This window comes from Cavia porcellus, unplaced genomic scaffold, assembly GCF_034190915.1.
Source record: "Cavia porcellus strain 051 isolate PalLab524CR breed Dunkin Hartley unplaced genomic scaffold, mCavPor4.1 scaffold_10, whole genome shotgun sequence".
NCBI lineage: Eukaryota > Metazoa > Chordata > Mammalia > Rodentia > Caviidae > Cavia > Cavia porcellus.
In genome coordinates this window covers 79901836-79973924 of record NW_026947493.1, presented here as the reverse complement: position 1 = coordinate 79973924, position 72089 = coordinate 79901836, and the positions used below count along the sequence as shown (strand labels likewise).

At 43.0% G+C, this 72089-nt stretch overlaps 1 pseudogene; it reads right to left on the bottom strand.

Annotated features, from left to right (window-relative positions):
* Positions 1–35469: 35469 nt before the first annotated feature.
* Positions 35470–38183, bottom strand: LOC100723888 (BMP-2-inducible protein kinase-like; annotated as a pseudogene).
* Between the last annotated feature and the right edge of the window lie 33906 nt (positions 38184–72089).

Here is a 72089-nt window from a genome sequence, read left to right as displayed (position 1 = left end):
CTTTCCATCCTCGGCTGCTGCATGTCATCTGCGTCTTCAGCAGGTCGCCTGTCAGGGTGGCTGTGCATACCTGCATGCAGGCACTGTCCTGCGTCTCGGGGTCTTTCACTGAAGCAGGGCATGTAAATATTACCCATTAGTATTACTAATAATTGCCAGCAGCTGTCATGTTGACAAAGCCTCCGTGCCACAGGTCCCAGATGGGAGCTGCCGCCACCGAACATTTGGGTTCGCAGGGGCCTGAACTGCAGTGAACTTGACTTGTCGCACTGCATCTGCATGCAAGGAACAAAGTCCCCGTCGATCTGAGAAGCCGGCCTGGTGTTGTGCTTTTCTGAAACTCAATCCTCATTTGCACTTCCGAGAGGTTTCCTCCCCACCTCCTTTTCTTTTTTTAAAAAATGTGCAAAGGAATAATCAGCTGTAGTTCTTGGTGGGAGGTCCCCTGTGTTCTGCCCTAGATTTTCAAGCTGGGTGTCAGGCCAAGCCAGATTGTAGACAGAGTTGTATGTGTGCATGTGCGTGTGTGTGTGTGTGTGTGCACGCGTGTGTGTGTGTAAGCAATTTCCTTCCTTTTTTTTCTTTTCCTTTTTTTCTTTGTTTTTGTCCCTTTTAAATCACGGGGCTCACAGCTGCACAGCTCCACACAGGACTCTATAGCCTCCCTGCTTGCTGCAAGCATTGAAAGATGTCCCCGGGGACCGTGGTCATCCAGGGTGCAGGAGCTGAGCTGCTGTGTGTCTGCGGGCCCCTTGCTGAGTGTTCCTGCATGCTTATGTTCCCGTTCCGTGTCCTGTGCCTGAGTATGGGAAGCACTGTGGAGTGACAGTTATCCTTATGATCCTTTCTTAAAAGCACCTAATTGTTTATGTAAAGCAGTTTTTAGCTGGTGATTCATTGGTTGGTGAATTCACCCTGTCAATGATTTGCCTCGCACAGTGACTGCCAGGGCCACTCATGCAAACGCTGTGCCTGGTACCATGCCTGGCACAAGGATGAACAAATGAATGAAAAGCTAAAAGGAACCTTAGTTAACCTACGGTCCACTTGATTCCAATTCTCCCGAGAAGACTGAACCCAGGGCCTTTGCAGTCGGCTCTATCCGCAGCGCCAGTGTTAAAGTTTGTGACCTGGTCACACTAAGTTGCCAGGTTACTCAGGTCAGGGTCCTCTTCCCTCAGCCTCCCACAGTGCTGGGTCACCAGTGTGCATCACCATGGCTAGCGGGAAACAGCTTCATAGAAGTTTCAGAGCCAGAATCCAGGAGGAAGCCAGGCCGCAAGTGCTGGAAAGAACTGTGAGCCACCATGGTGACAGTGCGGGGTGGGGTGGTGGTGGTGACTGTGCTGACTTAAGAAAGGACCGTGGAAACCCAGGCATGGCCCCCACCTGAACTGCTGTCTCAGGCCTTTGGACAGTTCTGAGTCCACTGGGCCGCCTGTGTCAGCTTCCGGGGACGCTCACGGGCTCGTTTCCCCAGCAGGAGGGGGGCATCTTCCCTCTGTGTCTCAGCCCCGTTTCCACCTCTGTCTTCTCGTCCCAGATGCACCGTGCCATCAGCAATCTTTCAAATCACGATACCTTCGGCCCGCTGCTGCTGTCCCAAGAGATTATATTCACACTGACTGCTTGCCATCTGGAGAGGGTTCCACACAAAGACTGGTCACAGTGAAGTACCGCTGCAGGGAGCGGGCACCAGGCTGAGGAGCAGGAGCTGCAGGCGTAGGATATTAAAAAAGTCTGGCGGGCGTGAAATGGACAAGTGGCTTCAGGAAAGGCCACTTTATTGGTGTGAGCTGGGGTCTCGTGATTCAGATTAAGGACCAGGTGCCAAGGCTTAGAATGCCAATTAGAGCAAGAGAAACACACGAGCTCTAACTTCAGTCTGGCAGGCTCTAGACAGACACGTAATACAACGGCGTTGTGCCCCGAAGCCAGGTACATGCCGAGGACAACCTTCAGTTTGGGAACCCATCCTGTTTTCCCAGGTGGATTTATTTCCTCTTCTGCAGTGTTCCCAATTTATGACATTTTAAAACGTGCTTTAAAAAAGTGTTATCTGTGCACAGATAAGTTTTGGAAAGGTAGGGTTCAACAAAGTTGAAGAGTTTGAGATAGAACTCTTCAAAGCCTTGGCTGTGGTAATATTCTTTGGGAATTTCCCAAGAGCAGTGATTCTCTGCTGAGTATTCCAAACTGCTGTGACCACGGAGTACTTTTTGGCAAGAGCATTTAATAGGATTCTAGTTCTGAGAAGCTTATCATCAGAAACAATCTTTTGATGTTCTGTCCCAGCCTTTAGCCATTTGTGATTTGAGTGTCTCCTTGGCTCCCAGGGGTAAGTTTTTCCTGCTTTGGGAACTGGAATTCTTATGGAAACTTTTCTACCTTGTCTTTTTTTTTTTTTTTTTTTTTTTTTGCCATTATCCAAATCATCAGCTATCAGTCAGCATAATAGTTTTAGATAGATCTGAATACTATTTGGAAGTTGAAGTATTGAGCATCCAAGGGGGCTAGACAACTTACTAAAGATCAAGCTATTATTTTATTTTTTGCTCGCTGTGCATATCAGCTGCTCCAGTGAAGTTCCTCAGGCTGCAGCCTTTCGGCTCATCCTGGTGGGACACGCCTCTTCTCACGTGTACAGAACAGGACCCAGAGCCCCGAGTGACTTTACTTACACTTAACCAAAGGGATGTTCCTTTCTGAGAACACTTGAGGAGCTCAAGCGGAGGATGATTTCATTTTGCTTGTTTTTTTAAAAATTTATTTTTATGATTTCTTTTGCTTTGCATGCTTTTGCATCTTGAGCAATGCAGAAATGGAAGAGAGAGATCACAGAAAAGTCAGGCTCCTCAGAATAATGAACCTTCTTGTTCCACAGCCCGGTCGCTGGGACACGCAGCTAGGGAAAGAGTTCAAGTGCAAGATGGAAAATACAAGGCTGAGAGATGAGTTCTGTTCCACCCCTGCTTGGTGGGAGGCCCTCCTGGTATCCACTTCTTTCCTGGCAGAGAGAGGCAATGCCAGGAAAAAGAAATGGCTTTTAATTTTGCTATCAGCCGTGGGGAGGCTATGGTAAGTTTGGGTTGGTTTTAAAAGGCGTGATTAACATCTCTTTGAGAAGGTCAGAGAGAAAGCTGCTTGGGGCTGATTGGGAGAAAAGAACGGACAGATTTGACATAGCTGTCACTGCCTCCCAAGGAGGCCCCCAAAGGGCTTGGAAGTCCATCAAAGCAGGAATTCCCAAACTGCGTGCTCAGGAAATTCTTGAGAACAAAGTTTTGTTTGGAGAATTGGATTAGAAGATGCTATTGAATGAACAATAAGGCCCAGGTTGCCAGGAGTCTATTATAGACAGAATTCTGCTGAACTGGAATGGCTTGTCCATCGTTTCCCTTACAGTCCTGAAAAGCGACACAGGATGTAGAATATATGACAGAGGAGTGGCCACCTGTGGACCGTGTGTGTCCCTGACAAGGTTGCCTAGCTCGCGCTGTAAACTCTAGGACTTAGCACAGTGAACCAGGGACTTAAACATTTGCTGAATGAAAAAAATTAAGTTGCAGTGTTGCAACTTCCCGCTGTCACCCTCAGACCTTGCAGCCTGTCTTTGCCTTTTTGTGTCTCAGGTCTCCAGCTAAAAATCTGATAATTCACCGGATCATCCTTTTGTTGTTCAGCTCAGGAATCTGGTAATCTCAGCATCTTTGTTAAGATACATTTGGTGTTCCCGAGCCACTGAGAACAACGAGGAGACCCCTGTGGCTGCTTCTGTGTGACAGAGAAGCAATTGCAAGCAGGGACTATGTTGGCTGAACTTGTCATATTGTTGGGCAAGCCAGTTACTGCAGTCACTGTAACCAGGTGCCCGGGGGGAGAAACTTATCTGCCATGTGGTTTTGAGAACATTCTGGTTTTTCATGGTGTTTCCGCCTCTGAATTCCAACAGCACCTCCTTTGTACTTTGCTTATATCACCTTACTTGGGAAAGAGCGAAGGATTTAAGAGTTGAGGTCGCTGGGTTCAAGATAGGTTTGTGCTTCCTGGCTGACAGCTGCCTTTACCAAGTACCTGGGCGGCATCAGCTTCAGGGCTGATAAGAATAAGCATTTTTTTCTAAGAACTAAGCAAGATCATAAATGGGGAGATTCTTGTCCAACCACAAGGCAACGTGCAGATATTGATTACTGTGATGGTATCTCATTTTCTATTGATGTTAGACATTCCTGATAGATTCTGCATACCTTAAAAGCAGAGCCCAATGGATAATCTCTTGGTTTTTGTTTTGTATCATTCACAGCATGTTGGCAGATTTACATAAAATAGTTACTTATTTAATAATAAAGTTAAAAGATTAACAAGTTTTGATTTGGGAACAGTGTTCCTTTGTCAATTCAGAGAAATATAGAGGAATAAGGAGGGGACCTGAGGACCCTGTGAAGGTTGGTGACACACAGGTGTGGATGGAAGCGCAGGTGATTGAGGTGAGCTCAATCAGAGTTAGAATATCGGCTGTTCTTCCCTACAGAGACAGCTTAGGAGCAGGTGCCCTGGCCTCCTGCTGGCTCTTGAGAATGTAGTATCTTCTGTGTGGTGACCAGGCTTGCTTCTAGCCTGACCCTGAGACCTAGGGCGGAAGGCGAGGGATAACCTACTGATTTGCAAGAACCACCAAGTGTTTTTGCCCTGAGGGTTTGGCCAGCATCCTCTGCCTCTGAGGCAACAGTGGCAGAGTGGAGGAAGCCTCGTCTATGCAGCTGAGTGCTGTCTACATTTTAGGATCGGGAATGCATTTGGGAAATGTGGTGATTTCCAAAGGGCATTTGCAAGGCCAGGTCACTGTCTTTCCAGGTTTACCGAGGGTCATGTGATCTGTCTACACTGGGAGTCAGTAGCTGATGCCTCTCTCCAGTCCTGCCAGGCCACTCTGGGGTGGTTTCCTCTTTGAGAGCAGGCCCTCCAACCTGGGCATTACCAGGTCTCATTACAGACTAAGCTGGCTCCCTGTGTCTGACCTGCCTTTCCTGCTCTGTCTGGAGCCTCCGGGTGCACCTGCATTCCCTCCTTTGTGTGTGAGGTTGGCATCTCCACCTGGGAGTTCTCTTGTGGGTTCGGGTGTGGCCGCAGAGACAAAGATGAGCATTCTTCCTGGCCGCCTATCCTCTTCCAGTGGTGGTGAAGAACACCTGCGGGAAAGTCACCGGGACCAAGCAGGACCTGGATGGAGTCTGTCTCGACGCCTCCACTGGGCTTACGCTTCCCTCTACCTCTCTGACTCGGTTCTCTCACAAGACAGTGGTACTTATGTGTTGGGCTCCGGGGCTCAACTCTCCCTTTCCCTTGGGGCATTCCTGTGCTGTGCATCTCGAGCTAACCTCTCCCACCCTCAGGGGGACGCCCAGAGCCATGGGGTCGCCATGGGTGTCCTTATGGTTTCCATCACAGTGAGTGGCTGGGAAGCGGACAGCAGGCTTATCTGTGACTGCATCCACACGACGTCGCTGTTCCAGGACTGCACATTGTCGCTGCTTTGAGATCTGGGGGATTGGAAATTGGATGATGCCAGGCTTCTGTGTGTGCCAGGAAAGTAAAACAAAGAGGTCATGAATCATGAACGTGTTTATTAAAGACCCAGATGGAAATTCAGAGTGGTCACATGAGTGCAGGCCTAGTGACTTGAGGTTAAATGAGTTTCTGCTTTGCCTTTGACTCTCCAGGGTCTGGCAGGACCCGCATTTCAATGGGTAGCAAGTAGAGGCTTGGGATCTATATGTTCTCTTACGAAAGAAAGAACCAGAGCAGGCTTTCAACAGTTTATGTCTTTGGGAGACCAAGAAAGCTGTCCGAGAGTCACTAGGAAGCTTTGGAATTGTGTTGGGTAATCTTTTCCATAGTTTCTTTGCTGGCTCAATAATTCCCTCTTCAGCTGTGTATTTCCCCCTAATAAATCTGCCTTTCTCCCTAATAAACCTACTCATTAAGTTGTGTACACATAGTTCTTTTAATTTCTGCCTAGCTCAATTACTCCTTAGCACTGTATAATTCCTATTGTGAACTGTTATTGCTTGGAGAGACTGACTGGAACTCATTTGCCTCTGAGTCCTCTCCAAGCTAACGCCACCCTGTCAACGCACCACTAATTCATGACCTCATGGTTTTTGTCAATGAATGAAGGTCATCATGCGGGGCTTTGCTTGATCCTACTTTATGGATTCTGCTCTTTTTACAGAAGACCTGAACCAACACGTTAGGGGCCCCTTGGGAAAGCAGAACCTTACTCCCTCTGTCTCCTTTTTTTTGGAGCTAAGAATGAGGTGAGCCAAGAGGTTCTGTGCATACTGATGATCAAATATAGAGACTTAAAATGTAGTGTTGTAAAGAAATACTTCTTAAGGTTATTCTGGCCACGGTCTCATCTATAGCAATTAAGGCTGGAGAAGAAACAGCTTACTTATGTCCACATTTCGATCAGCTTGGAGTGTGATTTATAACATTTCACTTTAACAAGTGCTATCTGAACATCCACTGCAGTGCCAGGCACTTTACTCAGCAAAGTGTCTGCAGGGCTGAATGGCACAGGTTTGGTCTCCAAGGAACTCACCAGAAACATCATCAGTACCCATGGGGGCACCCACGTTTACCGTTCAACATGGATCTGAAACTAGGCTTCAGAACAAATGTCCAAAACAGACACTATATATATATATATATATATATATATATATGATTATTTATTATTAATGTGTAGTTTTTGCACTTTTGTGTTCTTCCCGTTAGTATCTGCAAAACTGGTCATCTTAATCCATCTTGGTTCGCTTTAACTGTTGATTCTCCAAAGGCAACTTCCCTTTGTAGTGGCATAAATAAATAAAAGTATTGAAATTGTTTTCAGTCAGATCCAGGAAAAAGAAAATATGCATAAGCTTAACTATAGCATTGTCAGATTCAGCGAGAATCGCTTCTTACGTTTTCTGCTCCTGGGAAGGTTTGTTTTATTTTTGTCACTGCTCTGAATGTCTTCTCTTTCAGGTTTGGCTCAAATCTCCTACATGTTCTTCAGCCTTTCTAGGCTCTTCTCTAACTCCTAACACACTGATTTTCTGGGTCACATTTTGATATTTAACTTTATTTCATTGCTTCTGTCTCTCAGCTCTCTTGTCTGTTAGTTGAATGAGAAAGAAGAGAAGAAGCCATATTTCTCAGGCTTTTGTGACCTGGGGACATCTAACCTGTACCTTGCACACAGTGAGTACTCCATAAAGAGCTCCTATTTGTTAATAGGTTTTACCTAATTTGACTCAAAGTATTAGATCCCCAGGCTGATTAACACCCAAAGCAAAGCGTGTGAGGCTGACTTCCGCTGGTCCAAGAGATACAAAGCAAAGTGAATACTTGCAATCTGAGAGTTTAAAACCTCATCTTGATAAATGGAGGAACAATTTTATGATCTCTGCCTTCATTCAGGATTTTGGCTTTCCCTTCATGGACTGGCACTGTACCTCACCAATGAGAAATGTGCTTGCTTCCCAGGACCCTGGGCTGGGGGAACAGTGCCATCTCCAGTGCCTGCTATCATCATGTTTCATGTTCTGCAGCTGAAATTGTTCCAAATAAAATGTTCTTTGCAACAAGAATTAAAAAGAAAAATAACCACTGAAAAGACATTCTGCTTCAAATAAGGAACATTTCTTTCTTTTCTTTCTTTCTTTCTTTCCTGTTTGTTTTTGAAATCCAGGTTGGCAAAATGGATGGTTTATCAGTGTCTGGCTGTTCACTATGCAGCATCTCATTGAAACAGTTGGGATGATACGGAGAAGTAAGAGCCGAGCAGCCGAAGCTGGGAGTTTCCTGGGAACCGCTGAAGATTCTTGGCAGTTCCTACCAAACAGACTTAGGCCACATGTAGGCAAATAACCATGCATTACATTTCAAATCTCTACGTAATCTCTCTTGGACATCTTTTTTCTTTTGTTTTCAAAGATGCAGAAAAGAAAGAGTCAGTGCCACTGAGCATAAATCATCTTCCGTTGCTTGGGGATGAGATCATATAGGTCAAGGTCCAGCAGCTTGGAAAGATGGAGGCTAGTGTAGCAAATTCCCCAGCTTCGTCTGTGTCTTCCAGCCCATGAAGACACTTCCTTCCGGTTCTGAAATGTGCTACGAATTTGAAGCCTCTAGATCTCAACCTTTCATATATGTGATACCCACAGCAAATCTGTTTTAGGATGGTATGGAGAAAAAGCAGCAGAGAAATCTGGCCATCCTTTGTTAACACAAGACTTTCTATCTCTTTGCTTTGAGAATACTTCTAGAGTCAGAAGTTGGTAGAAAATTCTAGCAGTTTCCTTTCCAAGGAAAAGAGAGCAATCATGGAATGAAAGGCCTTCGAGTTATTTTTTTGTAGCCGTATGGCTTATCCTTTTCATAGAAAGAATGAACTAGCAAATAATTCCTGGCTTTAAGCATACTATCTCCTATGCAACCTTGCTTTCTCCAGTTATTTATTACAAAATATTCTTTATTGAGAAATAACTTTTTTTTTGAGGGACTCTCTCCTTGTACCATTGTTTTCTGAACTTTGGGTTCTTGAATTGAATTAAGTTTGGACTAATGCTTCAAAGTCCTTATCTGAAGGAGACTTGGGTTATTACCTAGCTCATCCAAGCTCTGGAGGGAAGATCTCAGTTCAGGTTACACTGCACATGTTTGCCCACAAACCCACATTTGCATTTGCATCTTAGCCAGTCTTCGTTTCTTGGAAAGCATTTTTCACACATGCTGAGCCTTGGTGGGAAAATATAAACTCCTGGCTTTGAAGGGTGCCATGTATGCAAATGTAAAAATGTGGCAGGATAAAATATATTTCCCTACTGGGCCAAGTTTGGCTTTATAATTTCTCATTCCAGTTGGCATCTACACTTTTTTCCTATTCTGAAAAATTTCAGTAAAGTGCAGGGTGGGGCTTATCTGGATAACCTTTCTTGTGTAGCTGTGTAATCCGGACCATCCAGACCAACAACTTCCACAAAAACGCAACAAACACTTGAACTTCAGTGTTCCTTTCATTTGTCTGTCAGGAAGCAGAATGACAGTTCCAGTGAGGTTGTCTTCTACAAGAATAGGGGATTATAGTTCTTTCGAGACCAGAATACAACCTCCATAATGGCCACTCAGAAACTGAGCTCAAGCCAGGTCCCCTGGAATCCTAACAAATATCTGCAGCTCTTGGGGGTAGCCACAGAGAATCACAGTAAGATAATGAAATGCCACACAAGTTCATAAAACACACCAAAAAAAGTGGCGAACCAGTTCAGAGATGAGGTGAGAAGGTTTTCATTCTACCAGAATCATGTATCTGGCCATTGACTATGAGACTAACAAAATAGGCACTGAATGTTGAACTGGGTGCTGGAGCCCAGAGAATTACATTACTTATTCATCTTGTCAGACATCATGTGAGAAGCATATTCATGGAGTTTGCATTTTCAAGATAACTTAGAAAAAGTACCTAACTGTGTTAGGTACTCAGGGTAGTAGTTACTGGTGCATTTGAGAAATAATCCCTGTTCTTTAGGAGCAAGTTAAAAATGTAGACATGAAACTATTATTAGTGATAAAGGCACTGTGTCCTTGCATTTACAGGACAGTTTATCAGACTGAGCGTTAGTGGTCCAGAGAAGGGAGACACAGATATATTCGTTGGTGGGAGTAAAGGGTCTTGAGGAGCAGAGTGGACCTGACCTGGAACTGAGGTTGGTGAGGATTTGGTTAGGCAGAGGGAAGGGAAGGGCAGGAAGGCTGAATAACAGGGACGCAGACATTGTCCTTTTCCTGCGGTTAGTGGAAAATGTTTGGTCACCTTTGAGCAAGATTGTAACCCAGTGAAACTGATTTGGGGGGGAATTATTTTCATAGTGGTCCACAGCACAGATTATTGGGATGGGACTGGAAACAAACGCAGGCGAACATTGGGAAAGCTATTGGAGTAATCTGGGTAAAGGGAAAAGCGGGGGTCGGAATGGCACCATGGATAAGACAGAACACATTTAAAAGAGGGACTGAAAAGACTTGTAAACTAAGAGGTTCTGAACCTCAAGAAGATTCGGGGTATCTATCAGTGTAAACTGGGCTAGGAAACCTAAGTTTTTTGGAACAGGTCACCAGTTCATTGCTGATGGCATTTTTATGTAGTCATTTAGACATTGTCCGATCCTTCCTTTACAATTTCATCTTGCTTGAATAATTTCTAGGGTTAGCTGTTTATTCAACAAGAAAAAAGTTGAGTTATTCTGGTTATCCAGATTTTCTGAACAAACCATCGACACATACAATTACTTTGAGAATAGAAGCTATCTAGAGTACTCATGAATTTTGGTTAATTTTCCAAATTACTTAGTCAGTGATGGCAAAACTTTCCTTTGCCTAAATGAAAGCTTTGATAGGTCATTTCTTTTCAGAAAGAGACTTGTATTCTCTGTGATCTCTTGCCAAACACTAAAGTTTGGCCGCTTGTTTTGTGTATTGTAGAATCTTTGAAAGATTGCTTGATATTGATATCCTAGAGTCTGTTTTTTCCTTTCTGCTGTAAGAAATTCTCAGAAGGTAGCTAACCTCTGTAACTGGTGAGCCTTCTCTTTCTTCTGAGATATACTCTATAGTCACCAGATCCCTAAAAGGAGCCATATCTATATCTATATCTATATCTATATCTATATCTATATCTATATCTATCTATCTATCTATCTATCTATCTATATGGTAGTTAGTCACATTAAGTTTTTTTTTTTAATGAGACAGGAAAGGGGGCTTAATCTATCACCTTGGAGGAAGCTGAGTACCAGTTTGTCTGAGAATGGTGCTTTCCTGGGCATCATTTCTAGGATAAGATACCAGAAGGAGGTTCTTTGTGCCAATTTCCCAGACTCTCTGGCGGCTGTCTGTGGCATGGACCTGACATTCCAAGATCAAGTGAGATCATTTCCATCACAATGGTCATAATGCTGCTCTTTTAGGTAACATATTTGAAGAATGCTAGCTTCTGAGCATTATTTCTATATTTTATTGTACAGGGCAAATGTTATGGGCCCACAGCATAGGGTAGGATATCATCAAAGACACTTGTTCGGAGCTTAATTATTATACACAGGACTCCAGCAGAGGGATTTCAAAGCCCTTCTGAATGACTGAATATTCAGTTTTGGAGCCGGCAGCTGTCTATCCTTTTGCTTTATAACAGTCTTCCATTCTTCTGTCTGCCGAAGATATAAAACCACATCTCAAAACCCCATGTAGAAACACTATAAAAAGCATCTATGATTAATAGAACATTTTCTACATTAACTGTCTTAACCAATTCTATTAAAAGAAAATTTAAAGAATATCCCCCCACCCCTTTTTTCTCCTTCCAAGTTTTAGGGGGTGTTCTGAATATGGAAGCCTTCTGTTAGGTTCCCGGGGATCCACGGGGAGGCTTTGTGATTGAGATATAAAAAGACGGAGGTTTCTCCTTCTAACCCCCCTGCACGCTGTTTTAACCATTCTACAGTGAAAAAATATGCTTGAGGGCTGGGCACCCTTATGGAAATGAAGGCCACCTACTTGATCTATGACTGTTTCTACTTCAAAAATGACAGGAAAAAAAAAATGAGGGCCTTTCTGCTGCTTCTTTAACTCAGAATTTCAGGTTCTGCCCTCTCGGTGGTTGCCCTGGATCCTGTGACCTCCTCCTCTTCCTCTTCCTCCTCTTCTTCCTCCTCCTCTTCCTCCCTCTCCTCCTTTCTGTTCCCTGCATGGCTGTTCCCCAGGCTGACCTGGGACTTCATTCCACTTGTGATAAGTTGAAATGACAGTAGAACCGAGGAGGCAATGGTCAGATTACAAAGGCCAACACAGCATGTGGATGGAAACAACTACCAGCACACAGGACCTTGTGAGAAGCCCAGAGATAAAAGAACCCCATTTTCCTGGCAAGCCCCGTGGCTGTTCTGCAATGACGAATGATAGGACTGTTATCTTGACACCATACTCTCCCATGTTGAAACTGTTTATGAGAAACAAACATCGTATGAAAAACAGATTGCCAGACGCTAAGTAAGTCACTGTACAGGGTAGCGAGTCAAGTATTGCCAGCTTTACCCACATTGTCATTGTTATGATGTAACACATTCCTCAAGACTGATATTTTATCCAAATTTGGGCACAAAAGCCTCCCCTTGATCAGTTGGCTGAGAATCTCTGCCCTATAATATGTCCCACACATACACAGACACACACAGCCTGATTTGGAATCGTACCTAACCTGAATTAAGCACAAAGACGGATCCAGAGAGAGCTGAATATTCCAAAGGTGTGCAAAGAGTATACAAACTGTAAATTTCAGCCTTTGCCCAGGCAATAAACCCAGTAATCCTCCAAGCTCTGCTAGCAATGATTAATAAACAGTGGGTGTGCTAAACATATGGAAAAATCATCCCATCTGGACCATTTAAAACTAGGACATAGACTTTATCTTTGTTTATTTCATCCTTAGCTAAAAGGCTTATTATGAATTGCAATAATCCAAGAAGCCAACCATGGAAGACAGACAAACTCTTTAGATAAAACCAAAAAAGCGAGTTCTGTAACCGAGGACCAGATGTATTTTTGGGTTTAGCCCTTGTACATATTTAGCCGAGCTTTTCAAGTGGTGAAGATTTGCATGTTTGTTTTGCAATACTAATGAATATGTTTTTGATTTACATTTTAGAAAATGGAAACTTTTATCTTCTTGGGGCTTTGTAACTTAATGACTTCCAGAGGGTGGTTTGGTGTCCTCTTTTAACCCTTCACCAGGAGAAATAGATCTCGTTTTGAGGCCCAGAATTATATCTTGCTGAGGAAGACTCCTACTGTAATGTCTTTTGTTGTCGGGAGGGTAAGGGTTGAAGGCTTTTGACTTTCAATCTGGTGAAAACATATGTAAATGGCAAATTATTTTTAAACTGGCTTTAATGTGAATCTGGGGGGTATAAAGAAGGACTGCACAGATGATCTTTATAGTAGACGAGTAAGGACAATTCTTTGGGATAAACATTGCTTGGGAAGGTAGGATCTTGAGTGTTGGTTCAGTGCGCTCAGAGATAAAGATTATTTTAGGGGGATGAGGAGGAAATATCTTACGGATTTTTTTTCCAACTTCTGAACGATATCCCTAGGATCAGTTCTTTCTTCCTTTAAAGTTCTTTGAAGATGTTACATGGAAAAACACGTAAACACATTTTCCCCTCAAGACTTCCTTTGCTTGTGATTTGGGCTTGACAGGGACCTTATCAGAAGTGGAAAAATTTGTCCTTGAGGGATAATAGAGTGTTTTGGAAGAAGACATAACTGAAGCTTTGAACTCTCATTTGACAAATTGGTCCCAAAAGATTGCTTTTCTTCCAAATTTTCCCAGTAGTTTTTTTTTTTTTTTTTTCAAATAGCATTCGGTATAAAAGCCCATGTGGAGGCCATGAAATCTCTTAAGTGCTTAACTTTTTAAGACAAATAAGTGAAGGTGTGATATCACACTGAGCATGAAATGGGGATGTTTTACATTAGTTCTACAGTGATTAGCAGCCTTGACTGCGTCAGAGGAGGCCCACTTGGTTGCATGATAAGGAACCAAATGATCTTTCTCTTGTCTACATAAGGAAGGTTTAGGACTGGAATCCTGAGCCCCACTGTCCCCATGGGAAATCAGTTTATCCCTAGAGAATATTTTTTCCCACCCAGACTCTGTGAGGAATTACTTTCAACTTTCCAGAACAGTTTTATAGTGTTATATTAAAATTGGATACATATTTGTTGTGAGTTCTTGGATAGCGAGCATTTTGTAACACAATTTCCTCAAATCAAGAAAGATTGAAATAAGGTCTAAAAATGTCTCTAACACTTTCACCTCTAGTCTACTAGAAAAACATAGAAAGAAAACACTGTTCAGAAAAGCTACCTGTATGTTTTCTAAAAACAGATATTTTTCTTATTCTGGCTCAAGCCTAGAAAGCCACTTTAACTTGAAGTGTGATCTTAATTTCTTAGATCTAACATTACTTATTCAGTTATCTTTCATCTTCCTCCATGATAAAGAAGCGGGAAACTATTAAATAATTAATCCTTTAAACACTATGTGGCAGGAATTTCGTTCTTAGTATTTTATTGTCACAGACAACTTGCAAATAGGTCTTATTTCAGAGGGAAATACAGGGAATCCCACCAACCTATACAAACAAGGTCATAACAAAAGGTGGATGCAGAGCTAATATCCCAGTTTATAATTTTTATTTTGTTTTTTGAGGCAAGGTCTTGCTTTGTAACTCAAGCTAAACTTGAACTCATTATGCAGAACAGGCTGGTTTCAAATCCAGGTAATCCTCCTGCCTCAGCCTCCCGATGCTGGGGTTATAAGAGGCATGCTACTATGCCTGATCTAGTTAGTACTTTTTGCTTCCCCCAATCATTTTGTTTGTCCAACAAAATGCTTTAACCTCAAACTTCTTCTTTTTTTTTTTTTTTTCTGAAGCTCCTTCAAATGAGTGTGTTCAGCTTACCAGGTACCTTGAATAATGAAAGGGTGGTTGGGAGCAGAAAACCAATTAATTACTGGTAAGATAGCAGGAGAGAATAAGTGGGACAGAAGGACCTGGGCACAGCCCCGGAGAACCGTGTCAGCTGTGGCCAGTTGTTCTTTTGAGTCTTTCATGGATGTTACAGGCCCTTCCCTCCAAAATTCCACACATGTAAACATTTGTTTAATATTTCAGAAATTTGCAGGTGCCCTAACGCTGCTGCGGTGGGAAGATTCCGTGTTGAATGCTGGCCTGAGGCCTTGCGCTCTGCGGAGTGGTCCACGGAGCAGCCACAGTGGTGCCTCTGAGGTTTTAGAAGAGCAGCATCTCAGCCCTCATCCTGACCTGCTGAATTAGAACCCACATCTTATGAACTCCTCAGGTGACTCCTATGAGTGTTAGAGTCTGAGGTAGGTAAGCGTGGTCAAGGAGGAGGTGAAGAGGCAGAGGACAGAGATGTGAGCACTGTGGCTGATCAGGAAGTCTCAGGTCTCTCCAGCTGTGGCCGGGCAGATTCCTTCCTAACTGTGGACCTATCTGCTCTCTGGTCACAAAGCAGTATCTAAGGGTTACAAGTGTGGGGGCTCATCTGATTTTTCTTCCCAATCATCTATTCTTTTGGCTTTCAAACGACTAAGGTGCTTGTCATGTAACGGTCATGAGGCATGACTTCTTAAAAGTAGGCATGGGAAGAGCTCCAGTTGCACAATTGGTTAGCACGCAGTACTTGTATAGAAGTAGGCATGGGAGATGAGGGAATTATAGCTCTGACTGTTATCGAGTCACTAATTAGAGTTTGATCCCCCTAAGTCAGTAACATTTATGGATGCATTTCATATTGTGAGAACACGTAGGTTGAATTATCTCCTTTTAGTTAAGGATCGTAGATTGATGTCCACACACTCACGGAGATCCCTCTTCTTACCTGGCAGACAGTTTCAGGAAGTAGCTAACAAGGTGTCTTGTCCACGACAGTCATTCGAAACATTTAAAAACTGAAAATGTGGGGGATTCTTGGGTTTTTAAAAATAGGAAATAGCTGTGGCAAGTTTCCTTTTTAGACTGGTATCATCAGGACTCTGTTGAAATTCAGTTCACCTGAACCCAAATGAAATCTAAGTCATAAAATGGTGGCCAAAAGAATCACAAAATGGTGGCCAAAAGCCCAAGAATCCTTTGGTATGAAAGGACTCACCTGTGAGTGTCCTTTTTGGGGTAGGCTGCATTGGTAGGTGTTGATTAACTGCTCTAACCCTAAGAACCTCTTTGTGATAATACAGCATACAAGTTTTCCTACAGATGGGCACGGAGCTGAGGTCTACTGTGTGAGTGTGTGTTGGCTGGGAAATATACCTAAGAAGCAGGTGAAGCAGGGTCAACTCTCACTGTCCAAACTATCTCTAATGTCAGTGGATTTCCAGGAACTTTAATCAGCAAGTAATTCATTTAACACACATTCACTGAGAAGTAGCTGGGCTGCAAGCCTTGTGTTGGTGCTGACACAAGATCATGACAAGGATGTGCTGTTCCCACCTGCAGGAGTTCACAGTCAGTTTAGGAAGGGGCCATGAGAGGAGGGGTACACGGCGCCGTGAAGGCCTATGGGAAAGTGCCCTTACTCAAGACCACTGGGGCAGTGAAGGCTGGGAAAAGGCACAGGAAGTGACCTGCATCTGAGCTCTTTTTGAAAGGGCAGGAGAGTGGGAGGGTAGGAAATAGTAAGAACAGAGGCTCAGAGATGAAAGAAAAGATAGCTAAGTAGGGAACAGGACATAAACCAACCCAGTAGAGTGCTTGAGGCAGTCTTTGAGGTTCTCTCGTCCAACATGGCTGAACAGACGGAACGATTTCTCATTGCTTCTTGAGCATGACGGCTTCTCTGAATATGTCCGTTGCCTTTCTAACAGCTCTCATCAAGTTCTGCCACATGCGGAATTGAAATCTCTCTCCCCTTTCTTACCTGGTCTTTTTCTATGCTCTCTGGTCACTGGGACGATTTGTAGCTTCTCCTCTACGGGTCACCTAGTCAATGACTCCCTGTAGCTGCATGCTACAGGAGACAAGGCATGATCAGACTTGAGCAAGTCGGACGTGAAGCAAATACTTGGACTTTGTGTATTCATATCGTACAATATCCTCGAAATTCAGTTTTATATAAGCTCCCACTCAGTCATAATGTTGAGCAGGGGGAGGGAGACCAGCTAGTTGGCTGAAAGAGCTCCCATTATTAAGATTATATGAAGGACTCAATTTTGTGCAAGCCTTCCTATAAATTTCCCCCTCCCATCCACACCATGCCACCGTTGTGCTGGCTTGAACCGTCAGCACACCTGTACTTTTTAATGATTATGGCTAAACCCAAGTGCCAGCTGGAGGGAAAGGTCACATTTCACAGCAGTGTAACCAGAGAACAGCATTCCCTAGGAATGGAGGTAAGAGCCACATAGCAAAGTCTGAGATCTAGACCTGTTTGAAAGCCACTTACCTTTGGTAGCGAATCATCTTTTAAATACTTGATTGGACCTCCAACTTAACTGAGATCACTTCCTTATCTTGCCAGAGGGCTAAGTTAGTGGTCAGAATTAGATAGGTCCAGAATTCAAGGGAAAATGTGGGCCATAAGGTAATTGGGGCTGATGTATAATAAAGGATCTATAATATACATTCACACCTCCTTCAAATAATGTTGAATGGTTTTCTTCAGCAAGTGGTCCTGAATCATCATGAATGGCTAAAGCCATATTTGCTGTTCTGATAATAAAAAAAGTAACTCATTTCTACAGCCAGTCTGCTCTGGACAGTGGTCTGTTGATGGAATGCAGAACCGGACAGGGGTTGTCATTTTGTCTTATAGATTTTACAAGGATGTGTTTTAAAAAGACATATCCGTACATATTTGCAATGCTTACATTGTGGAAATCAACAGTTTCAGAGGAGATGAAGTGACATCTAAAAGATGAGAAAAGCATACCACTTGAGTTTAGAGAATTTTAGTTTCATTTGCAGAAACACAGCAAAACTATCCAAGATCTAATCTTAAAATAAAACTTGGCTCTGAGAGACATGTGTAATAAATTAACAGATTAAAGTTGTTTACACCTTTGGCATTTTTAATCTCATATTTCTGCTTTAAATAGCTTTGCTGGCAATTATGTACTAGATTTTTTTCACCATATAATTCTAAAAGTTGCATGTTGGGCATACTTTTTTTTGTATGTATCTGGATGATTTCTTTCTTAGCCTCAGTGCTTGAAATGATCATCAGTTAATGATCATAGCTAATAAAATACCCTCATTTATGTTTTCATATGAATAAACACAATATTTGGTCAAATTATTTCCTGTCTCTTTTGAAAGTACTTTGATAAGATATTTAGGATTTTGAAGTGATAAGTATTTAAGTCAACTTATCACATTTAAGGAAAATTACTATTAGGACCTGAGTGAGTTCTGCACGGAGTCTGTCCAGGACATGAAATAGATTCTACAAATCCTAGGAGCCTTACACTCTTGCACAAAGTGTGAGGTAGGTAATCCCAGAGCACAGCAGGAAAGGCATGAGAGTGGTCAAAAAGGTCCCCAGGAATTCACAAAGTGGACGGAACCCGATGAAGTTTGTTTGTTTGAGACGTCTTATCAAATGCCTTACTAAACAGGGTTTTTGTAATAGCTTCTTTTTTCCTCTTATGCCACTGGTCCAATTTTCTTTTTAAAGAGCCCTGACCATTTTCTGTTTCCAATGAGGCATGTTGCATTTAATCTATACCCCACTGTATGTTTCCCTGTGTGAGTGCGTGTGAGTACATGTGAATATGTGTGCATGTACACATATATGCACATATATGTGTGTGGGTGCAAGGGGTATATGTAAGTATAAATGTGCTTATCTGTGCATGTATGTGCCTGTGCTTGTGTCTGTGGGACTGGTGCACACGCGTGTGCAAGGCTGTGCCTGCATCGTGGCCAGGTGAAGCCGTAGACACTGGTCCCCCTGTCATCCTTTCCTGTGGTGGCTTTTGCCCTGCTCACTTCTTGTACCTCTGTATCTGGAGGTGCCCTTGGGTATCTTTCTGGTTCATCTTTTTCTTTTTCAGATCATTGCTCCTTTGTCGCAGATGATCCCACCCACCGCTGTCCTGTTAGAGTCCTCTGGACCTTGGGCTCACTCCTGTCCACTTGTCGGTTTCAGCTCCTGGCCTCCTGTCAGCCGCTTCTTTCCTACTGGCCTCTCACTTGAGTAACCAGCTGCTCCACCAGCATCCAGGACTCTCAGCCCCCTGACTGCTTCTCCAGTGGTCTCACTCGGAACCTCTATTCACCCCGACCATTGGCCCCCACACTTGTGCTCCAGACTCGAGTCTACACTTTGGGCTTCCTGCCCATAACACTGGGTGGAAGCACCCCATTCTCTGACCCCCCTTCCTAATTCTTCTAAGAGCCTGGTGTCATCTCATCTTGCAGGTTTTGGGCTGGGCAGACCACCGCTCCTCCGACCTCTGCCCCCTGCATCCTTCCTGTGCACCTCTTTGATCTACCGCCTGTCCTCCCCACTTCTGGGTTCCAGTCGGTGCCTCCCTTCCCAACTCAGGGGAATCAGTACCTCGGATCTGCCCTCAGTGCTCTGTCCTACTAGGTCCTGGCTGTCCCTCGGCAGCACCCCCACCGTGTTAAATCCAGTGCCCTGGCTGCTGCGTGTGGGTGCCTCTGTGCTGCACATGGCTGGAATGCATCCACGACCGTCACAAGTTGCCTTCTTGGTAAATGGATGACTCCGATCCTTAAGTCAATACCGATCCTCTCAGCGGGGATACTGCTTTTTCTTCATTCATTGTACCCCGCTGCTCTAGACGGCTATTTCAGGTCTTTTCCTTTCTTTTCAGACTCCCAGGACCTCCGTGTCAGTGGAGACTTTGCTCTCCATTTTCTCTAGAAACGCGACGCAGCCAGAGGATAACTTCCCACAGCGGCTGCCAGCACATTTACCGCCTCCCGCACCTGTGCGGCTCTGCTCCCCCTTCTGTCCTGTTACTGCTTTGGGATTCCACTCTGTGTGCCTACTGTGACTCCATCCCTTTCACCCTACTCCCGACACTGCACCAACAATTCCCTTCATCATACCATTATTTTCTCCCCTTTTCTGGATTATTCTCATCAGCCTACAAATACATGGTTATTTCTCTCCAAAAATCGTTCATCCAAAACTCTTTTCCTTGAAGTTGTCAGTGACCCCACATTGTTAAATCCATTGACTGATGTTTAATGCTTACACCTGCCTGACCACAAGCACGAGATCCAGTGATCACTTTGTTCCTGAATGTGCTTTTTCCCTCGATATCCAGGTCTTTTCTCCGCTTTATACATAGCTCCTCCTGTTTTCTTTGCAGGTTTATCCGCATCTCCCCAGTGTCTAAGGGACGCAGCCCTCTTTTTTGTCACCTACCTCCACCCGCTTTGTGATCTCACCCCGTTTCATGGCTGTACACGCAGTTGATGTGCTGTCAGGCCCTGCATTTCTATCTCTAACCGCGACCTCTCCGTGAACTCCAGACTGTGTGTCCAGCTGCCTTTTGGGGTCTCCCCTGAGATGTCTCACGGATGTCTTACACAGAGCATCCCCAAGAGTGGGCTTCCAAGCTGATCTTTGTTTCCAAACTCTCTGCCCTTGGTTTCACTATTTTTTGCTTCCCCTTTTTCAGTAACACCATGGAGATCCACATAAGGCACTGTGCAGACTCCTTCAGATTTAAAGATGATGTTCTCTGCTTGTTTGCAAAAATTGCAAAGGGTCTGCCTCAGAGGCAGAAGAAAACCAACTTGCAAAACCTTGCGGGCATGACCCAGGAGACCCTACCTGATCTGCCCACCCACTTCCGGTTTCCCTCCTTGACTGCTATTTTTCCCCTCATCTTCTCCACTTCGGTAGTCTTTCCCCAGACACCTTGGGACTCCCGCATCCTCTTCTTGCAGATTTTTGCTCAAACATCACCTCTTTGGGACCTTTCTGGATCACACCAGTCAAAAATCTCACCTCTTTGGTCCTTACCCCTCTCTCTCAGCTTCATTTCTTTCCATTTAGCTCATTCTCTTTGTTCATTCTAATATATTCTACAGCCTTTTATTTTGTGTATTGACTTTCCCCTGGCTAGGACACACACCCCATCAAGGCATTTACCCCTGTGCCCTAGAATAGTCCTGCCTGCATCACTGAAACTCAGCAATATTTACTGTTAAACAAATGAACGAACGTCCTGTGAGCTTAGCTAAGGTGAAGCCGTGGTGCCTGTGAAGGTCTGATTACCTTGTAGATACCTCTTTCGAGGCGCATGATTTTCAAAGCCTGCCTTTTCCCTGGAACTTCTCCTATCATTCATTTTCCCTGAAAGCTATTCAAAGGGATCAGTTAAAAGCTGAATGCCTGGTTTCCTGAGTCAGGGGGCAGAAGATGTGGCAACTTAAGGAGAAAGACAAACGAGCTGAGTGGCAGAGAGGGTACAGGAAAAAGAGAATGTGTCCGAAGGACATTTGCTCCCCTGGAAAGCAGCAGGCACGTGTGGCTGGGCTCCTACTCACCAGCCCCCCAAGCCCTCCCTTCTGCTCAGGCCACGCCCCTGTCCCCAGGTACTTGCAGCGGGTCCTGTGGTCACAGCCTTTTCTTGCAGTTGTGCGATGGCGATGGAGCCTCTTTGGAGTGGCGGGGGAAGTGGGGAGGGATGAGCATTTTTATAAAACATTCAGATTGTTGCATGAAAGGTGCTAAACATGCAAACTGTTAGATTTTATTTTTAAATGGTGCAAGCTATATATTTTCCCCCCATTAAACGTTCACTTGCCAGTTACCCTCTGTTTGCTTGAAAAATAATAAAACCTAATTACATCGTATTCAACTAGGATAAATCAGAAATGTAAAACAAAATTATCATCTTTTGTGTATTGGGACAAGTCCTTCCAGTCTCTCACAGGACAATGCTGGCCCCGAAGCCTTTCATATCTGCCTTGCTGATGTTAGTACCATTCAGCTGCAGACAACTGCCTCTCAATCAAATCATGACAGAATGGTGTTTTAGGGTACAAGCTCTCTCTCTCTCTTTCTCTCTCTCTGTCATTTTTAATCTGCCCTACTTAATTTTGTGAAGTTTTCCAAAGTCAAAATGTTTTCCTTTTTATCTTCTTCATGTTATTTTAATTGAAAAAAATTTCTTTCATGGATGGGAGAATGAGTCTCTCTTTCGGATATTTCTACCCCCTCTTTTCTGTCCAGGAGTACTCTTTCCCCATCTAAACTACTTGTGACTTCTTGACAATTTTTCCTTGCTCAGTCATCAACTTCGTGTTTATAGTTTCATTTCAAGACTAGAATGAAATTGTGCCATTTAGGAGCCTGGGCTTTTCTGTTGTGCTCTTAGGCACATTACTTAATCACCCTGACACACGGTTTCCTCTGCTGTTCAACATGGATCACAGGCCACACGGGAGAGTTTAAGGGTTAAACAGGACACACTGTACATAGGCTTCAGCCAAAGACCATTGCATAAGTGGACACTTATAATTAAGCAAGTTGGCAGTTTTTGGTGTGTCAAGGGACAACAGACTTATGCAGTGTACAGTAAGAGAGTGTTAGAAAGAACTTGTTTTAGAAGCTGGGCTTTGAATGGGTGATGGGAGGGTTTGCTCTGTATTAGATTCTTTCAGAGAGCAGGAACAACTGTATGACTGAGTATCTCAATAAATCTTACAAGAGACAGCAGAGGCTAAACAAAATTGGTAAATCAGCAATCATTCATTTTAGAGAGAAGGGAGGTGTCTGGTATTTTTAGGATGGCAGCACCCTGGCTCCTGCCTTTGCATGGATGAAGCCATGGAGTGGCTGTGCTTTGCCTCACTTTATCCTGGTCTCAATATCCTATTCTGAGGATATTGATGTGATGGTTTTTCTCTACCAGGAGAGCAGCAAGGCCACTGTGAGTGCTAGGTCAGCTTCTTAATGCTGGGGACAGCTTTCATTTTTCTTGTTTAACATAAAAGTCTTGGCCAAATATCTAGCCCATGAGGAACTGGACATGTTAGCACACATGTGTAATATCAGCACTCAGGAGGCTAAGGTGAGAGGATCACTGTGAGTTCAAGTCCAGCCTCAGCTATATAGTGAGTTCAAGGTCAGCCTGAACTACTCAGTGAGACTCTGTCTCAAAAACAACAAACAAACAATTCAGTATCTAGCCCATGAGGACTCAATACACTGTGGTCTTTTTAATCTTTGTCAAAGTCTAAATTACACACAGTCTTAATTCTAAAATAAATAACTCAGATTTCTTCAGATGAGACTATGGGTACTGGAGGGTAATCAAGACAACTAATGTTTCTTTAAACATCGTGCCAACATTGTGTTGGACTCTTGAACTAGATGATCTTGTGTTTAGATGTACCCCCACAGCCTCATATTGTCATAGGTGGGACTTTTTGAGAGGTGGCTCAATCTAGAGTGTGTAATGGTAGGATTTATTCATGGTACAATGCTAGAATCGGGGGCATTAGGACTAAAATTATGAGTGATAGCTGCCTAAAAGAGATATCTTGCCTGAGATATAAGGGATAGAAAGAGCTGTAGTTCCCTTGGTGCTTTGATATCTTTTAACTGCCATGAACTGTTTCTCCTTTGCAATGTTTCTCCTGTCTGCCATGCCAACCTTCCTTGTAGTCAGCTAACTATGGGCTAAAACCCCTATAGACTGTGAGTTAAATAAATTTTTCCTCTGTTAACTTTAGAGATAGGGATTTTTGTCTCAGCAATGAGAGAAAAAGTAACTATGACAGAATTTGGTACCAAGAGTGGAGTCATCACTGTGACTGTCCTGACCATGTGGTTTAGGAGACTTTAGAGCTGGGTTGTGGGAAGGGAAAGAGTTAAGAAAGTTTTAGAGATGCTGGCTAAAAAATTAGAGCTAAAATACCCGAGGCTGTACTTGATGGGAGATTCTGGTTGGAACTAAAAGACCAGAATGCTGATAGAAATTCTGCTGCTAAAGACCAGGCTCAGGAGGTTTCTGTTGGGAAGAAAGACTGGACTGGCTGTTGAACTTCAGACAATGTGTTTTATGGCTTGCCAGAAAGTTTGTCTGTATTTTGGTCCTGTCCAGAGACTTTGCTTGAGACTAAGATTAAGGGAAAAAGAAATTTTAAGGTAATGAGGCAGTGGCATGTTTTAGCTAGATCTGTGTTGAGAATTAAGATCAAAGAGCCCAACAGAATTATTTAAAATGTTGTGAATTTGGCTAGAAAGAAAGCACCAGTGAAGCTGTGGACTACAAAAGTAAAGCAGAGAAAATCTTGATAGTTGAGAAGGAACAGGAGACTCCCAAGGACATCAGATGAAGAAGAGGAAGGAGGAGGAGGAGAGAGGGAGGAAGAGAAAAAGAAAAAGAAAAAGAAGGAGGAGGAGGAGGAGGAGGAGGAGGAGGAGGAGGAGGAGGAGGAGGAGGAATACAGTTCTGCAGCCTGAATATTGCAAAAGTGAGACTTTGGTTTAAGAAGAGTCCTAGAGCACTATGTCCTAGAATGGCAGCAGCATAGGCAAGTTGTTTCTTGGAATTTGGTTCATAGACACTAGACCCCTACAGCCAGGAGAGAAGGAAACTAGGTACTGGTTCAGCTGGCAGCAGTCCTTGACATCATCTATGTGGACTGGTTTTAGGTGCATGCAGAATGCATGAGTTGTGGGATCAGGAGAGCTTCCACTCAGATTTCAGAGGAAGGCCGTGGAGCTCAGGCAGTGTCCTGCTGAAAGGGTAGTGTGTGAAGCTGTGAGTGTGAAGACAAAGGTGCAGTGGAGATTCCAGAAAACTGGCAAAGCCAGGAATGGGATCATTAAAGTTTCAAGGTGTGAACAAAGCCAGCCAAGGAAAGCCCTAGGAGCTACAACCACTGGCAGTGCCCTAGAGATGGAGTTCACAACTTACCACAGCTTGCTGGGGATGCAGGAAATGAAACTGTGGGGTTTACTGCTTGCCCTGCTGGATTTTTGTTTTGTTTTGTTCCTATTTCCTGCTATCCCCATTTGTAACTTTTGGAATTGAAATGTCTGTTTTGTGCCTTTGAATATTGGAAGTGTTTAACTTTCTTTTCATTTGTACAAGGGCTTGCAGCTAAGAATTTCCCTAAAGTCTCAGAGGAAATTTGGGACTTAGACTTTTCAGCAATGCTGAAACTGTTAGGACTTTGTCAACTTTTAGAGATGGACTAAATTCATTTTGCATAAAAGGATGTGCATGGGTGTTTTGGGGGAGGTCAGGAGTGGAGTGCCATGGCTTGTGTCTAGATGTCCAACAAAGCCTCATATGGTCATAAATAGGGCTGGATTTAGAGTTTGTGATGCTGGCATTGATTTGTGGTGCAATGCTAGAATCAAGGGCACTAGGAATAAGGGTGTGAGTGCTGGATAAGAGGTAAGGGACGAAAATAACTGCAGTTCCCTTGCTTTGCTATCTTCTGCCTGCCACGAACTGTTTTTCCTCTGCAATCCCTGTCTGTTGTGCCACCCTGCCTTGGAGCCAGTCGATTATGAACTAAAACCTCTACAAACTGTGACCCAAATAAACCTCTCCTCCTTTAACTTTGGATGTTGGGTATTTTCTCTCAGCAATGAGAAAAAGTATGCAATGCATAATCTTTACAATGATCTGATAAAAGAGATGTTATTATTTTTTACATCTCCCCATTGAGGAAACTAATTTTCAGAGAAATTAAAGGAATCTCCCAAGGTCACACAGAGGAGAATAAATGAGAGAAGGAGAGCTATTTTCCAGAAGTCTCTTTAGGGTCCAAATTCTTCACCATTCCTTGATGCTACTTTTTATTTCTTGAGTCATTGTGAAAATTCTGATCCAGGATTCTCTCTAGCATCAATTACATTTCTTGTCCCTCATATGAATTACAATTAACATTGTATTCCCTGAATTTATTTTACAACAATCCCCTTATAGTACCCATTAGCTGATAGCAACAAAGCATGCAGCTTTAATGCACCATGGCTGGATTCTGCCTTCAGGATTAATTGAAAGACAAATCTGGTGTAGTTTTAAATTGGAAAAATTTTAATCTTCTCTCTGCACTCGAGGAGAATGGTGATGCGAGACTGTGAATTCAAAACACATTATGGTCCCCGTGCTACTTTTTAAAAAATGAATTTACACTGGTGAAGCATGATAGTTTTGGGGGATTTAACAGAATGGTAACACAAAACAATATGTACCAGCCTGAAGTTGGCATTTGCTTGCTTTATTATAATGTTGCTGTATCAACATTTGGTTGATGAGAATTCATGTTTCTGGCATCCTCAGTTACATGCATTGTATCTGGCTTTTAGTGTTCTTTGTGGAAATAGAGATCTCTTCTAGACTACAGAGTTGGAAGAAGTGAATTAAAATATTTTGAGCATATATTCTATGCCAGGAACAGCCTTAAATGCAGTTATGTTATTTCACTTACCTTCATAAAAACTTGGAAAAGGAAAGAGGGAATCGCCTATTGCTCAGTCTGCCGTCATTCCATACTGGGTTAATGCGTTATTAACTTTCTAATAGTGCTCTTTGCTTTTATTTTTGCCCTTGTGGTAAGTCTAAAGCTAAAATTATCTTTTAACATTGCGAATAAATCCCACTACTTGACTCCTTCTTACCATCCACTTAGTTTTTAGGACAAAGGCGGTTTTCTTAGGGAAGCCTGCTCTGTCCATACCGTTTCAAACCAGCCATTCCCCAATAGGCTGCCTTAATTTGCTTCCCAGCAACTCTCCCCATCTGAAATTACATTGCCTGTTCACTGCTTCATTAAATATTGGTGGTCTCTTCATTTCTGGAAATAAGCTCAACCACGCAAGACCTTGCCTGTCTCGCTTAGTGCTCTAGCCCCAAAGCCTAGTTCAGTGGTAAACGTGAGAGTGAATGAACATGCATTTTTACAGGTGAAAAAACAACTCCACAACCACCATGGTGATAATGTGAACTACAAGCACCACCGACAGTGCCTACAACATGCCAGACACTGAGCAAAGAACTTTGGGAGCAGTATTTTGCTTCTTTGTTTCATCACCAAAGCGATCTGCTGAGCTGGGTGTACTTCTGTTCACAGACGTATAAAGCCGAAACACAGGCGAGCTCATTCCGGAGGGATCACGTCCCGTGGGGTCTGATTTTACAGTTTTTCACTGTGGAGCACTTGAGAGCTGGGCTAAGTCAGGAACTCATTTAATGCAGCAGATTTCCCTTCCCAGTGGAAGAGGTGGCCCCGTTCTTTTGAGATGACAGAAGGGCTGAAGCACATGGAGGCCTGAGCAGCACGCAGACCGGGGCCCCGTGTGTGAATGCTGAAGCCGACTCTACTGATGGCCCACAGACGGAGCAGGATCCAGGCAGAGCAAGGCCCAGCCATGGGTGTGGGCAGCTGAGACCAACAGCAATCCATCCACTACCTTTTTGGGGGTCCACCTGTTATGATTTTGCATACTTCGGGGACACAGTGTGGTGTTTTGATACGCATACACTTTACATAATGATCAAATTGGGACATCAAACATTCATCTTTAAACATTCAAAATTCTGTCTTCTACTTATTGTGAATTACACAATATTATTAACTGTAGTCTCACAGTGTGACACCAGAACTTACTGCTCCTACCTGGTTGTACGTGTGTATCTATCGACAAGCTACCCACCTGCCTTCTCTCTTTGTCCTTCACAGTCTCTGGAAAACACTATTCCATTCTGCACATCTCTGACCTCAGAATTTTAACATTCCTCACCAGTAAGGTCATTCAGTATTTGTCCTTCAGTGCAATGTTTATTTCACTTAACACCGCATCCTCCAGGTTCACCTGCCTTGGCGCAAATGACAAGATTCCATTGTTTTCATGACCAAATGGTATTGCATTGTACACACACAGCCTACGTTTGCTTTACTCATTCATCTGGTGATGAACACTGAGGCTGAGTCTGCATCCTGGCTCCTAAGACTAGCGCTGCGGTGAGCACGGAAGTGCAGATTCCCTGTGACATGCAGCTTTCACTGCCTTTGCATTTGCATCCAGTTGTGAGACTGTTGCATCAAGTGGTTGCAAAGCAGCATGTTCAGGCTTGCATAGCAGGACTCATTCAAGGTCCCCAGAAACAAAACGTTAGCACTGTTGAGCTGTCGGTCCCAGTGCAACCTGGTGTACTCGGTGTGTTGGTTTCTGACAGATCTTTAGGTCTCCTGAACTGCATCCTCAACCTCAGGACCGAAATGCAGCAGACTGATCTGGACCTGAACTGTCTGGGAACGCTTGGTTGGCTTCCGGGTCACTCTAATGATGCAGATCTTTCAAGTAAAGGAAATTTGACTCCTGGGCTGCAAAACAAGCACATGGGAAAGGATGGAGTGCTGTGAAATGGAGAAAGTAGACGTGGAAAGGACAGGTAACAACTGACTGTGTTCACTTAAAAAATGTTTAAGCTTTCAGTGTGACCCCACTAAAATTGTTTGTGTGTTGCCTTACTTTAAGAAAAAGGGACAAGTGGCACTGTGACTCAGGAATGGCAATAGCAGCCTAAGGTAGCAAAGACTCTTACCACGAATAGAAAGAAGCCAAAGCCCTCATGAGACAGCGGGGATCTTGCTTCTATTCTGGGCTTGTCCAGGAATGCAACGACTGGCTTGGCAATCAGCTTGGGAGACCATGCGGTGACTTTATGTCATTAAAATAGTTGAAATAACCACATCATACTAAATCTAGTCCAGCTATTTTAGTCACTTTGACATGATCTATAACACAGAAAAGTAAAACTTCCTCCAGAAGGACTATTACTTTTGGAATGAAGGGGACAATATACACAGCATCTCGATTACTGTAATATCTCTACAGGGTCAGTATTTTTTTTATTACCAATGAAAGAAGATATTGAGACTTAGCTAAACTTACATGATCAATTATGTTCAGACAAAGGGTTAAATGCAAGTTTGTCCAACTGCAGGGCTTCTATTCTAGCCCTGGACTTCAAAATGTTTTCCTTTGAACCATTTTCTATGGTTGATGCTCCACATTGCTCATTAGGAACTGATTATGCCTTGCTAGGGGCTGTCTTATCTATTTCAGAGTGTTTTGGCATAGACATTGTTCAACTGGTTTGGACCAGATAATTCTTTGTTGGGTGGAGGTGCGTACTTTGTATTGTAGGATTTTAACAGTGTCCTTGGACTCTTTACAAGGTATATGATATAATGATGCCCCATTTGTAAAATAAAAATAGCCTTTTGACATTGATGAATTTTCTCTTTGGGGGCAGGATTGTCTCACATTGAAAGCTATTGATTTCAACTGTTAAATTGTAAGGTTTTTGAAGTCAAAATCTCTGTGTATCTCAAGAAAAACCTGTAGATATTTATGTCATGGCAGTCCTTTGTTGAATACTATTAACACCTACATGGAGTCAAAGACCATCTGGTATATTCAGTAAACACTGAAAAATCTGTTCTGATTGGAAGTTTCCCAGTGCCATCAGTAAACAGCTATGGTTCCTGGAGCCAGTTATCAAATTTGATAAGTCTGTCTCTGAAAGCCAGAGATCATAACGTTTAGTTCACCACTTTGAAAGTTGAATGAGTAACGTAAGAAAAGAATGAAGCGTAGTACCTTCTTCCTGGTGGACACTCATGTTATAAAGATTTAAAATTTTTAATAAATTCATGTTCAGTTTCTAGCTCCAGTTCCTGGCATATAATAAGTATCTAAACTATTTAACAAATGAATGAATGGAATGTCTAGTTTGACTAGTCTAGTTTGAATGTCTTTGGGTCAGCTTTCCCATGTCTAGACAAAATACCTGATACCCATAATTTAAAGTAAGAGATTTATTTGTCTCATGGTTTCAGAGGGTTCCATCTATGGTTGGCAGGGTATCACAGCAGAAGGTTATAGTGGAGGAGAGATGCTTAGTTCTCCGAGATCAGGAAGCAAAGCAAGGAAACTGCTGGAGAGGAGGTGGCCAGGGACCAGATACCCAAGGCCACACTTCCATGACTCACACAAACACGCCAGAAGAGTGTTTTATTAATCTGCTAGGCATGTCTTAACCCAGTCGTGTTAACAATGGTGATTAAGGACCACAATTGTCATACAGACATAGCTGCCTGTAAAGATTTTTCTTATGCAGTGTTCCAGATGGAACACAGCAAGATAGGCAAGTGCTCCATCACTCACCTATATCCCAAGCCCTACCTGTAGGATTTTTAAAACACAAGGATCCATGAAAACATAATTGACAGATTTTTTCCCCATGTGCAGGCTAACATGGAGCGGAACAGCACCTCCCTGCGTTCTTCTCGTGAACCCAAATTTAACCTCCCACTTTTCATGCCCGCGCCAGTGCTCCTCCAATCAGCTGTTAGTACGTCATTCCGCCCACTCCTTCAACTCCACCCCTGTCAATTCCAAATCAACCCCGCAGTTTTTTTCCTGAACCTTGCAGAGGGTACTTGTGTCTCTTTGGCAGCCCTCCCGTGCCCACAGTAAAGGTCTTTTTCCTTTCTTTTTGTTTTTTCCTTTTTCTCTCTCACACATCGGAAGACCAAACAATAATCATCTTTCAGTATATATTGAGGATTTGTTCCTGGCCTTTCTCTGGACACCAAAGTTTCAGGATGCTCAAGTCCTTTATTTAAATAGCATACTATATGCAAATATCTATGTACATCCTCAATCTATACTTTTAAATTATCTCTAAGTTACTAAAAAAAAAATATATATATATATATATATATATATATATGATTATGTAAATGCCTTGGAGGTAGCTGATATGGTATACTGTTTAGGGAAGAGTGACAAAGGAAAGGAATACTACATGGTGAATAGAGATGAAATTTTACGAAACATTTTGATCTGTGGCTGGCTGAGTCAAATCTTCGGATACGTTGCAGCAACTGTACACAGCCTTTCCACCAACAATCTTGTTCATTTGTTCAAGAAAACTTAGTGTCACAGTGATGATTTTCCTCTAAATCATTTATGCCTGTGTTGGCTTCTAGGACCCAATAATGAGTTTTAAATACGACAGCAAATGTGTCATTTAGTGGAGTTCATGAATAAACACACACACACACACACACACACACACACACACACACACACACACACACTTAGATGCCTGGGGTGAGGCTACCTGGGATGCTCATTAGGCACTTGATCACAGAAGAGCTCTCAGCAATCAGGGAAATGTGATGTTGCTATCCAAGAGAGCGAGATAGTCTTGCAACGAAAACAATGTTCAGAGGAGACCTGAAAACCTTTTGCACCCCTTAGTTGTTTTATTTTCTGCACACATTTAAACAAGTTTTAGGCAAATCGTTAGCATAGGCTGACTGAGCTGAGTCGAACAGTATTGATTGTGGAGACAGCTTAAAGTGCCCTCATTCTGGGTGTAATTCTCGTTATGGGTTTATGAGACTCTTCATTTTCAGTCACCTTGAATACTTTAGTCCAGTACTAAAATTGTAAGTGCTAGTGCTGGTTAAAGTCAGATGGGGTTTATTTCTGCCTTAGCTATGTTATGTATGCTTATTCTGGTTTTCCAGCATGATAGAAAACTAACAGTTAGCATTATCAGTTAAGTATTAGGCTCAAGATTGCAAATGCACTAACATGGAAACATATGCTAGTTATTAAGTCCTGGGCTCCAAAATGTTTTTTAAGCAATAAGACTTTTTAAAAATAATAAATTCTCAGTAAGATATAATATATAAAATTAATGAACCTGGAGTTGCAGGGCAGTAGATGCAAGGTCAGAAGCTCAGGGCTCTGCCTCCAGGCTTGGCCATCTTTGAATTATGGAAGCCATCTTTACAGAACCTCAGGACAATCTGGAACAAGGCTTGAAAACCACAGACCTCCAGCAATTCTTCATCCAGCCAGATTCAAACACCAGCTACCGCTCAGCAGTTTGGTGTTTCCTGTGTCATTCTTCTTCCTGGGTCTTTTCACATCTGGTGACCAGCAGTATCTCAGTCCGTGACCTTGATTCTTTGACTCTGGGTGGAAACTGAATGGGAGAGAACTGAGTTAGAGGCATTGGTCAGGTCCAAAGTTGGTCCTATGGGGAAATCTGATGGGGTTCTCAACTGGTTTTGTTTGGGACTAGAATCGTGGAGAGAACCCAGTTTGCAAACCAAAGTGCCACTTTACGGAAGATGGTAATGTTCCTGATCTGTTCCTGATGGGTTGGCTGTCTTGTTAAAGCTAATGAAAAATAATCACCCCACAATTATCCCCGTGTCCCTATAAATACTGTTCTTCAAAATTCTCAGCCAAGTCACATTTGTTGCTAGATGTTTCAGGAATTAGCTTTGAAACTTTTTTTCTAAGCAATTCTACCTTCTTATCTTACATTCACACTTTAAATTAAAAGCATTTTCTTAGTGCTGGCTCCTTGCCATGTGCGGTCCACACTGACCTCACTGTCCTTTGACAAAATCGGATGGCACCGTTATCTTGGCATCTTTATTTGGCAGTGACTCGATCACTACGCCTCCAAGGGGAATGCTGCTCATATTCATTAACATCTGTGCCGTACTTGTATCTTACATGTGTAAATTGCATATCAGATGTACTTCTGAGTATAGGCTTGTGCAGAGCTTAGGGGTTACGCTCACCTCACCCCTACAGCAGGTCTAGATGGCGAGCTGTGGCACTATTTCCATTTCACAGCCTTTTCTAATGCACGGAAGTGCATTAGAGCTGTGGTTTGGATGTTGAATGTCCCCTAAAGCTCACGTATGATAGGCTTCTCTAGGGCAAACTATAGTGAAGTGGTAGAACCTTTAAGAAATAAGGCCTAGGGCTGGGGATTTAGCTCAGCAGCATAAGCACCTGCCTGGCAAGCACAAGGTCCTGAGTTTGATCCCCATTAGAAAAACAAAAACAAAAAACAAAAAGCCTTGGAGTGCTAGTGGAACTCTGTTCTGCTCTTTTCTCTTTTTTGCTTCCTGGTCTTGAAGTGGGCAATATTTGATCCACCTGATCATGAGCTGGAACCTTGGAAACTGTGAGACAAAGTAAACCTTTTTAGAGGTTAATGACTCGGGTGTTTTATTACAGCTCAGTACAGTTGGTTAACATGCTGGTGATCATGGGCACTGGGACATGACCCAAGGAAGGCTGGTTCCTGACCCTGATGCTTACCTGTTCTGTGGTCTTTGCCGCTGCCAAAATGGTCCCGACCACATCCACAGCTTCCAGCTCCTAGATGTATTCGAAACTACCAATGAAGAAGAGTTGATGTATAAGTAATGGGACAATGGATTCAGAGTGGCAAATTGCTTCTCACAATGGATTTCCTAGAAATGAAATGATGACTTTCCCTAAAGCAATCCCAGAGAGCAAATACCAGTGAGACAACTGAATACAACTAAGACACCAACAAGGATCAGAGAGTTTTCTCTGTCGGGGGAGGACCTCCCTGGCTATGCTCCTGAGAAGTTCAACATCACTCTTCCAACTTGTAACCTTCTCCATCTCTTTACTCTCACTGTATTTTCTTCACAGCACTTAATGCTTGCTAAAATACTGCATGTTTTACTTTGAGCATCTTTTATATCCGGTGAGTAGTTTTGATTGCTCCTGTATCTTTGACACCTAGAAGAGTGCCAGGCCCATGTTGTTTATTGAAATGATGAGCAAGTGAATGAAGACAACTATACACAAGGCTCAGGCACAGTACATTCAGTTTTAGCCTGAATTCTGTCCCTGCCAAAGACACATGATTAGAATGAGGCAAGGCATGGGGACATGGAATGGTAAAGGTGCCTGAGGCGGAGTCCCAGGGCCAGGTTCCCCATCTGCTTCTTTCCCCTCCACTGTGTGACAAGGACAGGCCACTGAACTCCCTGGCCCCAGTTTGCACAACTGTGAGGTGGGGATGATTCATAGCTCATTGTTATGGGAATGGAGTTATTAAAACCCTGGCCAAAAGTATGTGGCTAATGAATGAAAGCTGGATCTGAAGCAATCCCCTTCTAAGAGTATTAAAAGCTTCTCTCTTTTAGAAAACATTGATTTTAGTGAGGGATAAAAGCTAAAGGCAGTGTGACATTTTTATTCTCCTGAGGGGGCCCTAAAACATTTTAGCAATTTCCCTTCTGGCAAATGCCAGAATAAAAACCGGCTGCTTGGCACCACCGCCCGCCCCTTTTACTCAGGCCCACATCAGCGAGCCGAGCCCCAGGGGACCCAGGGCGGTTTCACGGACGCCTGGGGCCTGCAGGTGCCTTGTGAGGCCTCACACAACCTGCAGAGGCCAGAAGGACAGACAGCCAGATGCCAGGGGTGTGGAGGTTGAGTTAGCATCGAGTGGGCTGGAGAACCCTTTCTTAAATAAGTGCAGGTTCATGCTGCATTTAATGAGAGATTTTTATGCTTCCTGTGTGTATGATGTTCTTATTAGAATTGGCGAGCCAAGAAAACCAATCAGGATGCTGATGACGTTCACGTACGAGCATAATGGGTCACCATGAGCCGTGTTTTCCAATGGATCGTCATGGTCAGCTCTTCAGGCAGTGCCCACGATGCAGGAAGAGTTTGGGAGATAATAAAGAGGCCTCTTCCTGGGGGGAGATTTGGTGAAGCAAAACCTGGCTGTGGTGGGGAAGGGGACCAGGGTTTGTTCGTGGATGGGGACATTTCCACGAGCCTTTCTAGCTGAGACAAGATGAATGAAGGGAACCCATCGACATCTCTAAGGCCGAATAAATTGAATCAAGTATGCTCGCTGGGCTCCTTGGGAAATAAGTGGCTGTGTTTCCCGAGCTTTTGTTCACATCGCTTTGAGGAAGGACTTTCAAAGAATCATAGTGACAGTGGCGGGAGGGACATGGGTCAAGAACTGAGTGAAGACAAGTCCTCTTTTGGAGGGAGTGCCTAGGAGGACACACACACACACACACACACACACACACACACACACACACACGTTTAAATGGCAGGAATGAAATAAATCCAGAGACTGAAATAAACCAAGATAAGTTTCCCCAGATTGTATGGCCTCCTAACTATTCTCTTGCAAATGTTATGGGGGAAAAAATAGCAAAACTAGGAAAACAAAGTACCGCATAGTATCTGAAACAGTGTGGAGTCCAGGGGAGGGGGCTCCTCCAGAGAGAGGCTGCAGTGGGGTGGGCCTGGGGAGGGCGCGTGCACAGGGCAGTGATGTTTATGTGGTTTGCATCGCCTTGAGATGTTCACCTTTGATTTGTTTTGTTGACTCTTATTATACATGGCTGGACTGCATAACGGTTCTGTTTGTTGTAGGGGTGGTACCTGCACATGGCACGTTTCCGTCCCCTTCTCCCCACCACCGCCCCCTTTTACTGTCCCAGCATCAGATTCTTTTTTTTTTTCATTTTTTTTAAAAGTGGAAAATAATTTATTTAACTTTTTCTGTGTCAGGGCAACAAAGCAACCTTTTTCTGTGACCACTCATTAAGAAAGGGATTATAGAACATTAACCCAGGATAATAGCCCTGGTTTTCTGTCAGGTATTTTTAAAGGGCATCTCAGACCCATAGCATTTTCCCTTGTGTGTGCAAAAGAACAGAGCTACAAAATGATGAGAAAGATACTGATGTCTCTCTGTTTATTTAATATTAATTTCCCACATTTTGGAGATATTCTGACTTTAAATTCAGTCTTGGGTTTAATAGCTACTATAAGCAACTAGTTCCTAATGCACATAACGTAGTTTGATAGTATATGTGAAAGATGGCCTGAATTTTGCTCTTAAATGAACAAAAATAATTTTCTACATAATATACCACCTGAAAAGAGTCTTTGGCCTTGCTGAATAAGTATGGAGTTATTTTACTCTCATGCAAAATAAGTCTGCAAGGGTTCCTTAGTTGATCTCAGACGCTCAGATTCTCTGTCCAACAATTCCTCTTCTGTTAACTTGGAGAAATTGTCCTTTCCAAAAAGATCCCATTCTGACCTATCAGGTGGGTTACTGATGCTCTTCTGATTTGTAAAATTGGCAACTGTGTCTTTCTCAGACATTGACCTATTTGTACCGTAACGATGGTTCCAATCTGAACAGGAAGTGAAGAAGCATAGGGAACCGAGGCTGATGAAAACTCCTGAGGGGAGCGCAGATATTCAGGTGATGCCTGCTGTCGAGACTGCTGATGCGGAGCTAGCATCTGCTGCTGCAAGAAACCCTGCTGACACTGCTGCGTCCCTGTGGGGTACCGTGGTGGGGGAGGTTGCAGCTGATACACTGCATGCATTAAAACTGTGGTTGGAATAAGTGTTGCTGCTGCAGTGCATGCTGGGACTGCTGCATGTGAGCGTCCTGGAGAAACAGGTGCTGCTGGTGCTGCTGGTGAGGATGGTGATGCTCCAGTCTCCCTGTTGGAGCTGCTGGAGGACTCCATGCTGTGTGGTGGCTGCTCAGGGGGACCCTGCCCCAGTAAACTTTCAGGGTCATTTCTAGATCTCCAGGCTCCTTTTGGTCCGTGGTTCCCAGATTCACCAGTAGGAGAGACTTTCACTGGCAGTGCGAAGTTCAAATGGTCAGCAGCCTGGGAGTGGCGGTAGTCGAGCTGGCCTTTGGTCTTTGTCTAGGTGCAGTTGAGGTTTCTCTTGGTCCAATGGTATCTGTTATTCTGGCTTTCATTTGGCTTTTGCAAGCAGTTGCTTCAGTAAAGGAATCAAAGAGGTACTGATATGTTGGAAATTTCACAATCCTTTTTGGCAAATTTAAATGCAGAATAAGATACTTGAAATACATCAGGTCTATGTGCTGGGTCTGGTTCAAGTGTGAACCTCGTTAAGCAAGGTACATTATGGGAGTAACCAGAATTGTCCGGGATGGTTGGTGAGGCTGTCACCATCAATGACAACCTGACTCTCATCAAGAGGAAGAGTGAAGAGACACTTTATACAGTAAGCATCCTAGGGCTTTGGTGGTGATGGGTTTCCCACCATAAAGGTTGGTCATTACAGGGGCTCTGTATGACAGAGTTGTATATTTTTAAATTTTCTCTTCTACTACATTAATTCCATCTTTCTGAGAACTGAGAAATGCATCAGTGGCACTGCCAAAATCACAAAGTTCGTAATTTCCACAATCATTTAACTAAATATTTTCTGCCTTCAGATCCTGGTGAAGACTGGAGTCTTACATTGACACAACCTTACAACAGTCTCACAGGTATCACAAAATATCATAGCACTTCTGGTCCTGTAAAACCTGTCTGCAGCTTCTCACCCATCTGATTCACTGCCTGTCAAGGTCGACAATGCTCCATTAAAATAAGCACTTCCTGTGCATTACCACTAACTGAATCAACGGCACAGTTCAAATAACCCACGATGATTTTGTGACCAGGTAACTGCTTCAGGTAATTTCCCTTTTGCAAATGTGGAGGTCTGGCATGTTACTGACATCCATTCACTTCCACGCACATCGGATTCCACCATGAGTCTTCACTGGAAACTGTGGAGGCTCCACCAGGGCTGGGGATGCAGCTCGGCAGTACAGCGCATGCCTGGCAAGCACAAGGCCCCTAGTTGGTTCCTTCAGCTAGCAACTCCACCAGGGTGACCTGGTAGGAGCTGATCTCAAACCCCAGACGTGGTGGCTACTGCCACCCTGCAGGTCCCCGGGCTTCGGCCCTTGGACTTGGGCAGAACTTCATGGTCCTGAAGGAGTGCTGGGGGGTGTGGAAAGCATGTGTCCCTGACCCATATCCAGTTATTTACAAGAACTTGCACAGCTAATTATCATCTATAATGGTATAATTGAAAACCAGGCTAGCAGGCCAAAGAAAATACATAGCACGTAAGACAGTTGTCCTAAGGCAGATTACACTTTTAGGTACATTGTGCATGCTGGATTATACCACCTTTCTTTTTCTTTCTCTTTTTTTCCTATGATTTGTATTTTATTTATATACCATATATTTGTATCATATATATTGAATTTTTCATATAAGATAAATCATGCAATGTTTAAGCTTGTGTATCTGAGTTGTTTCACCTACCATTGTGGTCTCAAGGTGCATCCCTTTCCTACGAATGACTCATGTTTAACCATTTTTATGGCAGAGTAATACTCCACAGTGTATAAATACCACATTTTAAAATCCATTTGTCTGTTGATGGATGTATAGGCTGTTTCCAAGTTTTAACTATTATGAACTGTGCTTTTATAAACATGAGCATGTGTGCATCACTGTGCTATGGTGACTGACTCTTTTGGAGAGATACCCAGAAGGGGAATACCTGGATCAAGTGGAATTTCTACTTTTAAATTTTTGAGGAATCTCCATACTGGTTTCCATAGCAGTTGTATCAATTTATACTCCCACCAGTGATGCAGATGGGTCCTTTCTCCCCACAGTCTTGCCCGCATTGTTGTTAGTTGATTTCTTGATGGTATCCATCTTCCTGGAGTCAGATAGAATCTCATCCCTTTTTTGAAAAAAATTTTAGTATACGTTTGTAGACACGCGATAGACACCTTTAGTACGGAGACAATATACACATTCATTGTGAGAGATCTGTACACACACGTACTGCATCTTGGTGCTTCTACTTCCCTACACTCTTCTTGTTCCCATTGTCCAAGGGGAACCATGGAAGGACGGGACAGGGCAGGGACCTGAGCCACTGAAGCCACGGGAGCCTGGCAGGACTGAGCTGATTGCACCCAGGAGGAAAAGACAGGGAGAAGGGTGCCGCGGTATTATGCACAGCTCACAGTGCTGTGCTGATTTTCATTCTTCTAGCTCTGGTTTCTGTCACACATGATGGGTGTGTGTGTGTGGGAATCATCTTTGCTCTGGATTGGATGCGTTTTCTTCCCCTAAGGTTACTGTGCGTGCAGGGAGCCTGGTCCTCTGTATGACAATGTTCAAACGGTGGGACTTTTGAGATGAGAGCCTCGTTCAAGCTGGTTAGGCTTTGAAGTGTCATCCTCAGAGAGGATTAGTGCTGCTCTTTCGGGGTGAGTTACTTCTGTGACTGAGTTGTTATCAAAAGAGGAAGCCTGGGCCCTGGATCTCTCTGACTTCCTGCCTTGATTTCTCAAGTGCTCTTCTCACAGTTCTGTGGTGACAGGGCCTTCCCCGCAGCTGGATGGACGCTGGGGTTACGCTCTTGACTCTCCAGAATTCTGAGCTAAATATATCTCTTCTTATATATTTCTCAGCCTTGGTATTTTGTATTTGCAATATAAATGGACTAATATAGAGCAGTAATCGCCTTACACCGATGTGCATGGGAACACCATTCTAGAGCAGCGACGTAGGAAAGGGGACAGGAGGAAGTAACATTGCCCAAGTGAATAAGATGCTATGGACCAGCCTCTGAAATGACAAATACTACATGCATTTGTGGGTTTCCAGTTAACAATGTGTCACCCACCCGAAGTGACCAGCTAGTGATGGCTCAGAGGAGAGCATGCCCCCTGAGAGAGTTCTGCTCCCCATTATGCTCCTGGGAACACACTCAGCCTGTACTTTACAGACAAGGGACCAATCAACACGGGAAGCTCTGTTCTCCTCACAAGAGTGCTGGAAACTTTCACTCCGAGATTGGTGGGTGCTGACCAGACATCATTAACTCTCAATAAAACAAAATGCTTCCTTCTTTTCTTATTAGTTAAGTAGTAGCTTACTTTATTTTATTAGTATGTGTTTGCAGTTCACACAGTTTACAATCATTATTCTCTGACATAAAAACATTTAGTAAATACTTTTAAAGTAGGTATGAATGAAGATATGGTTTAAATTTATGTAAATATTAGTTAAAACAAAAACCCACAGATGATAAATCTTGATAGGAATTTCTTCATGTGAGAAAGAAAGGGGGCAAAATACTTAGAAGTAAATCAGTGCCAACAGTGTAGTCTGAAGGTGAGAGTTGAGGTCAAGGGAATTCACTGTGTTATTAGAGTTAACCAGCAATAACACAAAATGAGTTAAAATGAGATAGAACCTACGTATTAAAGTAGGATAATAATATGAGTTAAAGATTAAGATTAATCCAATTCTGCACATCTGATTTTTGCAAAAATAAATGAAGGAACAAAATATGAATGAATACAAGAACAACCAATGAATGCATGAAGAATGCATGGAGTATATCCCTTTTAGCATAGTATTATTACTCTAATGATAGATCTGATGACCAGGGTACCACAGATATTTTATCAAGCTCTTATAAGGAGACAGACATCGTTTATAAAGTTAAATGTCCCAGGTGTTACCTGTAGTGGCTTACAACCTTCTTGTGGGATACATACATGAGTAGTTCACGCCTGCTGGGGAGGGAAACAGATGAAAAGTCAGGAGAAGGTGTGTGGTTTCAGTCTGGAGAAAAGAGGAGCTACAGGAATTAGGGCATTTTCCAAGAAGAACATAGAGCGGCGTGGGGGATGAACGCATTATCTGGGGGTTTATTCCAGCTATTCTCAGTGTCATTACTTATGCTAGTTGACTTAGGCTCTTTCAAGTAAGGTTGTGTTCGGAAGCTTTTAGGAAATCCAGTAAAATCTTCTTCCTGATTGTTTTATTAAAGAGGAGCAACGTGGCTGTTAGGAAATAATTTTACCTTAAGTTTACACTGATTAATTTCTCCTACTTTCTCTTTTGTGGATGATTTTTACAATTCTTTTAAAATTAATTCTTAAGCACCAGATAGCTTGTCTGTAGAGCCCAGGTTGGTTTAAGAGTCTTAAGACTCTTGAGAAAATGAACCAACTTTTGCAGGGAGTTTAAAAGATATTTTTAAGCAAAACTGAGGAACTTGGCTGAATTTTCTAATTTTAATATTTTGACACATTACACAAGCAAATAAAGGTCTCATTTTCATATACACAGTGTCTCTCTATATAAAAGTCTACTTGTCTGTATATAGACGCACATATGTGTATATCTATAAATGTACGTGTAATAACCGAAACTTTATTCTGGCAAGTAGTAGTGTGCATAATATCCTAGGAGAGCACTATTTCAATGCCAGTTAATGTTTATTTCTTGAACAAGTCTATACAAAAGCAGCCAGTTATCTCCCTGGGTTGAAAAATGTTGAAATGTGTTTAGGGTGACCAAAGCAATCATGCCTCCTAGAGAAAAGACCCCAAAGAATAAATACAGAAATGGTGGAAATGGTCACTTCCGTTCCATAGTTTACAGTTTGGAACACCTAGCAGGTTATAGTTTATTAACTTTGGGGAAAGTTTTGAAGGAGGTTGGCTGTTATCTGATGAAGCAGCTTTTGTGGCTTCTCTAAAAGTGAAGAAACTTCCATTTGAAATATTGCTCATTTCTTTGTTGATTTTACTGTGGCTCTTATTTATCTAATCTTCATGGAATAGTTTCCATTTAAACAGAAAAAGAACTTGGAAGACTTCACCCACCATTTTATCTTTCTCTCTCTTCTGTCTTGTAAATGTTACCTTATTTCAAAATCACCATGAGTCACCTTTATCAGCCCTTTTTGAACAAAAATTTCTTTATTCCAGAGAGTTCCTAATGAAATAAACATGATGAAAATTATCAGTCATGCCAAAAAGTATTACTACTATAATTCCACTTCTGGGGGTAGGTAGTAGTTTGAAGTTCTTGTGACATGGCTTTTCAATAATATTAGTAAATAGTAATAAACACAGTAGTATGGTGAGTCTAAAGTGTTTCTCCACATGGAGAGAAATCATTATTGTCCCGAGCACTAAAGGGCCATTAAGTCATGGACGGTTTGTTGACATCTGTGAAGAGCTGGCATAGGGGGAGGATTATTCCAGAAAGTTAGATTTTTGAGAGCTCCCTAAGACTGAAGGGTTTACAGTCACACTTTGTCTTCCAGCCTTGCAGTTAGAGGCCAGGGTGAAGCCAGAAACAGAAAGGATCCAGTCACTTGCCTGTCCATTGTACAGAAGTGACAACCTTCCTGTACCTCCCCACCCTGGTCTCTCTGCTGTGAAAAGGAGTCTCTGTTCAGATAGGCAAATTCCTCCTCCTTGAGATATTTTTCACACTGTGCTTGTGCTAAAAAAAAAAAAAAACCTACCAGAAGAACAAGATTTACATCGAATGCTTCTCTACATATTTCAAGAGTGTTCAAAAACTTCTCTGCATGACAGAGATCTTGCAGGAGGAACTTACATTCCGTAGTGATACCAATAGACAATGGTGCATCTCCATGTGGAGTAAACTAATAGGGTTGCCCTCTGTCACAGGACATAGAGTGAGCACACTGGTTTCACGGTCACTGTGGGATTGCAGTGTGTCAACCTAGATTCATCCTAAAGACAGAGGCCCATCTGAGCCTGAAAGAGCTCCCACAGCTTGGAACCTACTGATGACAGCTTCATTTAGGATTCAAAGCCAAGGATGAGCACTCGCCACAGCTGCCTGGCTGTTCTCCTGAGCCCTAGGAAGCCACCACTCCCACCAGTGGGCAGATGGCTGGGGATGAGGAAGGAGGTTTGGCAGTGATGAAATAGGACCACCGCGTAGATCTGGGGGAGAGTGGAAAAAGATAAAGACAAGGGAACGGGACGAGGCGTTCGTTTCCTCATGAGCAGGCCTTCCTTAAACCCTTCCTCGTGTGCCAAGCTTGGAACACACTCAAGGCTAAGTGGTAAATGCAGAGATCTAGCCCTCTGTGAGATGCATCTGGTGGCATCAGTGATAGAAATGAGGAGACTGACACAATCAAAGTGTAACTGGTTGTGGGTCTGGTGTTGGGGGGATGTGGAAGAAGAGAGTGGGTGATCGAGGGTGGTTTGCACACAGTGTGACACCTAAGCTGACACCAGCCAGAGGCAGAGGGAGCATAAGTAGTGTCTGAATACAGCACAAGGAACAAGGAACCGAGAGAGTTTTGGGGGCCCCAGGGAAATCCAGGGAACACAGGCAGAAGGAGAGAGGGTGGTGTGGAAAAGGAAATGTTGAAGGCATGTGACCTTAGCGGGGCCATGAGCAGGAACATCTGGAGACAGAGGTGAAGGGAAAGGACAGTACACACATACTGTGATCATAGTCAGACTTGGAACCGCCTAGCAGATAAGTAGTTCTGGGGGCTGATTCCTAAAAGCCTTGCTAGGGCTTTGGAGCAGAACCATGGCTCTGTGAAGCCTTGGATGCTTCAAAATACACAGAGCCTGGCGTCCTCCCCTCACCCAGGAGCTCCTCAGCCGGGTGGCCAGGATGTAGACCGGACTTTAAGGCTTCTCAAGGTGAGACTACTGCATGGCCATTATTGAGAGTAAGATTGCTTTTGTGCCTTGGTTTCGTTCTAAGTAAACTGAGGAAGCCATTATTACCTAAGTCAAGATTAAGAACAAGGATGATCTTTAGAATCACACAAGTGGGTGTGGAGCAGACTCTGAACTGGGTGAGTTTGCCCCTCCCCAGCAGTGTGTATGTCAGGGTCTGGGGACAGTTTTGCTTGTCACAGCCTAGGAGAGGCAGAGGGCAGGCCTGCTGCCAAAATCCCATAAAGCTCAGGACAGACCCACAGCAAAGCTCAGTGTCAGCCGTGCCAGGCTCGGGGGTCCTTGATAAGCACAAGGCCGGTGGCCAAGCTGCCAGGCTCAGATCCTACCTGCACCTGAAGGTGTGTGTGATCTTAAGTGAGTCAATCCTCCATCTCCTTGTGGGTTGGTTTTGTGATAAATTAAATGAAGAGGAAATAATAATAATAATCCAGAGGGATGAAATGGTTCATGCATGTGAAGGCAGAGCTGTCCCAGGCAAGTGCTTTGTTTTCACATGGGAAGTGAAAAAATGATTACCCTGAAGCCACAGTTGAGAATCTGGAATTCCTCCTGCCTAGATCTTTGGGCTTAGAAGTCTTTTAAGAAAGGATCAAGTAAAGAAGATCATCATTGTTTATTAAAAGCTTGCTGCAGGTCAGGCATTATGTTAAACATTTTATATATATGACCTCATTCCATTTTTAAAAAAATTTTATTTAAGGAGAAAAAAGAAAAAAAAAACAGAAAAAGGGTACAAGTTATACAGAATTTCAGAAAAAATAAACAGTAGGAAATCACTAGTTACTTACATATTGTCATCTTAGAAATACTTGTTAAAGTTACAAAATTAAAGCACATAGAGGGGACTTTCAAACAGTGAGACTGCAAACAGTTTTGTTCAATGATCCAACGAAACTCAGTAATATGGTTATCTATCTTATACACTTAAATATATATGCAGTTATATCTTTTAGAGAACTTTCTTTTCCTTTCTTTTGTACAATGACTATTACACATTTTGTGTTTTATTACTCCCACAGTTCTTTTCCTTTTTTTTTTTTGAAGAAAGTAAAACCAAATGTGACATACCAGGACAGAGTCAGTCAAATCAAAAGGATGGACATAATAGATAATGTAAAAACAAAATACAAGGTGATCAACAGTGGTTACCATAATGCCTCTTGTTATCTTAAAAACAATTGCTTATATCATCAGTTATAATAAAATTGAACAAAATAGTAAAGAATAAGACCAATAAAACCAAAACACTGGAGACATTAGAGGACCTCAAAAGAAGATAATAGTCAACCAGAATGGGCATCACAATGAATCTTATTGTCTTTATAGTTGTTGCCTATACTTTCAAACTTAGTACTATCCAGCATAACAGAATAGAGGAAAATCAGTCAAAACAAGATGGTGAGAGCAATACAGAGTTTCAAATCAAGTTAATAGGAAATCAAAGCGGGTTACTATAATATATCCTATTTTTATTTATTTTTCCCTTAATTAAAAGGATAAAAATGAAAAAGTAGATAATAAAAAGGAGATTGAGATAAAAAAGAGGGGCATAACAACAAAACAGTGCAGGTCAAAACATAGCCATTTAAGCAAAATAGTGTTTCACCACAAGATAATCTCGACATAATAGTAGTTACCATAGTGTCTCTTCCCTTAAAAGACCTCATTCTATCTTTACGATCTACGTATCATGAACCCCATTTCACAGAAACAAAAATGAGGTGTGAGTAGCTGAGGATCTTTTCTGAATTCACATAAAAATCACGGGGACAGGGTCCACCTTGTTGCGAGTCCTGGGTACCTGACATGACATACAGAAGGCCACCAGTGTGGTTATGAAGAAACTCTAAGCAGGAAGAGATCATATCTTAGAACTTTTGACTTCTTCTTGCCTGGATTTTCATCTTTTGGTTCAGCTCCACCAGCTTTTTCCTTGATCTTGAGTTGCCATGGGAACTGCCACCGTAACTGTTAATCATTTTGGGCACTGGTCTCAAGAATCTTTTAATCATATATTCTGCAGGGAAATCTTTTGATCAAGAACCCAAATATATAGGTATTTATTTGGTATTCTGTCTGTATTCCAGTAGAGACTTTAGTGTGTGTGTGTGTGTGTGTGTGTGTGTGTGTGCGCGCGCGTGTGTGTGTGTGTGTGTGTGTGTGTGTAAGCTAAATGTTTTTTAAGAAGATGACATAAAATTTCCAATGTTTTTTTACTGCATCGCACCCCCTGGGGTGAATGGATCTGTTTTGAACATCTCTTCCCTAGATTTCCTATCACTTTTGTGTGCAAAGAGCCCCCTTTCCCTTTATTTAACAAGAGTGTCCTCCTATTTATGAGACATGTAAGCTTGTAAACTAAGGACAAAAACTGCAAAAAACATGTCATCTTTTAATCTGACTTAACCAAAGCCCAGCCACAGGTATCTTGACTGAGGCTGTTTATAGGATTCTAGGGCTGTACCCCTCTTGTGCCTCTCAGAGTCTTACTGGGTAATGTGGGGCTCCTCAGCTGCAGTGGTCTGTGATAAATTTGCAGTTAGCAGTTATGCGCTTCGTAAATATTTGGGCTTCTGTTCTTTTCTACTTCTTTTCTTCATCCTTGGTTTCCTAAGATATCCTTTTGCAAAATTCCAACACGATCTTGGTAAATAAATAGGGAAATGGCTTTATGATAGCATCACTGGTCAAGGGTGAGTAAAAGGTCAAAGACATCAGCTGTGCAGCTCACTGTAGCCATCCTGGCTCAGGAGGTAGAGGAGCTGGAGGTGGAGGTGGGGCAGAACCAGACAGAAAACCACGAAGAGTGGGGTAAGCGGAAGTGGAAACAGGATCCATCAGTGTCCTCCTGGTTTGTCTGAAGTCCTGGCTCACCCCGCCCATCCAGTTGCATCTAGAGCCTTCATATATGATGACCTTCATATATGATGACCTTCATATTCGATTTCAATTCTGAGAGAGCAGTTTTGTCATCAGTGCTGTAACTAAATACTTTTGCATTCTTGGGAAGTTAAGATATAAACAGAGCCGAGGAATAGAAAATTCTAGAGAAATTTATGAAGATGGTGCCATACAAAGATATTTATGTAATCGAATGAGCAGTTAGAAACAGTGACATGATTAGCTCCCTGTAAATGCAGTCATCTTTTATATGTGAGGATAAAGAAGCAACTGGTTTTATTACCAGTTTGCATATTTGTCTGAAAAAGGCAAACACCACAGTGTAAGACTCACATCCCCTTCCATGTGACGCATGAGATGCCTGACATCTGTTCACCATACCCCAGGGTGTTCTGAATCTTTGATCGAGAACCCACACTCTTTCTAATAACCTCACTTCAAGTCCATTTGTCCCAGACCTTGGTAACGCTGAACTTGGAAGGTGTCCACCAATGATTCTTTGGCTTTATTTATCCGGAAATAATAATAAAATTATTACCAATGCTAAGCGCTATGCAAGGCACCTGCTCAGTGACAGATTTTTGATTCTATACCTTGATTGAGCAGTTGGGCTCTAACATGAAGAAGCATAATAATATTAATCCAATCATTCCTCCTTTGTAGAATGGTTTTGAGCTGGTGTCTCTGTTAATTTCTCATGGCTTTCACTAAATACCTGACACCCACGTGTTAAAGGAGGAAAAGTTTAGTTTATGGAGGTTTTGGTCTGTATGTGGTTCTAAGGCAGAGAAACCTGACAGAGGATACTGCAGAAGAGAAACAGTCCATGGCAGGGCAGGCAAGGAACAGGAAGGGATCAAGGGAGGAGGAGGACACTTTTGATATAAACCATAATAGCTGACATCTGTTAAGTCCCAACATTACCTTTCTGATATACAAATGAAGCTATCACAGAATTCAGGCCCTAAATAGGTTTTCTTTTAGTTGTTGAGTATACACACAAACTTTGGTATGGCATATGATATGGTTTGTCTATTTATGACTATAAAGTCTACCCTCTTCTGTCCCCATAGGAGATGGGCTTTGAAGAGGTCCACTGGACACGGCTCTGGCTCCTGCAACAGTGCCAGCTGTCATTTATCAACTTTGTTTTCTTCTTGGCCATGCCCTGGTCTTAGTACCTGACTTCCTCCATGGACACCCATCTCTTTCTCCTTCTTTACAGCTGTTAGGTTTTTCTGTGCTCCCAGCAATCCATCTCCTACGGTTGGCTTCTAGGGATGGTCTGCAGCCTTGGGCTGTGTTCCTGATGGATGGCTCTACGGAATTCCCACTGCAGAGCCAAGGCAGGACTAGGGAAGTGTGGTCTTCACATGCTACTCACACTGGCTGGAGGAGAGTCTCATGGGCCTCTGCTGCTCTTCATGCTAGAAGACTGTTCATCTCTTTCAGCTAGTCCATTTGGTGTTGCACCTCATGAGGAAGAAAATGGGAGGAATGAAATCTTGTCCCAAAAGTTATGTGGTTGCTTTCATGCTAGTAACAAGGAGAATGCTTACTAAATTATAGTTATTGTATTTATCTTAGTGTCCTGGGGCTGCAGTAACACAGTACTACCATCCAGGTCGACTGAAACAACAGGAACTAATTTCACACTTAGGAAACTAGAGATCTGAGATCAAGGTGTTAGCAGGGTCATTTCCTTCTAAGACCTCTCTCCTGAGTTTGTAGGTCACCATCTTTTATTGTGTCTGTGTCAAACTTTTGTCTTACAAGGACATCAATCATATCGGATTAGGGCCCATCCTAATGACCTCACTTTAACTTAATTACTCATCAATCAATAAATAAAATGTATTTATACATAATGGTATATTACTCTGTCATAAAGAAGGAAAATCTGAGTCATTTGTAGGAAAATGGATGAACTTAAAGATCATAATTTTAAGTGAAATAAATAAGACACACAAGCTTAAATATCACATGATTTCTCTTATGTGAAAAACCCAGGTATAAACAAATTAAAAAGCAAAATAAAGATAGATGACAGGAAACAGTGAGATGGATCTTTTGTAAAAGGGAAGGGAACCAAGAGATAGACAGAGGGAAGGAAATATAAAAAGAATCAAGGTGTGTTATGTATGTGTACCAACTTCCCATGATGAATATGATCATTATGTGCTACAAAAAATGAATAAAAATAAAAATTGAAAATACCCCATCTCCAAATACACACATTATAACGTACTGAAGATTAGTATTCCAACATATAATTATTATTTTTATGGAGGACCCAGTTCAACCAATAACATTTATTTCCACCTGGTCCCACCTCTTCAAAAGGTCATGCTCAGGATGATGAGATGTAAGTAAATGTTATGGTTGATACATTGTGTCCACTTGAGGAGTTTAAGAGACTCAGCAGGGAGCCAGCATCCTTACTTTGTAAACATCCTCATCCTGTGCAAGAGGAGGACAAGGAGATTTCCTGAGTGTACACATTGAAGAGGGGATAAACTGCTTAAAATAAAGGGAGAGAAAAGAGGCTTGTTCTCTCCCCAACCCTTTTTCTCCGGCTGTTTTTACTGGCTGCTAACTTGAAGAGTTATCTCAGGGCCATGCCACCCTGCCTTGGAGCCAGCTGAGTATGGACTGAAACCTCGACAAACAGTGAGCTAAATAAACCTTTCCTTCCTTCATTTTGGGTGTTGGGTGTTTTGTCTCAGCAACAAGAGGAAAGTTACCAAGACGGTAAGTAATTCAGTGTGAGGGAAGTTGTGTGTTTACTCTGCTAGGGATGTGTTGCTTTTGTTCACTGCGTAACACCTGTTAAAAGTGGCTCTTCTCTGGCTCAGGCATGAACCCCAGTTCCAGAGCAACACATGGATTAGAGTTCAGGTAGCTGCCTTCGCAAGCTACTGGCTTGGTTAATCCATAGGAGCTCAGTGGAAAACCCATCTTAGCCTTTAGGTATGTAGAGGCTTTAATGCTTATTGACGAAGTCCAATTCTATCCCCTTTCCAGAGCCCGGTAAGGCTGTTAGCCACAGGGTTCTCCCACAGCGGGCCAGGGAGTGCTGATAACCCTCAGAGACGCTCGGATCCAGAGCCTGCAGAGCTGTCCGCCACATGTCTGCTTCTCCTAGGACTCTTCATGTTCTGTCTCAACGTTCTAAATCATGGTCAGCGTAACTGGGAAAATGTGCTATGTCTAAAGCTCTCATGGTGGAGAAAAATAAGCATAAATTGTAAGTGTACTGGGTCACTGAGTGCCTGTGCAAGGTGTTCTGTGATTTCTTACACACCACATGTTTATACTGCAAAGAAACAACAGTCTTGCTCACAGTGACAGCTCATGTGAAGGCATCAGCAGTACACTAACACCTGAGATTTGGGAACAATGACAACGTAGGGATCCGTTGGAAGGCAGGTTCTCAAAATGGTGCCCATAGCCAACTTTAACTCGGGCTGGGTTTTGCTTGGCAAACAGTGTGTGTGTGTGTGTGTGTGTGTGTGTGTGTGTGTGTTGCATCTCACATGTTTGTAGACAGCAAACATTCTCTGGTTTTCTGAACATTTATCACTCCCTGTTCTCTCCTCCTATCTGATTCATATGTTTGCATGTAGCTGGTGGACCTGCGAGTCCTTAGCTCTGTTGGTTCTGATAGACATGACAGAATAGTAAAAAAGAAGATGAAAAGACAATAGATACCAGTAAAACCAAAGAGGCTAGAACTGTATTCTAGAACTGCAGATCATGTTCTGTAAAATTCTGGGAAGACCAGGCTCCTTCCGCTGGACTGGAGCTGCGGTCCATGGATGACAACACAGGTGTGACATGGGGGACCGAGGAAAAGACAAGAAGAGGGGTGCTGTGTCTGTGAGGCATTGCATCTTGGGCATTTACTGCAACGTCCCATCTAACGGACGGTACCCCTCATCAAGCTGGTATTCTTATACCGTTCATCATTCGGGAGAGGAATATTTTTCATGTAAATACGCCATAGAATAAATGCGTTCACTTAGGAAAGGCTGAGCATTCACACCTTTGCTGAGCATCATGAGTTCTGACAGGACAGTGAGTTTGCAAGCCCAGGGCCATGTGGCTGCAAAGTCTAAGCTTTTACATTTTCCCATTGTATCCACCAGTGTGGTGAGTTGTTTGTTATGGTACCATGTCCCATTCTGGGGGGAAATAAAGATACTTTTGGCCATGTTCTTTTATGTCTAAAATGAAAGAAATTTTAGTAGTTATCAGAGAAGAAAATATATATTATTACAGCTTAAATGACTTCCTTTACTGAGCAAAGGGTGGCAGATAATGAAATTACTTTTAGCTACTAAGAATAAAAATACAGTCCAAGGGCAGATGTACATGGGACTGAGTGAGAATTGATCACAAATACAAACCAAGGGATTCCAAGCTGAAAATAATGGCTAGAACCTACAGCGTATCTCTAAAAACAAGTTACAGATGCATTGCAGAGGAGCATGGTAGCTCATGCCTGTAATTCCAACACTCAGAAAGCTGAGGCAGGAGAAATGTCATGAGTTCAAGGCCAGCCTGAACTACATAGCAAGGCCTTGTCTCAAAACAAATAAAAATAAAAAAAGGTGCATTTCAGAGGAGAACACACATCACTACTTTGGTTGTTGAAGGAGGATCTTTCCAGTAAAGCCTTTGAATAGGTACTTAACCCAGAAGAAAAGGGTCTAGATAGACTGAAACCAAGGTTACTAAGGGAAAAGAGATACCAAGCATCTACTTAGGGTAGAGATTGGGTTACAAAGAGGAGAGAAATATCTAAGTGAGAATAGTTAAAATGAGAACATGAGAAAAAAAATAGATCCCATTACAAAATCCGTAGGAATGATAAAATTAACTATCTTAGATCACAAACATGTAGAACTTCTTTTTTATTTGTGGTTAAGAGGGCATTGTCATAAAGGAAAATGTAAACAGTTAGGACATGATTAAGACCCTGTAAAAGTAGGTCTTGATAAAAGGTAGTTAAAAGACCACTTAACATGTTTGGATACGTGCACGCCAGGAATGTGTGTTTCTAAGATGTTGGTGACAACAGCAGTTAAAGGTAATTGTTGGCCTCTGTGGGCTCTTATGAAAATCCATAAGAAGTGAAAAATGGTAACAAATTCGTTTTACTGGGGGACTTTATAGTTGTACGGGAACTCAGGAGATGCCTGTTTTACATCAAGCCTTTCTTTGGGTAAGTTAAACGTCCTGAGTAGCCCAGTGGTGCCAGATAATCTCTGCTTTCCCTCTCCAGACTGACTTTCTGCCTCTGATGCCCTGCTCTGTGCCCTGCGTGCATCAGTAACTTCGACCCCTCATTGAATGTGGCCAACAGAGGCATCAGGGGAGATGAAGGCAGGAGACATGTCAGATCCTGTAGCAGGAACAGGAACAGGAAAACACCAGCAGGTTCCCAGTAGCAGTGTTTGCCTGGTCCCTTGGCTTCCTTTTCATGGGTCAACGCTGAGTTCCCCAAGGACAGGCTTGGGGTCAGGGCTCACATCCATGCCTGCAGCAAGGCAGAGGTGAAGACCATTCCAGGTGAAAGAGGACGTGGTTATGACCAAAAGTTCATGCTGCTTCTTACAAACTGTAGCGAGTCTTGGTACACACACAGAAAGTCTTTTTGGGCAATAGTTTACATTTAGAGACACGATGGACTCAATGTTTTTGTCCCTCTCCAAATCTCTGTGTTGAAACTGAATGCTCAGTGAGATGGCATTTGGAGATGGGCGTTTTGGGAGGTGATGAGGTCACAAGAGCAGAGCCCCTAAGAATGGGATTAGTGCCCATGCGAAACAAAACCCCAGTGAGCTCCTTCACACCATCTTCACACAATGAGCCTGAAAGCAATCCTTGCCACACGCTGAATCTGCTTGGGCCTTGATCTTACACGACCCAGGCTCCATCAGTGTGAATAGTACAGTGTGTTGTCCATAAGCCCCGGAGTCCGTCGTGTTCTATTAGCAGAACTCCAACAGACTCAGAAAGGAGACTCCCCTAGCAAAGGACCTGACGTACCCATCAGCGTTGGGTCGATAGATTCAACTCCTTACTGGAGCTGCAGGTTGAAGAGCACTGATTTTTCACACGAGGTGGACGCTTAGGACTTTGTCATTGGTTATTTGTATCAGGCAAGATTCCCATGCCACACAGGCATGCACAGCTCTTGTAAAGGGGAATCACAGGCTGTTTGAGGTGAGACAAGCCAGGAGGTGAAATAAGGACATTTGCTTCAAGGGCCATCACAGCTGTTGTCAACAAGCCTGGAAAGAAAGGTCCCCTTCTCCCCACCCACGCTCCAGAGCCACAAGGGAGTCAAAGCCTGCATCTTATAAATACTTAACTGGGCCCCAGCCAGAGCAGCAAGGTTAACACCTTTTCAGTGCTTTTGGCCACCAGAGTGAACCACATGAATTGCCCGCTGCTGCGGAGGCTCCTCCTGGCACCTCTCAGTGCAGGCAAAGGCTTCTATTCCGTCCCCTCCTCTCAGGTCGCACGCAGGAGAGGGGCCTAGATTTTGTTGATGCGCTGGTTCTGCCTCAAATATGCTGAGCTCGGTGTGAAGCTTATTCTTTGGAATCATCAGATATAAAATACAAAGTTCCCAAGTTAAAAAGCAGCCATAAAAAAGGAGAATTCAGTCGTGCTTTGAATGTGCTGAGGAAAGTTACTTCCCCTGGCAAAGCATTTTAGCATTTCTGGAGTTTCCCCCTGGACCCCTTCATTGCTGCGATGTCTGGGACGGAGCACGGCTGTTGGATGAGCAGATGTCAGAGCGAGGAGATGCCTGTGTCTTGGGCTCTCACCGTGGGTAGCCATTAAAATCCTAGGGTGCATTCCAAAAGAACCAAAAGAAGATCCATCCTCTGGGGTCCTTCGTTTCAAGGAAGAGCAGGTAGAGAGCTGGAGAGGATTTTGCATCTTTAAAACACAAACACAAACTGTGAATCATAGGACTCTGTGTTATTCCCCGCCCCAAATCCCCTCCTCTGGGAGAATCAGAGGCCCAGAAAGGCAGGGAACTGGTAGCCAAGGAACAGAAATAGCACTAGGTTCAGCATTCTCTTGTCGAAGGCAGTGTGGTCTCCACATCTTTCCAAGTTCTCAGGCACAATGCTTCTCAAAAATGCAAGCCCGTATGGAGGCAATGTTTTCCCGTAATCCCCCATTTAGTAAGAAAATAAGAAATTGCTCTTGCGTGATTTGGTAGCCTCTGCCATAATATTGTATTACTGAAAAAAATAGGATAGTTCCCTTTTCATAGCCCCAAATTGTCTTACTTAACAATTTAAGGAGGAATTTAAACGAGGTCTTAACTCAAACTTAAAACAAATATTAGCCTAGTTATGACTTAAAGCCAAATAATCTGTTCTAATGCATTTCCCTTGTGGGGCGGTACAGAGCAATTTAAAGAGATTTTACAAAAATAATAAATTCCACCTAAGGGAAACGGAAATCTACAATTCTTTTAAAAGTGAGTCAGATTTGCAAAGAGCTGAAGGGAGGCATCCGTGTGAGGAGACCCGAATCGGTAGAGGGAACCCAACAGGAACTCCGTCTACTTTCCATGGAATCTGAGGTTCTTTTTCTTTTTTCTTTGTTCCTTAGAGTACTCGAGAATCAAGTCACAGCTGAATGGATGTATTGCTCTGGTATTTTACTGTATTACAATTTACAGCAGTATTTACTTCAGTTCTTGGCTTGCTGACACTAAAATTATCTTAAACAGGAATTATAACATAAAATTAGATTAGATATACTTCAACAAGTTTATCTCCAACAATAAATATATACAAATTCAGAAATGAAGTACCCTGCAATTTTCAGCCAGTGCTTAAAGTAATTACACATTCTGGGGTGATAGCACACGCCGGGTTTTTTATTGTGCCACAAGCTGGTGAGATACCTCTACCGCGCATGTTAATGCTAATTAGCAGATAAAGTGTAAATCTGAGGACGCCTCGGATTCTGTTGTTTTGCCAGTTTTCCCTCAATTGGAAATTGCTGGCGGAACGTCCCCTCATTCCGGCGTGGCCCACTCAGGCAGAGCTTCAGATGTCTTTCTTCGATGCTTTTTAATCCATCAGCTCTGCTCCTCGCTGCATGTCCCACTGCTGGTTTTTAATTCGGCAGCCTCCAACAGTTTCCTCCGTAACTGCCTTTCTGTGATCCATCATAGGAGAATTTATACTCTGCGGAACAATAGGTGGGGATGACATGTTTACTCCGCACTCCTCCATCCCTGTCGGAGAGGTGTTTTTGTTTAGCTGCTCATAAAGTGGCATTTTGAAACATGGTCCCAAACCAGGAAGAGGAAATCGTGCCCTGGAGTAAGCTTGCTTCCATGCAGGCAGCTCAGTCCTTGTGCTGGGGGGTCTTCAACACCCAGAGGGCCTGGCCAGCCTCCTCCAAGGCTCCAGGACTCTCATGCTGCACTGCAATGAGCTCCACACAAAGCTCAGGGCGATCCCATAACCCCTGTGCCTCCAGCCCTACCTTTGAAGGTCATTTATTGGGAAGTTTTATTTTAGGCTCTGGGGCTTAATTAACTTTGCATTTACATTCTGGCCTCCGAGCAGATATCTTTGGGTTTCAGGACTTAAGATGAACTCATCATGCCCTTCACCCCTCTCTTCATCTCTGTCTTTGGTTTCCGCCTCCATGTAGATTCGCATGGAGCATTCTGCCCCGCCACCTCCAGGCAGCCCTGGGCGTCTTAGCGCTTGGCCTGTTTGCTGAATGTCTACTGTATTCGCCATGGGCCATGTGTGAAAAATCTAAAAGGCCTAGCAAGACAATCAATTGTGGAATATTTGGAACTCAGTGAAAGTGTACCCTCTACTCCCACCTTTTGACGACAGTGGGCGAGAGTTATTAACAGTGAGACTGAGCCAAAGCCCAGCTCGGAGGTTAACTGCTGATGTGTGGGTAGTCAACATTTTGTTGGAACATACTGGTCAGCTTGGGCTGCCCTAACAGAAAAGTCAGAGAGGTTTACCAATACGCGTTTATTTTCCTGACAGTTCTGGGGGCCGGAAGCCCAAGGTGGCAGGCCAGCTCAGCTTCGAGGACCTGCTTCCTGCTTTTCAGTGTCTTCGCTGGACAGAAAGAGCACAGTGAGCTCCGCCGATTTTTCTTATTGAAGACATTAATTCCCACAGATCAGGGCTCAACCTTTCACCTTCCTTAACCTTAATTAACTTCAGTTCAGCTTTACTGTAAGAATTTGGGGAGGGGGGCTTGCAAACATTCAGTTCATTGTAATGTTTTCTCAAGCACCAAATGTACACAGATAGTGTTGTGCATCCTGAATATAAAAAAATCAATTATTCTGCATAGGCCTCCACTTGTATGACATTTAAAAAAATTAGTGACCCGTTAAATGTCTATTAATGTCCAACTCCCTGTGGTAAACACAATTATTATGTACTACAGACTGTGTTAATAAAAAAGTGAAAAGAAAAATTTTCTCCAGAAGATGTTACCCCTAGCAGAGTGTCTGATAGACTGGGGTGATCGTCCTGGGGTGTCCTGGGTAGGTACACACGTGCTTGTACGTACTGTGTACATACTACATTCTATGTTTCCAATTCGATTCATATTGCCTTTGTGCTTTAGAAATCTGCTTTTTTCTCCTACCAATATATCTTGAATATCTTTCCATGTCATTAAATGTTCTTTTATAACATGTGTTTCCATTTTTTTTTAATGGAAAAAAAAGTGGTTTCTTGCTGCTGAATTTCACGGTCAACCTGTTTAAATTTATGGCAGAAGCACTGTTAATTGAAAGTGTATCAGAATGACATGCTCAGTCCTGGGAGGAAATCACAGAGGAGTGAACAGAGTGATCTAATCCAAAGACCTGGAAAAGCTCTCAGGAAAATCACTGAACAAATCCATGCTGGAAGAAGCGAGAAACTACGAAGGCCCCAGCTGCCAGCAACGTTTGTTCTGTCTCTTGGAGACATTATTTGCAACAAGGTTGGGACTCAGTATAGTTTGTGTTCATTGATATGATAGGAAGTTGATGTCGGAATCAAGGGCTCTACAATTTTTACTCAGCTGCACGAACAAGCTGGCCTTACACTCTACCAAATGTGCGAATCTGTTGGAGAATGTGGGAAAGCTGCGATCAGCTGCTGTTTAAATACTTACAGGGATTACTTGTCATCTCTTAAAATCAGTTACATGAAAACACCTTGTAAATGTACTTTCTGAACAGCCCTTGCCAGAATGCTAATTTGGTGACAGTCCGGGAAAGTGACTGGCAGGAATTTAAATAACAATGAAAGATACGGGTTGGCTGAGGATGTGTGAATAATGAAATTAAAATTTAGGAAAATGAAGAGAACAAAGGTGAAGGAAAAAACGGTGAGCCTGGTCAGGAGAATTTAGAGAGGCTGGCATCATATGGGATGGTCAGACGTGTGTCTGGAACACTGTTGGTTTGCAGGGGTCAGTGCCTTTGGGACCTTGCTTCCAGTGGAGAGAACGCATGAAGGTGAAGTCTGAAAACCAGGCCCTATGAAGAACTTTTGAAGAGCTAAGGGCAATTAGTGGGCAAAAGGAGGGGCAGAGAGCCTGATAAGCTAACGGCACATACTCACCCGAGATTACTGCGGATGCTTCACCCAACAGGACTATAGTGAGAAACGTCTCTAACTCACTTTCCTCCGGGTGACCCACCATTGGGTGGTTGAGTACGTGGGGGTGTTTGAGGCACATCTGTCTCTGTAACATGTCCCTGTAAGGCCTCCAAGTTCACTTGTGATGCAGGATTCCACGGAAGAAATCACTTCTGTGCAAATTAGAAAAAAGCCCCTTTCTTGGTCAAGATGGATGACTTTATACAAGGCATGGAATGGTGGCTTTTTCCATTTTCTTGTGGGTCATTGAGTATGGAAGCCTTGGAGCCCCCCAGAGAGAGTGAGCCGCAGATGGAGGGAAAGGTCAGGCAGTCATGATGGGAATCCATGGCGGGAGTCAGGAATGCTAGTTTGGGGCCTTTATGGGAGAAATCCATTTTTAAGGTGATCTGCTGTTAAAACTGGGGTTTTATTTGTCACCACAGCTAATTTAATGCCTCAGTGTGCTGATATTTGATGACCCTGTGCTGCTTTTAAAGAGTCCCCTCTGTGAGAATGAGGAGGCTGGAAAGTACAGATCCATATTTCAGAGAAAACAGCTGTGGAGTAGGCAAAGGATTACAACCAGATAACGGCATGAGGAACCTCACTCTGCCTAGGACCAGAGGAAGACGAAGATTGGGAAACAATATGACGATTATTCATCAACATACCCAGGTATGTGTGTCTGATCTTTGTAATGACTCTGAAGAGGTAATTCCTCCATGGTAAAGATGAGGAAGCAGATTTAGAGACATTCAAGGACTCATCCAAGGGCTCATCAAGGATGTGGCCCAGGATCCACAGGGCATCTGTATATGGAACCACTCATTTCTAAGTGTATGGGTTAAAGAAGAGAGCTCTCTTGGGTTGCTTGAACTTACCGGCTCTAGAGCAGGAATTCCACAGAGCCCTATCAGCGCCTTATGCCACAGTATGGTTTGTTTGGCCCAGTTTCTTTTAAGACTATACAGGATTGCTTGTTTTGTTAGTTTGTTATAACTCGGCCCCCATGGAACCTAATAAAGAAGCAAGAAATGCAGCTTCGATTCAAGCCCTGTGATGCTCTCTGGCAGGGAACTCCTCAGGGTGGCCCTCACTGGGCAGAAAGTGCAGCTCTTGGCCTCTGGCTGCCTAAGACCGTACACAGGTCCCAGAATCCTCCTCCACCCCATCCTGCAGTGTGTATGTTAAGTTAGTAAGAGCAGCTCTCTGCTCATTGAATTGTAGTGAACTACACAACTCTTTTATGTCCTAGTTACCGCTCACCTATGATAGATCTTCGGTTTCAGGAGCGTATGTGAGAGGAGACTTTCTTACTTACATTCAGCTGGTGGTTGGTGGATTCTTATCCCGGATACTTCTGTTTTGCCTCTATGCTGTTTTGTTCTGGGTTTGTATCACATACTGCAGGAATTCTTAGGCCGTCACTGCTGATGTGACCTGGAATTTTCTGTCTCTTTAGCTTCTGGCTGAGGCATAAGAGCGTCTATATTTAATAATATTATATGCAATAAAATTTGAGACTAGAAGCCATAGACTGGAGGGCTGTAGAAAATGCATTTCTATGAGGTTGGAAGACAGGGTGATGTTTCTGAGAGTCCTCTCAGTGACCACGTATGCCCATCACATTTGCTACATCTGAGGCAAAAAATTCTCCTAAGGCAGCCAGTCTCATTCAGGAGGCAAAAGTTAACACCCGTGGTACAGCGTAATAAATTATGGCTACAATTTGCTTTGCTAGATCTGGTGAGTTACTCTGCTAGGTGACCAGGGACTTCTTAGTTAAATATTCTGTTCAAGGGGTGGTGATTATGCAAGCGATCTTTGGGAGGGTTTCTCAATCTTGGCTGCACACAAATGTCACATGGACGCATTTAATTAGCTTCTCTGGAGCTGGGATGCTAGCGAAGTGTTTTCCCCCAGTTTTAGTTTCAGTTTCAATCTCCTTCCTAAATTATCTGTACCTCGGGTGCTAAGAGGTGTGTGTTTCCCAGAATCATCCATCATCCTGGAGCAAGTTTTCCACTCAGAGATGATAGAAGACCACACACTTTCTATCTTAGATGCCAGCTCCGACTCTTTAATGAGGCTCTCCCGTGTCAGCTACCGTATCTCATCGTAATTATAACAAGTTGGCCTGGCTTGTATTTGGGCAAGGCTTTGAGTGATGCGGGCCTACCCTCTGACATTTAAATTGGGGGTCGGGTGGGAATCGCCCAGAGCCTCACAGAGGGTCTCACAGAAAGCCCTGGATGAAATGCTTTATCTCCAGAAACATCATTTCCTATTTGTATAAAAGATTGCAGGAAGTCTTAGGTGTTGAGATGATTCCAGAGGTGCAAAGCAATTCTGCAGCCACCCACAGGGAAGATGTTAATTACCCCAGCACCAGCTGAAAAGCAGATCTGGAATCCTGAGACCAGTGTTTTTCCACAGAGAGAATATTTTTCCATTTGGGACATGTGCTGCTGATCTAAGACAGCAAGTTAATAGTGGGACCTGCTAGCTTCTGCTGCATCCCCCTTCCATCTGGGACTTTTGCAAAGTCTAAGCTAAGCCTGGAACAGCGGCTGGCTGGGCACTGCCTGGTCCCGCAGTTCTCCATTGTTTGAGCTTCTAGCTGCACGCTGGCCAGTCCACCTCGGCCTGGGTGGTCCGGGCTGGCTTTGCAGGCAGCTGTAGAGATTCCAGCGGGCTCAAAGCCTCTGACGCAACCTTCTTGTGAAAGCTGATTGGCCAAGAGCTGGCAGCCAGCCACAGTCGGTTTCTTTTTCTTCCCAGTGTTTGCACTTTTATGCCTAAACTGCTACCTTCCCTGGGCTGAATGGAAGCAAAGTGTTGCAGCTTCATTTGCAAACCCAGAAGACAGTGGGTCTCTAGTAGAAGATTATCGTGGCTGTGAATATTCTGGTGAATATTTATAGATTCAGGAATCGCAGAGTTTGTTATTTATTTCAACTTTGTGCTCCTTAAAAATCATTAATCAAAGTAATTTAAAGGATGAAACAAAGAGACAATGTGTGCTCCTCATCTTTTGCATTCTCTGTAGTTGCTTCCCAGACTCAAAGTCAAAGCAGTCCCTAGGCTGTGGAGGGCCCCACCTTGGCTTCCCAGACAAAACAGGCTTCTTGCATCAGTGCCTCTTTTTTTTTTTTTTTTTTTTGTCTTTTTATCGGTACCAGGGATCGAACTCACAACTGCCTGCTTGCAAGGCAAGCGCTTATGTCACTGAGCTAAATCCCCAGCCCTGCATCAGTGTCTCTATGTATTCTCATTATCAGAAGACAGAGGATGTCCAGGTGTGGATAAGAGAATTTAAAAAGTAGCTGTTCACTGAGGCTCATGAGAATTCTGGACGTGTTTGCATCCCGAGGCAATCGATGTCCAGCACAGTCCTGTAAGGTCAGCAGGACCTGGATTCTGATTTTACAGCAGAAGCAGCTGAAGCTCGGAGAGGTTAAGCAAGCTGGCTGAGGATGCGGTGCAGGGATGCCTGGGCTTGCAGTGTGGTTACTGTGACAGCACATGTTACCGCTGCCTCCCTGGATTTACGAGGCCAGCACTCCCCCATAGAAGCCACCTCCCGCACAAGGGCAGCTTTGAACCAGCAGCGTTTATCATCTGTTTACTGCTAATCTCCAGGGCCTGCAGGACAGCCCACTAGACATTAGTTGTCCAGAAGATGCTTTCTGAAGGAGGAGTTTTCTTTCATTCTGGATTCTTCCAGCAGTAGTGTTCTTAAAAAAACTTTAATCTCAATTATTAGCTCTCTCTCTCTCTCTCTTTTTCTGGTATTAAATTTGGTGTTACAGCTCTTCTATGCTTTCTGAATTATGCTTTGGAGGAAAGGCAAGTGCTGTTATTTGGTTCTATTTGCTGGAGCCAACTGACAGGAACTTAAACCCCTTCTGCTGCTGCTCAAGAAACCAATGACAGAACAAAGCCCTGTAGGGGAAAATACAGTGTGTGTCTCCTTTGCTCAAAAGTCTTGTCTGGACATCCAGAGGCAAACTGGAGAAACTCTGGCGCCATCACATTTGCTGAGCTCTGTTTAGTGGAGAACTTATTTAAAGAGACATTGGTTGCCCTGGAAATGCTAACAGTCACTGTGTACGATGCCCACTTTGCCGGAATGTAATATTTTGCTGTCTTATTTTATGGATCTTCAGCAAACCATATGTCTCAGGGGTTGGGAAATCTGTGATCGTGTCAAATACCTAAGCGACATCAAGTTTGCCATCCTTAAAACTGGCATAATAGAGCTTACTTGTACCAAATTAGTTTACATTCTGGAAAATGCAATATAGCAGAGCCATTTCAATATTTAGCCTTTTTCTATGTGGCCACGTAATCAGTCTCTTCATGGGTATTTTTCTTTTGATCATTTCCATGGCATGGGAAAGTATTACAGTAAAGATACTTTTGCAATTAATTCGTTAGGGCAGGTTCTTCTAATATATTCTTATAAATCTTTTTTTTTTTTGCAAGAAGATTTAAGATGACATAAATAGTGTAATTTGTAATAATAATATCAAACAAGGAATATTTTTTGTTCTGGTCACTGATTCCCAAAGGAGCTTTATATTTATCTCAGTGGTGGGTATTATTAAGTCTGGATAGTGATACACTAACAGGTTTAAGATCATAGCACCAGCCAGTAGGGGAAATGGGATTTGAGTGCAGGTTTATCTGAGAAGCAAATCTGTATCAACTGTTGAGTATAAAGTACAATATAGTATAAAGTACTAATAAAGATGCAATAAAGGTTTTGATTACTGTCATCACCTCACTGCTGTCTTTCCTAATCATGCGTTGATGTGATTTACGTTTCTCAAAGTATTATTAGTGCCTTAATTTTTTTTTCTGGATACTACGAGAGGCCCAGTAGGTGAGGCTATTTTGGCTGTGATAATTGGATCTAGGAATGTGAATGCATTTTGTGAAGGTGTGTTTAGATCTTGGGCCAACAAGGCAATGTAGACCTTGCATTTAGAGGAGGCAAATGTGGATGAGGATGCTGTAATTCATGATCAAGGTGCGGTTTGGGTGTGTGAGGTGATATGAGAGACTGGTTTTGTCTAGCATAGACAATAGAAGTTGATCGTAATTGTTGAACTTCTTTTCCTTTATAGTTACAGAGAAGGTTGGAGAGCCTATTCTTAAAGCAATCTTAAGTTAACTGGATATGTCTAAGTATTATCTTCAGTAGGTCTGGGAACCCTAGAGCATGAGTTTTTCTTTACTATAGGGGGGAAAAAATCAAAGGACTAGAATCCAGGATCTGGTGCTGCATCCGTGCTTATTGGCTTGAGCTAAAAAATATATACCCATGGTGCCTTGCCTTGCAGTTTGTATTTTTTGGGAGAATGAGCTAGACTTCTCTTGCTTTTCCCAGAAATTCAGCATCGCTTTCCCCACCTCCCCTGTCCAGCTCTGCCTCCTGTCCCCACTGCTGACCTACTGTGTGTAGCTTATCTTCTGCGTATTCTCATTCTTGCTGGCATCTGATGCCTGCTTTTTGCTGAGATCCATGGCACATACTTTACTCTGGGTGCGTGATAACTATAGCTCACGTGTTACCAAAAGCTTATTATGCGATAAGAGAAGTTGCTTTAGTAACTCAATTATTTCCTGTGTTTTTTCATAACCCAGTTTGATACTGTATGAATGATGCTTTTTCTTTACTACATCATCCTGTTTTCTTGTCTCTTTCCCCAAATTTCCACGTTAGACTTACTGGATGCAATTTGTGGCTGTAAATAATTCTTCATGCATACAGTAGAATTCATTTATTTAGACTTTTAAAAAATGTGAATAACAGTGATTCTTCTGTAGTTTCTAGATTCAAAGTGCTATTTTAAAATAAGAAGGTATTTTTAAAAGCCTTTTACAATTTAGATCTTTTTGAGAAGAAAAAGTTTTGTTTAACCTTCACTTGAGTTACTATAATTTATTTTCTATGTACTTTGATGACATAAATATATGTTGAAAGAGATTTTATTATTACTCTATATTTTATTGCTCTATTGGTATTGATAATAATCAGTGACATTTATATAAACATGCAGTTTTCCAGGGCTTTTACCTAAGTGTTGTTACTTTCATTTGATAGATTGGAAACTGATAGTAAATGTATTAACCAGGAGAGAGCTCTTAAATCGGAGCTGTACTGCCAAGCCAGCCCTTCTAAACCCAGAATGTGTTCCTTGTGCAACACGCCACGATGCTCTTTGAGAATCAGATTGTATTTACATACAGATAAAAACAGATGAGTTTCATGAGACGTTGCAAAACAAGATTACTCCCTTATCTGAAACTCCCTCTCTAGCAAAAACCTGACGTGGGTTTCGGAGCTCACATCCCATATGGTGTTCGTAGAGGCATGGTTATTCTCTTTGGGAGTTATTCCTCTGTTTTTTAAGACTGCAGATAAGCAGTTTTTAATTTCTCTCCCCCTTCCTTTTGTACTCATACATTAAGAAGTTAGAAGAATCATAGTCCCTGACTGCCTGGGATCTTATAACTTTTTAAATTGGTGTTCCTCATTAAATAGTGTGCCACCCAGGTGGCCTGAGGATTTGGAGCAATATGTGAGATGCATAAAAATGTCATTTAATATTATTATTACATTTGTATTTATGTTATTTATGGGACCAGTTTATAAGGGTCATGAGATTAATAATTTCCACATTTATCAGAAAGTAGTTTGTTATATTACTGCATATTCAAACGTCACCCCAAAGTTTTTGACCTTTGGCTTAAAGTGATAAGAGAGGCCCTACAGTGATGTATTTAATAGTGACTAATAGATTTAAAACTGCCAACCACATCTGAGTTCAAATGAAGAAACTAGGTTCAGAGAAATGATAGCAGACTTGCGGACACAGAACAAGCTAAATAAAAGAGAAAGCAAAATAGGAATTTAGGTCTCCTGATTCCAGACTGGCGGGTAACACCCTTGCTGGAAGAGGCAGTCTGAAGGTCCCGTAGCACTAACTGTGTGTTGTCTAACTCGTGTGTTTTTGGGTGTTTCACACCGATTCCCAGATGGAGCTCACAAGTCTCCCACATGAAATTACTTCGAAATTAAAGCGAATTTTCAGATAACTTAGGAATTCTGTTCCCTCTTAGGTGCCAGTGACAGCAGTTCCTCCCTCTTCTCCAGGCTTCCCAGCTGTGTATAGTGCAAGCATAATCCCAGCAACTCTGGAGGCTGAGGCAGGAGGATGAGAGGCCAGTCTGGAGAGCTTAGTGAGACCTGATGTCAAAATAAAATGTAAAGGGCTGGCTTGTGCTTAGTGCTCTAGGTTCAATGCCAACCCAACACAGCACAAGGCAGGGCTTTCCTATCTCTAAACCGAGGTATCAGTCATCTGAAGATGGACGTGGTATTAGCAACGTTCCTTTCATTTTCAGCCTGGGAAAGCGGTTTACAGAAGATCCACAAAATTATCATGCGCTAGGCATCTGGATTTCACTCATGCATTGACACAGTGTCCACAGATAGCCAGGAGTTTGATGCAAAACAATAGCACTGAGAATTGCAAATGCAGAGACCTAAGCATGATTAACAGTCCACGGTGGTTCAGGGAAATGAATAGAGGACAATTCCAATTTACTTCTGCTCACCTGAGGCCAAATTGATGAACTTCAGGAGGAGAAAGGAGCCATTCCTTTCAGAGCAGCCAGGAGCTTTGTCCTATTTCGGGAAAGCCGGAAATCACTTTTTCCTGGTTGTAGTGACGGCTTGAAGATGGCAGCTTCTTTACAGCCATTTTGGCCGCTGCCTCTCCGCCAGCAGCACATTTATCTTCAATAATGGGGATCAAAATTCCTGGGACAGCAGTCCATCATGGACCATCGGATTCTCAGAGGAGGTGCATTTGGCCCCATGCACCTTTCAAAGGACCAAAAGCAAGAGGCATATAAGGAGAGGCTGAGAGGATTTTAAAATTATCACCGTTATGAAAAGCTTCAGTCTCTCAGATAGTTCTAGAAAGGGTTTGTCTGTGACAGGTGAAATGCTGGCCAATTTAAAAGGTGATCTCTCGACTCAGGTGCTGTGAGAATGTCTTCAAGGGTTTTGTTTTCCTTCTCCGCAGACCTGTGAAAAGCTTGGAAGTCTGTGTGAAAGGGAAACATGTCCACAGAAAACACGTCCAAGTGACAGGTTTTTATGGTCTAGACATTCCAGAATTCCATACGATTTATAAGGCTCCCATAAAAAGTGGTAGAAAACCCATAAAACCCTCGTGGCTTACAGTGAAACGTTTTCGCAAAGTGGAATCAACCTGCTTTGATTAAAACGCAGTTCAAAGAGAAGGAAACTGATGTGTTATGCCACATTTAGTTAACATAGTACCTTTTCAACATCCCCTAGCACTGTGTTCATCTTATCCGGGCAAGTGTATGAAGATACATGCGAAGACTTCACTGATTCTGAGACTACCCGTCCTTAGGAGGGACATTAGGAAGGAACTACCCGTCACTCTAAAACAATTTTTTTTTTTTCAAACATGGCCTCTTGCCACCAACTCACATATATAGATTTTAGATTTCCAATGGGACGAGAAGCGCTGTATATCACTCATTCCACTTTGGAGGAGAGCCATTTACATCCCATTTAAATGTAGTCTCAGTGTTGGATCATAGGTGGGTTTTCAATCAAGCTGGATTTTTTTTATTTTATAGTTCGCCTTGCATGTAGAAACAGGTGTAGGAGACACAGTTCATTTCAGTTTTTCTAGGTCAAAAGGCTGTGTGTTCGGGATATAGATCTTCTAGTCTCTGTGTCTGCTGAATTTTTTTAAATTTCCATTTCAGAAGAAAGCCCCATCATGGCAGAAAGCTGAACAGAGACTTATGTTATCAGAGAGGATGGGGAGGATGGGAAGGAAGCTCATCAGTGCATTTAGGGTCTTCTGGATGTTGGAATTTGTCCCATTTGAGTAAAACCTTCAAGAAGTTAGGGTGCCCAGGAGATCCATTGGTAGGGGAATGAAGGGGATTTTCCAGCAGGCAGATTATTTTCATACACCAGCCACACCCCTCTTCTTCGTGTCAGGCTCCTGTCAAATCAATGCACCTCCCAAGGTTGCTTCCGAGCGCAGAATCGGAGCACAGACACACGGATCAGCTACGGATTGTTTCCTAAACTCTACCCTGTACGCAGTCACCAGGAAGGCTGGAAGGCATAGAGCGCTGAGGTCCTCCCCAGAAGTTCCGATTTCCTGGGTCTCATGGGGCATGAACACCTACATTTCTAGCAAGTTCCCGGGTGCTGTTGAAGGTTGACTCTCAGGGTTACTACTCTGTCCTATTAATGTGTTGCCTGAATAGTGTGCAGCCTTGACAGCTACTTCACTGTATTACAGAGTGTCACTTCCTGATCACCAGGAAACTTGTGCCCACCACATTTTTCCGATTTAGACAATGCTTGTTAAGCACCAACAAACCTATCCCTCATCCCTTTCCCAAACCAGTCACCAAAGGTAATATGAAGCAAGCTACTTGGTAATTGTAGAATAGTGAAGAGATTCACAGCTTACTTCACTAATTATTAGATCTTGATTATGTTTTTCTTCTTTATCTGCATAGCTGGATTTTAGGTAGAGTTTTGAGAATTTGCATTTTCTACTTAGAACACAGCTTACAAAGAGTTCCTTAAGAAGGAACTATCTCTGTAAACAGGCGAAGTGTTCAATCACAGGTTGATTCCACCTGCTAGATTCCAGAGGGTGGCAGGTTTCCTGGTTCAAAACTGTGATACAAAGTGAGTGGGATACCTACTCTAGTTTTTTGTGGGCCTTTAGAATATGTATTTATTGGGAGCTTGTGTGTCAGGAGTTACTCTACGCATCATCTCTGCATTCACACACTTCATCTTCTCTGTAACCACAGGAGGAATGTACCTTCGTCAACCCTGTATTAAAGATGAGGGAATGAAGCTAAAGAGAAGTCACTTCCCTGTTCCCATCGGTAACATATGGATGAGTGGGATTTGGAGCCCAGCGCTGGATGTTTGCTTGTCTCTTGTTGCTTCTACTCCTTAGTACGTTTGGTGGGGAGGGAGCTTATTCCCTCACCCCTGATGTGGCCTCTGAGGTGTCTGGGACCCCGGGTTGCCATGCAGGTGGCTGAGTGCAGAGGAGCTGGGACAGGGGCTGGGAACCCCTGAACCAGAGCGACGCTTAATCCCCAACTGGGCCTGCCTGCTGCAGGCGCGGAGTTACACTGTGCCTTCTCCAACTCCACACGAGAGCCGGAACCACACTGTCCAGAGGAAGCTGGAAGAGAACTTTGCTCCTCAGAGAGAGGGAAACATTCTGGGTCTCTGTCTGACCTCCCTTTGTTTATGGAAACCAGGGTATTTTTGCTGTGTTCGGCTATCTCCATGATTCAGGTGCTGAAGTTAACTCGGGGCATAGAGGTGGAGGAACTGGGGAGCTGGACTGCGAGGTAGGCTCAGTGGCCTGTGCCTGTAATGCTAGCATTTTGCAAAGCTGAAGCAAGAGGATTGCAAGTTCAAGGCCAGCCTGGGCAGTTTAGAGAGACCTACTCTGTCTCCAGGGGAAAAAATATAAAGGGATGGGGTTTCAGATCAGTGTGAAGGTCTTTTGTTCAATTCCCAGTAAGGTAAAAAAAAAGGGGGGGGGGAAGAAAGGAGAGGAAAGGAGAAGAGAGGACAGGAGAGGAGAGGAGAGGAGAGGAGAGGAGAGGAGAGGAGAGGAAAGGAAAGGAAAGCTGACTGTGGTCTCATACCCAAGCCAAGTGTTTTAGATTGCCATCTCCAGGAAAGCATGGAGCAGAATTTGGATGCATGTGGCTTATTGAGAGTGCCTCCCAGGAAACCCTCAGTGGAGAGAGGATCAGGCTAAGGAAGCGGGGATCGCTGAGCTCTCCAGGATGCTATATGTGGCTGTTGTGCTTACCATGGTCTGCATCACCGTGGCAGAATTACCTCCCTAGAGACAGGGGCTGTGCGGGAGAGGAGGAGGGAGGGATGGCATGGACTTCCCAGGTGCAGTGGCCTCTCAGGTGGGGACAGCTCTTCAGGAAGGGGCATCTGTGAGGTGGGAAGCAGCCGACTCTCATAACAGCTGGGGTGAGTGCCCTGTCCCTGAGGAGGTCTGGGTGTGACATTAGCTCTGCCTTCAAAAGTAGCACTAACAGAAATAAAGCTTACATTTTATCTTCTAATATAATATACGTATATTCTTCAGTTAGGGGAAGAGATTTGATTACCACTCTAAAGCCCTAGCAGTAGACAGCAAGGCTTCACTCTGCATTCATCGTGGATCGAGATGGCTCATGCATAGGGTCATCACATTCACTTAAGCCTGCCACCACAGCAACATACAACTGAGTTTGTCTAGAAGAAGGAAAAAATTTGCTTTGCTTATTTTTCTTTTTAATAAACGAAGGGTTTAACTTCTACTTGTGTGTTGTAAAAAAGAATGAAAAAATAAGAAAACAAGAGTAGTCCAAGGAAATATAGAAATTGCTCTTCCATTTAACATTGAGACTGCTCGAGCCATGAAGCTTTGTAACGTGCTGGAGGCCATCCGGGGCTTGGAGAACGCCGGGGGAGGTTCTAACTGAGATTCTGTCTTCTATAAGCTGCTTGAGCTCAGACACTGAACTTAGCTTCTCTGAGACTGATTCTCCTTTCTCATATGATTGTGAAAATATTCAACACAAAGTCAAAAGCTTCCTTGACCAGTGCCTGGTATGTAGTGAGTATGCAGAACATAGAGATCACTTACTGAGTAAAGACCCCTGCTTGTACAGTTGTAATACACTGCGAGCAGTGCTCTGGGTTCTGGGGTTATCAAAATGAATTAGGACACAGTCCCTGAACTCAGTCTGGTGGAAGAAAGAATGCGTGAGTAGATAATTACTTTATTGAGATAAAACAAATGTAGCTTTGGGAGACCAGATGAAGAAACAATAACGTTTGTGTGTGGGAGACTCTATACAGAAAAAATAGTTTGAGTTGAATTTAACAAAATGTGGACAATTTTATTAAAAGTATGGGAGGGCCCAGGTAGAGGGTAAAAACGTACATGAAATTCAAACACTGTACAAAAGGTCATCGTGAATAAGTCTTCAGGAGGAGTGTCTTGAAACTGTTTTGGCCAACTTGATGTTGATACCTCTCACTATAAAACAATACTGCCTCCCGCACCCATTTTTGTCTTACAAATTTTAGAGCTGTATTGACTCTAGTTCAGTGATGGTGAATGTTTTGGAGACCAGGGGCCAAACTGTACCCCCAAACCCACACATTTATCACAAAGTGCCAACCCTTCAATTAAACATGAATAGTGAGGTTTTAATGTAGAACAAATGACTCACATATTAACATGTTTTGTCTTAAAAGAAAAACACAATAGGGGCTGGGAATTTAGCTCAGTGGCATAAGCACCTGCCTTGCAAGCAGGCAGTCATGAGTTTGATCCCTGATAAAAAGGAAAAAGACAAAAAAAAGAAAGAAAGAAAGAAAGAAAGAAAGAAAGAAAAACACAATAACACATGTGCCATATGTTGATCACCACTGCCGTCTCATCCCTATGCATGATCTCTATAGGTTCTCAGGAACCTGTTATTCTGAGATAAGTTGATGTCGGAGGTATAGGATGCAACAGACATGGAAGAAAGTTGCCAGGTTGACTATTCTTTTTGATTGACAGTTATTAAATTACAGGTTAAATGAATTAGAGACTTGGTGTCTACATGGATATGATATTAAAAATTTCTTTAAGAAAGTACATTCTGTATGTTAAATAGTAGCTTCATTTTATGATTTTAAATAGCAATCTGTCATATATCTATGTAAATAAATACTTTATGTTTTGAGATAGCTTGACTGGAGGAGATCCTAGTTTTAAAATCTTTTAATTACTAAGGAAAAATAAATAGATGTTGGACATTATCATGCGCCAAATATTTTATAGAATTGTTTGAGCTTCAAAGCTCCCTTAGCAATATTTGATATGGTGCTCTTTGATTACCCATCCTCTACATTCTTCCTTCCAACAAAACTCTTGATATTTTTGAATATGTGGTGGTGTGGACTGCTCTCTAGGCTCCTGGTCCAACCCTGGGAACTGAAAAATGATTCATCCATAGCTTGGTCCCCTTTCACCAGTGATTGGTTTAAAAGTGGACATGTGACTTAGTTCTGCCCAATCACACATAAGAGGACATCTGTTAGGGCTTCTGGGTAAGATTTTTCTATTGGCCAAAAGACAAGTCGTGCCAGAGGGGGCCATTCACACCTCCCTCTAGCACTGAGCATTCTGTTGGAAGAATAAAATTCTTGAAGCCTGTGTAGCCATCTTGTGATCATGAGGCAGAAACTGAGACTATCATAAGGAAACCAGCTCACCTTCCCAATAGCTGAACTGCAGAATCAGCCGAGTAACTGACTCCTGGTCTGCCTGATACATTAGAAACAGGAGCTGCAATGGTTTCAGTCAGTTGCAATCAGGCAGGCAGCTACTTGTGCCAGATGGATTCCAACTTGCTTTGTACTCCCATTTTACAGCTTGGGTCATTGACAGGTAGGGAGTGACTGATTCAAGATTTATAGGTATTGAGAAAGGAAAACAAACCAGGTCTGCCAGCAGCCAAAACCCAGGCTATTTATCCTATAAAAAACAATGTAAGTTTAAGAAGGTATCTTTCCCCTCTCTCACACATTAGACTTTTTCGTTAAAAAAGAAGAGTTTACCCTGCTTCTCACCACCGCAGGGATTTTTAGTAATTGGGTCGAGCACCAGGATAACACAGAAGCTAAAAACATGATTTTTCTACTAACCAAACTTACTCTGTGACGGCCAATGGTTACGATTTATAGGTAGTTGGGTGTGTGTTTTGTGTTAAGTGCTTCACATGCATTATTTATTCCATAATAACGTTGCAAGGTAGGTTGCTTCAGATGATGGAATGTGCTTCAGAAAGGCCATATAACTCCTAAGACACAGAAGCAGGACACAAACTAGTTTTTACCAGCATTTTCAACTATGGTTTATGCTTTGCGTATTCAGAAAATGAAGTTGCCCAAGCTTCTTTTGTGCTGTTACAAGGCAAATACTCTGCCAAGAGGAATTTCAGCAAGAAGCATACAACATTCCTTTGCCAAGATCAAAATGGGATTAGCTTAATACGGTGCCTCGCTGCTTGCCAGTGAGTCATAATACCTTGAGTTGGAAGAGATGGAAGAAGTCACCTTCTCCAGCTTTTCCTTCCCATCCCAAGCTGGGCTTACTCAGTCTTTGCACGGAAACTTCCACTGGTCAGAAATGGCTCACTTTGCTGGAGTTCCAGGTGTCAGAGAATCTGTTCTTCTTACGGATTTTCTTTTTGCAACATGATTTTAGAGACTGCAGGTGTACTTTTTCCTCAGGTGCCATCTTGGGCGCCACAGGGATCTGGGTGTTCATCTTCCTAACACAGAAGATCGCTGGTTCCTGCTCAGTCCTTTGCCCCTCATTTTTATAATGTGGAAGAAAAGCTCTAGTACTACAGAGTTAAAGGAGAATTGGAGGAGAAATATCTCTGCTACAAGCCCTAAGGGACACTGAAGGGTCTGTTTAAGTGCAACTGTAAAGGGATAACTTTCTAACCATGTGACCTCATAGGTCATTGGATAGGAAGTGGGTTTTCTGCCTCGTGTCAGCTGGTACACAAGAAAGCGTCTGATTTTAAGGGCTTGCTGGGGCTGTGCCTCACCAGGGACCACGTGGATGGTCCTTACCTTCAGCCAGGGGCCACAGGCACCACGGTGATGTAAAGAGCCCTGCCTGGTAGCCCTACCTAGTCTCGTATATAAAGGCTTAATGAATGTTAATTTATTTCACTTTTTTCTTCTTTCCCTTGAAAATTTTTCAAACTCTCACTCAATTCAATGTAGGAAATGCCCACTCAACACTCAGTGTGTTCGCTTTCTGTGTCTCTTGCTGCTCTGCCATCCAGGGATTTCATCTTTAGTCTTACTCTAGAACCCTAAGATAACCGTGGATCCCAAAGAGGGCCCATCTTCACAGTCACCTCCGATTAATTCACCAAACTAAAATTTCTGCTTTATAGTGAAGGAAGCTGAGTTATTTTAACCAAGTTATTTCTAGGCCCCAAGGCTCCTAATAGCTTTCATTCAATGGTGAAAAATTGAAAGTTTTGAATCTTGTCTTTGAGGAGTTTGGCAATCAGACCAGGTGTTCAGTGATCATCCAACACCCTTTCCTTCTTCATTTCCTGTGCTCAGAGTTGAGACGTTGTGCGTTGTGTTTTAGGCCAATGTAGTCCCTAGTTCACGGGTAGTCTTCAGAGTTTAAGGGGTGTAAGAATTTCTTGATGAAGATGTTTCAAAATCCTAAACCTCACTCTACAGTATTCTGATTCATATGGAGCCCAAGAATTGATTTTTGAAAATAATAGCTGCCAGGTAAAATGACCTTGTTGAGAAACACTGTCATAGGAACAAGAAGTTTTGGATCATTATCTTGGTGACTTTTTCTTGAAAGAAAATTTGGTTTGGGTTCTGCAAGGGCCACCTTCCTGGATTCCGACTCCAGGCTCTTCCTTATGCCTTGTGAGAAAATATTTGTCTTTTACCCAAATGATGGCCCATGTCC